The sequence below is a fragment of the Adiantum capillus-veneris genome, chromosome 11 (assembly GCF_014529385.1).
Source record: "Adiantum capillus-veneris isolate H3 chromosome 11, ASM1452938v2, whole genome shotgun sequence".
Classification (NCBI taxonomy): domain Eukaryota; kingdom Viridiplantae; phylum Streptophyta; class Polypodiopsida; order Polypodiales; family Pteridaceae; genus Adiantum; species Adiantum capillus-veneris.
Genome location: NC_140941.1, coordinates 66,131,607 through 66,203,695, shown reverse-complemented (window position 1 = coordinate 66,203,695; position 72,089 = coordinate 66,131,607). Strand labels below are relative to the sequence as shown.

The following is a 72,089-nucleotide window of genomic DNA, read 5'->3' as shown; positions in this document are numbered from 1 at the left end:
TCACTATCTCCATAAGCTCTTCTCTCTCGCATACGGGAAGAAGAAGAAGAAGGATACTCTCTCTCTATTTGCTTACTATCTCTCTCGTTTCACGGTGTACACGCTCTTTGGAAGCTCTCGTGGTGAATACCTCTACGTAGCTCTCATTACCGCTCTCTTGCGGCAAAGCAAGAAGCCTTTTGACAACCCCTAATCGATTCTAAAGCACGGTGAGAATCTCTAAACTCCATAGCCATCATCATCTCTCTCTCTCTCTCTCTCTCTCTCTCTCTCTCTCTCTCTCTCTCTCTCTCTCTCTCTCTCTCTCTCTCTCTCTCTATGTCGTTTTTTTGAGCAGTCACCCTCTTTGTGATTTCGTTTTCATATACGGGTGTATGTATGGATTAACCGAGTACATATGAATTTTCTCCATGAGTATTTCATCATGTTTAAAACGCTGATTTACACACACGATGTGTTTATGATGACATGCGTGCATAAAAAGCGCTTTGTGTTTCACGTCATAGAGACGGTAGGAACATTGTTTAGGTCATAACTCACAAACCGGTATGAAACAGTCCAAACCCTTTGTACCAGAGATAAAACACATCATTTAGAACATTTTCTCTCTTTGGTTCCATGTGACAATCAGGCACGAGCTACGAGATATGGTCAAAAACAGCTTGTTGTCCACTACAATCAATTTTTTTGACCCCAGGCTCCTTGGAGAAACACTATATAGATTCACCAGATGGGCAAACCCACTTAGCTAATTGAAAATCTTGATGAAACTTGATGATAAATGTATTTAGGTCTCCATTATCACCTCGGGTATACGAGTTATTAATCATTCCATAACTGGTTTTACCTACGCGTATAGGGGTGCTACCAATAAGGAGTACCATATGACGTCATGAGTTAACCGAGCTGCTTATGTATGATTTATGGTTTTTTTTTGGTGAGTTGATTTCAGTTATTAGATGCCCATAAACTTATGTTAGGGTATATGGTTAGTCAACCCGAACCGTATAGGCAGATAGATTAAAGTGGCTTTCTTTTTGGATTACCGTTTGTTGTGCGAGTATCATATGGGTAAAGTAACTTGATATACAGCTAGTCTATATTATGGAGTTGAACTTGATGCATTGGGTTGAAGTTGAATAATTTCATTTGTATGTTATACATGCTCTCGAAAATGTCAAAAAGTTGTTTTTTTGCTTATGTGTGGAGTTATGGTTTATGGTTGATCTAAAGGTCTGAGCTGTTTGCATCATGCTTATGGTAATGGAATGTTATCATATGATGTATGGAACCTTATGGATTGATGTGGATTCCTCATGTGCATAGTTATGATTGCTTTCCACCTTCTAGGTCAAAACTAGCCCTATGTGCTAGAGATGTGAAGTGCAGATGTGACGCATCAACTTTGCATGGTTAGATGTTGTCAAAAATGGATTTTTCTATCATGTTTAGTTTCTAGTCGGATTCCTTTCATATATAAAAAGCGCATGTCTTAAGAGTCATATGTGTGTGGACTCCGATTGACTGCTGCCTACTGCAGGGGATATATCAAACTCCAAGTGTGGGAGTTGGTTCATTGTGAATATGAATTGTGGCTAAGGGCTGAGATTCCCTCATGAATTATGGTTGTGAGTTTATGGTGGAAACTGGTGTGACTCTTGGTTTTCTTTTTTGGATATGGTTATGCTGCCGAATTTTTTGCAGCCATGTTATGTTTTAAAGTGATTATGCAAGATTGGTTGTGCCTCACCTAAGTTGGGTGGCGTGCTCACCCGTGTGACGTGATTGGATTATGGTTTATGGTTTTGGGATTAGATCATGAAGTGATCTGGATGGTTTATGGCAGATGTGTAAGGGTAGAGGCCCTGTACAGTCTAACTGCTTGGAAAAGATTGTTTGTGCATATGAAAAGTGCTATTGTGATTGGACTTATGTGTCATGTTTCTCATGGCAGTGTCGCTACAAGACTAGGATCACCTACATCACTTAGCCTTAGACAAAAGGATCATTGACCTGGGGCTTTGCTATATTGGGGGAGTTTCCTATGACTTCTTCTTTTTGTTAGGTTCGTCTACACGATTAGTGCACCGGGGGTTGAATGACCTACACTGCTAACACGTCGTGGATTTTTCTTGGCTTTGCCTAAACACCCGATGTTGGGCATCAAAGAGACGTGGCACCTAAATTGGTATGGTTGGTGTTGATACCCTACCACCTAATGCACGCATTCATGCATGCTCATTGGGAAAGGATATTGTATTCATGATGCGTCTATAAGTGACATTGGTTGGTGTTACTTGCTTGACTTGTCTTCTTGAATGGAAGTATTTGGTTTGAGTTACGGTAAAGTGGTTGGAGTGTTCAACAACAGCATTGTAATTTCTTTGAATGTTTGTTTTGTAGTAACGAATGGCTCCCAGAGTGACGTATGAATGATTTAGCCAGGGGAATGAGCTTTGGCCATAGTGTTCAACAATATAGGGGCATAGTTGTCACGAGATGAAAGGAAACTATTTTACTTAGAAATTGGGACGAAAGACTTTGGCATGCCAGGAAGCACAACTTGTTGGGAGAGTGTTGACCGTAGCTATCTTACCCGTCACCAAGAACCCTTTTGTCAATTCTTTATCTACATTGACAACAGCCCAAGAGATTGGTTTGCCAACCTCATGCTACTTCAATTCAAAATATGGTTAGGCCTAGAAGACATGTTCTACTACTTGGCGATGCGCTCCCAGATGTTAAGGATTGCCAAAGTTGCTAAGAAGTTTGAAGCTCTTGCAGCTATTATATGAGAAGAAAAACTAGAAGATAACTACAGACCACGTTGTCGTGTGGGAGATCTAAGGAAATACCGTGTCATGAGAGCTAAAAGAATATTTAGAGAATTGGCTCCAAGACACCCATAATATTGTAATGAAATCATAAAAAACAAATTTTGATGAATAAAAGGAGTATAGACTTAGTTTTGATACACATGTGTACTAAGTTTTCTCTCTCGTTGTCTTGTTTTTAGATGGATCTTCTTAATTTCCTAGATGAACTCCTAAGTGATTTTGCAGAAAGGGTCTTTCTCAATTATGCGGTTGGATATAGTTTCCATTGGGGAATTGAAGTGGTTCGAGCTTCAAAAAGGACTAGAGACTACCTTGTTCCAAACACAACCTGAACATCGAACACAAGTACCTGATAGATTTATGACCGATCCATAGCTTTGGGTCAAGAAAAGATCCAAGAAGGCAACGTTAAATTACAAGGATATGTTATTTACCTTAACCTATGTTCTCTTTTGGACATACCGAGTCAAGAGTTCATACTTAGTAAGAAGGCCCTCATGTTAAACCAAAGATATGACTTTTGTGAAAAGGTCATAATCAGAGTATGGAAGAAGTCAAATGGCGGAAGCTGATTTTATTATGTACCCCAAGATTGGTTCAATAGAGTCTATGGGCCTATATACAATCCTTACAATGTCACTATTACTTTTGATGACTACGAGAAGCCCCAAGTGCATTAATGACTTTGCCCAAGCACAACTAATGGCAGTGAACTCAAGTAGATATGAGTCTACACTGCAATACCAAGGATTGATGAACTTCTTGACTGATTACATGGAGCTTTTATCTTCACAAAAATTGATCTTAAGTCAAGGTATTACCAAATCCGAATCAAGGAGGGGGGCATACCGAAGACAGGATTTAATACTTGTTTTGGACATTATGAATTTACAATTATGCCTTTTGGACTTACCAATGCTCCTGTAACTTTTAATCGTCTCATGACCGACGTGTTTCGAGAGCATCTTGATGATTTTTTTCTTGTCTTCTTTGATGATATCCTAGTTTACTCAAGAAATAGACAAGAACACAAACAACATGTGCGACGAGTACTTGAACTTATCTGTCAAAATCAACCTTATGTCAAACGTAGCGAATGCACCTTCTTCACTAAAAAAGTGAAACGTTTGGGATTTATTGTATTCAAGGATGGTGTTTCTACTGACCCAAGTAAGATCGAAATTGTTATAGCTCGGCCTACACCGAAATCAATACAAGAAGTACGTGGCTTTCTTGGTTTAACGGGATTTTATCGTAGGCTAGTTTTGAGAAACTCAAAGAAGTGTTGGTGAATGCTCCAATACTATAGCTTCCAAACTTCTCAAAGACATTTATTATGCTAAATGATGCAAGTGGACAAGCAATCGGTAGCGTTCTGTCTCAAGAAGGAAAACCAAAAGCTTATGAATCTTGTAAGTTACGTACACATGAGTTAAATTATCCTACATATGACTTGGAATTATTGGCCGTTGTGCATGCTCTTAAAGTATAGCCACATTATCTTCTTGGAAGGAGATTCAAAATACATACCGACCATAAAAGCTTGAAGTGGATCTACACCCAATCTGACCTTAATATGCGGCAACGAAGATGGATGGAGTTGTTACGTGAATATGATTTTGGAATCGAATATAAACCTGGGAAATAAAATATTGTGTCCAATGCCTTGAGCAGAAAGAGTATTGTAGAGGTTGTCACAACCTCTACTACTTCTTTAATTGACCTTATTTGAGAAGGTATGCCTCAGGACCCGTAATACATAAAAATCCAGTACTTGATGAACTTAAGTAATCGCACGGAGAAGCAAGAGAGGCAAATCAAAGGCTTCTTCGTTGAAGTAATTGTCTTTGTATCCCAAATCAAGGTGGGATCAAACTTCAGATATTACAGGAAGCTCATGATATACCTATAGCAGGACATCGAGGATACATTAAGACTAACTCTACTATAAGGAGGAGTTTCTTTTGGCGAGGACTAAAGTGTGATGTGTTGAAATTTGTTACAAGATGTTTAACATGTCAACGTATTAAAGCTAAACGAGTTCGATACCCTGGTAAGCTTCAATCTATTGATGCACCACAAATGAAATGGGAAGGTATATCCATGGATTTTATTACATGGCTTCCTACATCTCTGGGATATGACTCTATTTTTGTGGTTGTTGATATGCTCACAAAAACGACCCATTTGTTTCCAGTCAAGACAACTTTTACGGCTAAGGATATAGCTCAAGTTTTCACGAAAGGTGTCTTCATGTATCATGGTTTACCTCGACGGATAAATTTTTATCGTGATGCAAATTTCACATCTAATTTTTGGAAAGCCTTATTCTTAGCTACATGAACTCAATTGGCCTTTAGTGTATAGCTTATCACCCTCAAAATGATGGGCAGACAGAAAGAACAAATCAAATCATTGAAGAAATATTAAGAGCTTATTATATGCATGAGCAGAGTAAATGGACTAGATAATTGTATTTGGTTGAATTTGCGTATAATTCCTCATTCCAACGCTCAATTGGGATGTCTCCTTTTCAAGCATTGTATGGACAAGAGTGTCTTACTCCACTCAAATGGACGGGCCCTCTCATACGAGTTCAAGCATCCAAAGAAATGTTGGATGAAATGCAAGTACAAACCGATCTTATATGTCAAGATATTAAGACTCCTCAAGATAGACAGAAGAGTTATGCTGACCTAAAATGATCTGTCAGACTTTTTGAAGGGAACGTAGTTCTTTATCAATGGGTAAGTGTAAGAAGCTCAGTGCCAGATATTATGGACCTTTTGTAATCACAAGCAGATTAAGCATCAAGCTTACAGACTCTTGTTACCACCACACATAAAAGTACCTGATGTTTTTTACGTCACCTTACTCAAGAAGTATATACCTGATCTGCAATACATTCTTGATGATTCTCTATTATCTACCTCTACCGATGGAATTTTTTAAGTATATTCCAAAGTGATACTTCAAAGTAGAACTAAGCCTCTACGAAATCTGACCATTATTGAACACCTTGTTAAATGGTCAATGTATCCTCACGAAGATGCCACTTGGAAACGTGATGATGAAATGAGACTAAATTATTCGGATTTTATGTCAAGATGAGGACACCTCGAGTTTTTCAAGTGTGGGAGGATGTAAGATCCCCAATTTTTGGGTCTTTTTTAAAATCAGAAAACTAGCTTTCAATATCTATTTTGTCAAATTTTGATTTAAAATGCTTGATTAACAATATTGTAAGGTTCTAAAGTAAAAAACAAGGTCGTTTCCATGTTCTAGTAGGTTAGACGAATGTTTGGTTCAATTTTGGAAAAATCCGCTATTTTTAGCCTTTTATGCTTTTAGGTGTTTTTTTTGCAAAAAGCAAGGTCGGATCCTTAGTCTACGTGTTCCGAGGAAGCTATGATTCAATTTTGTAAAAATTTGCTTTTCGTGTGCTTTTCACGCTATTTTTAGCTTTTCATGATTTTAGTGCTTTTTAGTGAAAAGTGAGTCCGCTTTCTTATTCCACTAGACAAGGGGAACCCGTGGTTCAATTTTAGAAAATTTTGCTTTTTCTTTTTCTTTTTACGCTTTTTTTAGATTTTCTTGCTTTTCGACGTTTTTGAAAAGCAATGCGCTTTTTAGGATGACCTACTCAGCTTATGTCTGGCTCGGGTAGGCTGGAGGTGTTCTAGCTGGCTCCCGGCGAAGTGAAATTCTCTTTATCCGTAGTAGAGCGGATGTGGATGGGTGGACCGGTCAATCCCTACACAGGGTCCGATGCTCTGCTAGTTATTTTGTCATATTCTTTTTGGATGTTATGGTATATTCAGATTTTGGAATATATGTTTGTCTCTTTCATTTAGATAGGACATTTAAAGGCTCTCTGTAGTCATTCTCTCGCGTCTTTGTGCACTCTATTTCATCCTCCACTATACTCTCTCTCTCTCTCTCTCTCTCTCTCTCTCTCTCTCTCTCTCTCTCTCTCTCTCTCTCTCTCTCTCTTCCCGCAATGTGGTGTACTAATATATTCACCCTCCACAATGTTGTATTTTTCTTGAGTACACTTTCATTCATAACATTGTTTCAGGGGTAGCACTAGTCGCTAGGTACCTCTGGATGCAGTGAGGCTCATGGCCTAAACTCCATGCTTGGTCAGGAACTGAGAGCTCCTCCCCTATGCAAACGCTTCCGCAAATCTGATGTATATTGAAAATTGTATAAAGGTGTAAATTGTATATTTTGTCCATAGAACCCCGGGGAGGGGTATCTCTCAATTTGCACCATTTTCCACAAGATATGTGTCAGGAGTGGCTTTAGTGTATGGGCAAATAGATTTTGGATTACAAAGCTCACGGTCCCTCCATGGGCATAGGGCATTCTCCATCTTGTCTGTGATGTTGGTTGCTTGATTCTCAATGCCCACTCATAGCACCTATCCCCAATGATTGACACTGGCATGAGGCATGCCCTCCTTTGTGAAATTATTCATTATGTTTCATGGGTGCAGGTCGTCACAATGTATAATTCCCTTGTTGTGTGCATGTGCCATGGTCTTCACTAGGGCGTACATAAAAGAAGGCCCCCACTCAAGCATATGATTGCACATCTCCAACTCTTGCTCTATGGGAGGGCGTCTAGGAGCTTCCTTTTTTGGGCCACCAATATGTTGGAAAATCTGCCTTTTGGTGGTGGGACACACTCCAACACGTTACCCAAATCCATTCCGTTAAATCAAGGAAAGATGAGGGACCATGGCTCTTTGTGTGTTTGTGCTATGCATCTTACAATGCCTTTGTGAAACAACTGCACACTTGTCTCTAGGCGAAAGAGTGGCACCTCTCCATTTCATCTCCTTTTGAAGTCCTTCACTATGCATCATGTGATGCCTTTGTGAAACAGTTGCACACTCACCTCTAGAGCAAAAGGGTTGCACCTCTCCATTTCATCTCCTTTGAATTCCTTCACTACATATTGCACTTCAGGTGGCAACCAAGTGATTCCTTTGATAGTGCATCTGACACAACTCCATAGCCTCCTTTGTGGAGCTTTCTACCATGCTTGATGGCCTCAAGTATGAGGTAAACATTGATGGTGCATTGGAACATGCAGCAGGTACCCAATAAATTCTTGCGGTTTGCCCCAACTTGTGCATCCGACCTTGACACTACCGCATCTTGAGAGGATGTTGCAAAATAAAATATGGTCCTAGATTTGTGACTGGGACATCTTGCACATCAGTTGCATGCTCTTTTAGATCTTGATCTCTGTGCACGCTATACGTTAGTCTAGTAATGACAACTCCATCCCAATAGTAGAGGTGGTGTCGAGAGAAACATTCAACTAGCCTAAAAAGTAGGGCATCATTCCATGAGAAAAATGAAAACTCCAACCCAGTAGTAGAGCTAATGTCGAGAGCAACACTGGTTAGCCTAAAACGAAAGGCATCATGCAATGAAACTAACAAAAGCTCCATCCCAATAGTAGATCTGATACTAAGAGAAACATTGAACTAGCATAAAAGCATTTATACATATGTCACACACAAGACATAGAAAGCCACCTATTAGCTTGTACAACAATAATCCCAGCAATAGAATTGATGCCAATGACAAGACTGATAGAACTACCCATAAGTGAAACGTAGCCATGTTCAACAACGACACTTTTAGTCCAAAGTAAAATCAATGTTGAAGTGAAAATAGTGACCACATTGTAGTAGCTTCACCAATTTGCAGCACAACAATCCCCATCCAAAGTAGAACTGATACCAAAAACAAATTAATGGACTACTTATAACTCAAGAGTAACTGTTGGTCTAACATTTCACAACGATACTTCTGATCTAATAATAGGACCGATGCCAATGCGAAAGGCAAGGTCAGCACACTTTTTTTTTTAAACGAAAAAAATCATACCAAATTAATCACACCATAGAATACATGAAATTAAGGTAAGGATTATATTGTTAAATTTTATCTTGCTTGGGAGGGCTTGGGAGAGCTTGGGAGTAGAGAAGGCTTAGAAATTATGAGGAGGGGGTCCACAGGGCCCCCCAAAGGATCTGTTGTACATAGCATCAAGCCTATCATGTGCGTTTCCCAAGGGGCTGCTCAAGTAGCCCAACGAGGCTTGGCAGGCTAGAACATTGTGTTGGCGGGCAAATCTAACCAGTCCACCTGGTTGTCTTCAGGTCACATTGCCATTTTTGTATTTTTGTAAGAGTTGTGAATTGGAATTTTTGGTAATTTACAATGTGATTATAAAAAAAAAAACATGTGATTACGTGAATATAAAATCCCTACCTACTATGCATCCAAGAACATGAGGTAGATTGAATATTGGGCTCTCAAGCAACACCTATTTACCACCTTGGTGCCACTAGTGCTTCTTTATGGAGTTGAAGTATGGGGTGGTAGCATCTCTAAGTCTACTTAAGAAGATTTTGAGAATTTCCAAAAGGGTTTTTTAAAAACCTTTTGGGAGTCAAGACTCAAACACCATACATACTTCTTGCTCCTTGAGTCTAGATCTCTTCCCATTGAGGTTATGGGTATAGAGAGAGAGTCATGGAGAACATGTTTATTATGCCGCAAAATCCGTTCACATCAAATTGATGAATTTCATGGGAAGCAATTAAAAATGCCCAAAAAGACACATAAAAGAAAAATATTAAGCTCAAGATGGATGCAAGACATCAAGAAGTGGTATGGTATGGAAGATGAGATGCATTACATCTCCTTCATGATGCCTCGATAGACTCCAAAGTGAATGAGGCTTATGTACAACAATGAATCATAGCTTGGGAGAAATCTAGGGGCTCATACTTCATACATTACACCATATATTTTGCCCTCAACTACAAAACCACCTTTTTTCTCTACATAAGGGAATCGTACGCACCCTTACATGCTTGAGCCCATACCCTCCAGTGGGATCCACACTATCACCTCCATCCAACTCATCTCTCATTCTCTAATGCAAGAGAGTGTATTGGGGCATCAACAAGGAGACTCATTGATTATGCACTCTATACCCCCCAACAAGTTCCCTAGCCTCAGTATCACACCCTACTTGAGTGTCCAAATTTTGATGGAATAGAGCTTGCTTTCCCCATATTTTCAGCCATGAAAGCTCCCAACACACATTCCTCTCCCAACCATGAATGTGGGCTCTCAATTATGATGCTTATCTCCACAAATTTTGAGCATCAAGAGTCACTTATCATCTCCACACATCCCACATGATATGTTTCTTCCAGTCACATACGTTCAAGACATTAATGAAATCCACCTATCTATCTTTCTCTTTCTCTCTTACACTTGCACACACATGTGGAAACGAAGATTCAGTGCATGCACTCAATATAGAATACATGAGTCTAAAGAAGGAGAGTAGCTCTTCATTGCTTGAACATAAGGTAAAAAGAAATCATATGCAAGCTATGGAACCTTGAGCTTATTACCAAGAAGGTAATAAGCTTACTTTAGAAATAGGGAAGCAAACCTGTGACATCTTGTAAAGTGACTTCGATACCTAAGGTTTCATTGTACATTGCCAAACAAAGTAGAAATTTGAACCTTGCTGAGCTTGGTATAGTGTAGAAAATTAGAACACATTTTTGCATAATCATTTAGCTATCGCAAGAATGTAATGCGTTACTTGCATATTCCAACATGGTCTATTAGGTCTCCCCAATCTCAAAAAATACAAATTCTTTCAAACATATTAAGTGCATAAGTGAAGGGTAAGTTTACGAAAATGAAAAGACAGATGAAGGTGAAAGTGGAAAATCAAAAGACAAATGAAGGTGGAAAGCCAAATGACAAATGAAGATGGAAAGTCAAAAGAACTTTTGTGTCCATATAAATAGGTGTTTCTATGCTCTTTCATTTTTTCTTTAGCATTTTCTTCTAAGTTCTCTTTAGCGTTTTCCTCTCTCTCTCTCTCTCTCTCTCTCTCTCAATGTTGTATTCATATTTCTTAGGTAATATTGTTGCAAATCTATGTACTTTGTCATTGCATGTCGTTACGTGTTATAGGTTAACGCATTGTTTTTCTTGTTTTTGAGTGGAATCTTTGAATTAGGAGCATCTTTTATTTTTTTTGAAGCCGTTAGGAATACCTTTTAATATGTGATAGCATGGAAATATGTTTAGAAAATGTGCTTTAATTTTCCAATTGTTCACACATGCCATAATCTTTTCATTGTAATAACCACTCTTCCATATTTGTCTTCTCTTTTCTTTAAATCGTGACCACGTGATATAGGAAAATGAAGTCACAATTTAAAGAAAATTTAAAAGAGCAGACAAAGATGTAAGATACACTGTGTTCTGGCACAGTTCAATGACATTGTGAATGTGAGCACACTGAGCTCATTTATGCATTAGGGTCCAAAGTATGAACAACCATGCAAGTCGATGAATGAAAACATGCTCTTGGTTGCATCAGCTGATCGAAAGGCTCAATGCAATTGCAAATAGTCTATCCCTTAATGGTGGCTTCAGGAAAAATTATTCTATTCCATTTAGGAAATGTTACCCACTCAAGACACAAGTAGTGCTTGAGGTTACTTGCATATTTTTCACTGTGCTAATATAACTTCTCTACTCAATATTGAAAGTATGGCGGCCAAAACAAGTGAAAGGGTCACGACGGCTTTCAAAAACAGTAAGAAAGTGATAAAATTGTTAGGTTGAATTAAACTGGTATCAGTGTTTGGGAAAGGATTGTCTCAGCTTAGTCTTGAGCCGATTGAAAATCAAGACTAGCTAGCTGCAAACCATGGTAAACGGAAGAAAAACCGATGAAATATGTGAGAGAATCGTCCAAATTTTTTGCAAATCTCAAAAACTTTTCTAGTATTTTCGATTTTCTTCTTTGTGAGGAGAAGACTCGATCAACAGTCGCTTAATAAAGAGACTTTCTCGAACATTAACACTGATTGGAATCAAGCTATAAAATGCAAGAAATGTAAATCCATGCGAAGTTGTGAAATGAAAGGTGAAATAAAAAGAACTAATTAATATATGTGTGTGTATATAGAATTTGTTAGAATTATGCAAGGTGAAGCTTCACTTTAGCATTCTAAAACAATAGAATGCAAAAGAAAAACATATATGTGTGTGTGTATAAAATTTACTAAAATTATGCAAGGTGGAGCTTCACTTTAGCATTCTAAAACAATAGAATGCAAGAAAAGTAAAATATGTTAGGATGTGAAATGAAAGGTAAGTCTCCATCATGCACTGAAACCAATGAAAGTCTCCCTAACCCAACACAACACTAAGGGTTTCTTTTAGAAAGCCAAAAAAAGAAAAAACAATGAAGTCACTCAATACAAAAGGACTCAAGAAAGAGATACCCTCATTTCAGAATGAGGATTGAGGTATTGGCTCACATCCACATCATGCACAGACAATTTATTTGCATACATGCATGCATGATGCATCTACACTCCCATTTTTATATGCACACGTACAAATATGCATGTGCACATGCATATACATAGGTGCACATGCATACATTCCCAACATGCATAGATACACTTATATGCAAAAGTATATACATTCTTCTTTTTTTTTTTTGTAAAACTCACAATTGTGAGTGGATAGTATTAAGAACATCAGAAATATACACCAATCCTCAAGCTCAGACCGAGCCTTGAGGGTCAAAGGATTACAAGTTTTCTACTTGACAAAGAAACCACTACTACTCCTAGGCTTTTCTTATTACAAGATGTTATGTATTGTTCTAAACCAGTCCTCTGAGGCTTGTTTGCCTCTGATCATGTGGATCGTCACTCTGCTCTCTTGTATGATTTCACAAAAGCTTGCCACAGCTAGATCCCCCTCAAACACGCGGCGATTTCTTGCTTGCCAAATATGGTGAAAGAAGTAGTACCTGATTACTTGGGTGCAGACGAGAAGAGCAGGACTTCCCAGACTAGTACTACCAAGGAACGAATCATTCTTGAAGAACTTAATTTTCCATGTCCTTTGAATACACTTGCATATTTTCCCATCCATACCCCTGATTGCATGGCATCCCATGAAAAGGTGGGCTAGGTCTTCACTAGCTATTCTGCACCCCGAGCAACGATCAGACCCGATGCCTCTTTCTTGTATCTTTACGCCCATCGGCAAAGCACCCCACATCACTTTCCACAGAAATATCTTCATATACTGAGGCCACCTTGGCTTCGAGATGTTCTCCATGACTCCCTTCCACCGTTTTTCCATCCAGTGCCTCTTCCATAATTTGTTGAGGGGTCTACACCAATTATCCTCGTGCATTAATGTATGGTAAATGCCTTTAGAGTGTGGTTTCTAGAAGAGGCTACTCTCGGGCCATCTCCAAGCGTCCCATTCCAAGTTGTATTCACAGATTCGCATCACCACCTTATCAAGCTCTTTCATCACCCTGTAGACTAGTAAGGTCTCAAAGCCATTCAGTTGATATTGGATGGCTAAAGAGTCAGCAGTTTTTCAGCACTTCCTGTTGCCATCCCATAATTGCTTTAGTCGAACGAGCCCCTTATTATTCACATTCCTGGCCATTTCTATCCAAAAAAATATATACATTCTAAAGTGACCACTTTTACTTGTTCAACCACCATCATTGTAAAAGTAACCAAAAAAATGTTAAAAAAAAGAGAATGGAATAGTCTTTTGTTTTGTGAGTGAAAAAAATATTAGAAATCAAAAAAATTACATAGAAAGCCATGCTCCACCTGAGCCATTGGATCAACCAATATCATAGCCACACACCAAATACATAAGCTGACAAAGGACGCCACCCTATGATCGTAAAATAAAAGCATAATAAAGAAGAAGAGAAAAGTAAAGGTTCCATGCTTATTTTTTGTGCCACAAAACTTAGTTGAATTTTCTACTCTAAATTCCCTTCTAGCCCTCTTTCATGTGTTCTACAGTGCAAAAATTGCTAAGCTTGCATACTAGACGCCTCTTTTGACCAATCCTTTAGGAAGGAGATCTCCCTAAATTTCAATGTGATTGGCTTTTACGGGATGGTTCCCATGCTACATCAACTAGCCTTTGTGGCCTATATCCTTCTACAAGCAAATTCCAAGAGGTATAATCACACTAAAAAATCATTCTATTTATTTTTTGCAAAACTCACAATTGTGAGTGGATAGTATTAAGAACATCAGAAATATACACCAACCTTGAGCTCAGACTGAGCCTTGAGGGTCAAAGGATAAGAAGTTTTTTGCTTGACAGAGAAACCACAACTACTCCTAGGCTTTACTTATTACAAGATGTCATCATGAAAAAAAAAATCACACCAAAAAATCATGTTAAGATAATAATTTGTAGAATTCAAGATATAAGTAGAACTAGCACAAGGATTGGAACATAAGGAACGCACAAAAGCAGACATATTAGAATTCATTGACCTCAAATTTGTATTAGTATGCTACCTTCCAACTCAGAACCAGCCATCATTACAACATGATGGGGTTGAATGGATCTAAAATCCCCCATTATTGGTACTAGCATGACAATAACCACTAGATGAGTTAGCCACTAGATGTTGTAGAACAATATAAAATACAATGACAAAAGTATCCTATAGCAAAACATAAGTACACTAGAAAAGTTATCTAAACAAAAACTTGAACCTCTCGTCAACGGAACACAAAACATAAGTACACTGACAAAAGCATCACTAGAGCATACTATATCCTCAAAAGTTGGTACAAATTTCATAGCACCAAGGATCAATAGTACATCTCATGTCGCACACACATAACATGTCAAAAAATAAATTGTTGATCTACCAATATAAATACATGCATCCTATAGCAAATAGTTTTGGCATGATAACCACTTTAATCAATCAATTCTATAGGTCACTTGTGAAGTTTGCATGTGTTTGGATATCAAAATAGGACACACACACCACTTTCTAGTCTAAAGACTATACAATTACATATGTTGCTAGAAATATATCAAAATTGCAACTTCATTCAACTTTGATGATACCATTGAATTCACAAAGCAATAGGGAACCTTGGGAACAAATCTTCACCAAAAATATATAATTGCCATTATAAAAGAAATGTCAAGATACTAGCATTGCAATATAGAGTGAGACTATCAATTTAGTCAAATTTGGATCATAAGATCGAGTTTGAAATCAAAACCCAAGCTTGTGTAGTTGAAACAAGAGAAAACTGACATTGAGACACTTCAAAAGAGTTTCAAATTGAGCCAAGATTTGTCAGAGTGTATACATCGGGAACAAGTGTGTGGTCAGAATCCTCATAGCAGGGAAAGTTATTAATCATGAATCTTAACATTCCTTTGTAGTGGAAATATTTGACTTGATACCTAGGTTTGTATAGTTTTGTACATCTTGTATGTAACATTTTGGCCAAAAATACCCAATAGACAACAAGTTATAACCAAAACAAGCTTCTAAGAGATTGCAAAATAATTTGTAGAATCACCCATAATTTGCATTTCTTCTTACCAGTTAGAGGTCACACAAAGAGTTGGGATACAAGAAATCAATATTGCCAAAAGAAATCTTGTTTTGTAGATTCACAAGAGTGCTAGAGATTGGAGTTATCATTGGAAAAGTAAGAAGTTAAAATTATAATAGAAAGCTAAGGAACTTGGAGTAAATAAAAGTCAAGTTAGAATTTGTTACATTGTCATTTTTGTAATTATGAAACTTAGATCCAAAAGAGTGTTGGGCAGTGGGGATATTGTGAGAGATTCAGAGAGTAAGGATGAGTCATAAGAGAGTGTTAATTAAGCATATCAACTCTTCACTATACTTGAAGAAATCACAAACACTTACTTAGACAGAAGCTCAATTATGAGTTACTCAGTCTTGATCTGATGTAGGGACCACCCTGATGTTGAAACATATCTTAACTCACCATATGTAAAATAGGCATGGAATTCAAAATTCTTAGACCCCAATAAGGAATTTGTGGTAACGATCAATTAGCATGATATAGTGTTTGAGGGAGAAGTAAGAACCAGTAAGTAGGGCTATCTGTTAACAAATTTTGGGATCATGAGAAGAATCAAGATGAATAATGAGAGAATAAGGGTATATTATTGAGAGAATAGAGATTCCAAAAAGCGTATATGGTATAGTGTTTGAGGGAGAAGTAAGAACCAGTAAGTAGGGCTATGTGTTAACAAATTTTGGGATCATGAGAAGAATCAAGATGAATAATGAGAGAATAAGGGTATATTATTGAGAGAATAGAGATTCCAAAAAGCTTATATGGTGTAGGGAATGGTCCTTCAATTACCATTCCCTGAAATAATTGTGACCGAATGGCGAGCGGTGGGGAGGCCGCGAGCCATGGCGGGAGCAATTATTTCGTGGAAATGGTCATTGAAGGACCATTCCCTGCTGTCAAGGTCGTGGGAGAGGGGGGGCCAGCACCTGCAGGAACCAGGACCACTGTGCATATCTGCCCATTGTCACTAATCTGCCCGTCCAGTAGAAATGGCTTGACAGTGCTAACGTGCACAGCCTGCATGAATTCCAGGGGCTGAGGTGGAGACTGCTCAGCGATAGTGTGGAAGCCAGATTACGCATGCTGAGCTGTCAAGCTATGAACGCATTCTAGATGTTGAGTTGTTCGATTTTGATTGCATGCAGCCCAACAATGTTCCGACAACTGAGGTGTCACTCATCCGACAGCTCTACCTCCTCATTCTACGCGGGAATGGCAACTAAATGGAGGGTTGTGATCAGAAGCCCCCCTCTCCCCATGACCTTGACGGAGTCCAAACGCTAAACCCAACAAATTCCAAGAAATCAAGATAGTTTATGTCTTTACACAAGAAAATTGCCACATAAAAAGTATTAGAGAATCCTACGAAAAAAATTTGTAGATGATGTCCAATGTAGACATTGATTAGAATACCTACTACAAGGGATATTTTGTGAAACACTAAATGCCGAACAAGAGAAAGGTGGACTCAATAATCATTTGTTGGGAGCATGAAAAAGAAAAGGGGATTGACTCAAAATCATAAAAATGAAAGAGAGCGGGGATTTTATCCCAAAATATTGGATAAAAGAGGAGGGGGGGGGGGGGGGGGGGGGGGGGGGGGCAACTCCAATCCAAATAGAAAAAGGTGACTATCATACCAGACGATCATGGGAGTCACAGGTATAGAACACATTGTTCCAAGACTTGGGAGACTAGGGAACTTAGATCCTTGAAGAGCTGAACTCCATTCAAGAAGAATACATTTCCAAAGTTTTTGAAAGGGGACTTGAGTCTTGAACAAGAAAACCCATATAAGTTTATATAGACTGAAACATACCACACTAGAATCATGCATATTGAATGCAATAGAGTTGGGTGGTAATTGTGAAAAGTATGGTGAGGAAGATACCTAGAATGACACAATAAGTAATAGGATGGTAGCTATGGTATACATGCAAGTTGGTAATGTGGTAATTCCTCTTATAGAGCTTAATATAAAGACATGTTGAAAAGGTTGAATCAAATGATTACAAGTACACAAAAAATGCCATTGAGATCAACGAGACAAGGACCGTTGATGGAAAAACAAATGGGTCAACCAAACCAAATCCTAGCGCAATACCTCTTATGGGTTAAAGAACAGCCAAATCAAAGGACAAACAGATGTCATATTTGTCAAGATCCAAATCATTGAACGAATGAACATCTTTTGCCAAAAAAATAAGAGGAAAAAAGTGTTAAAATCATGAGGCCTGCTCTTTAGATTAGGAATGGAAGGCGATACAGTGTTGTTTCTATGTATGCATGTACATTTTATAGTAAAGTGCTCTAAAGACATGCTCACGTGAGGCTTAGTTATCAGTAAGCCTCGACATGTTCTGACCATGGTAGGTACGAAGGCTCGGAGCATGACAAACAACATCAAGTAGAGAGAGAGAGAGAGAGAGAGAGAGAGATCATACGACAGAGAACGCTTGAGTTGACGACGGACAAAGGATTGGTAGAGTTTGAAAAATGTGCTTGTTTAGGCATAGTGACACAATTAAGCCAATGGAAAGTGCTATGTCAACAAAGGTGATCAGGCATTGTATATGGAAACTAAGCCTCACGTGACCCTATCCTGAAGTCTCCAAGAGTCCAACGACATTAAAGTGCATGTTGCATTTCCACAAACGGAAAAGACAAGTGTACTATTTATGCCACATGCTATTGCAAGTGGCAACTGCTTTCGCCCTTCTAAGAATTTGCTGAACATAGCATGCGTGGCTATAACTTGCCAAAGTCTGGCAAAAAACACCTTCCTAGAAAGGTCAGCGTCTTCGTTCCAGAGTAGAGAAACTACAGAAGAGAGGTGCAAGAGGCTTAGTATGCAAAAATGCAGAAGCTGCCTTCAGCGGGTCTAGTAACAAATGGCTACCTTCAAAGTCTATATTTTGAAATCTGGACAGCAAAAAACTTGTAAAATGCAAGACCCAAGCTTTAACTCTATTGTCGGCCATCTCATCAGGATTTCACGACGGCGATATGCGGGTGAACTCTGAGTTCCTATGAGCTGTCAACTGTGGATTCCTTCATAAGAGAATGAGAGATCCTGCACTCTACCATCATCCATGGACTACTAGCAGTGCGCAAGGCAAAAAAGAAATTCATGGTCACATGGTATAATTGGTAGTGGGAGATGTCAGTAGCCCTTTTGCAGGATTATCTCTCTCTCTCTCTCTCTCTCTCTCTCACTCACTCACTCACACAGTTTTAGCTTTGTAGACTCAAACATCACTATGATGTTGAGTAGATCTTTGTTCTGTTTCAGTAGACGAGAGATGTAATACCAGATGCACAGTTTCTTGTCTCATGGGCCATTTTGGCTCTTTCGAGACGTTAATATATCTTTCTTTCTTTCTTTCTCTCTCTCTCTCTCGCTCTCGTGTCAGTGGTGAGAGTGGTGCAGTAGACTCGGAGAACAGAGAATCGAGATATTGATTCGTGCACCCAAGGGCTCGTGATTTAAAGTAGTGTCCAAGCCTACAACTGTCACGGGTAGTGGCCGAAAGCTGATGATGATGATAAAAGAATGCAAGTAGAGTTTATGAGAGAGAGAGAGAGAGAGAAAGACATTGAATGTCTGCATCTAGGTGGTGCTTATATCCACGTAGCTACTGCAATACAGTGTTGTGACTACCGATCATGCTTAATAAAGCTTGGCAGCTGAAGATCTCACCTCTCTCAAAGCCGTGCATAGCTGGCTATACAATATCAACCCCTCAAACACTGCCTTCTTCTCTACCTGGAATTTCCACTCCGACCCTTGCAGCAACGAGGGCGTGCTTTGTGATTTCGCGTCCAGACAAGCATGCGTGGCGGCTCTAATCAACCTTAGCATTGCAAGCGGAAGCTCTGCTGCTCTTCTCGGTCACCTGCATTTAGAACTTGGCTTGCTGACAACCTTGGTGCAGCTCAGCCTAGCACCCGGCATGATCGATAGCTCCATTCCCACCACCCTGTCCCGGCTCACCTACCTCTAGCATCTGGGGCCCATCCCTAACTTGTTCACAGGCATCGTCCTCTGCCTTCCTCGCAACTATGCCCTGCCTAGCCACCCTCGACCTATCCTTCAATAGGCTGTCCACATGCATTCCCTCTGGCTTCCCAGCCTGGTTGTTGTTGTCACGAAGTGCGTGTGAACTTTGAGTTCCTATGGGCTCACAAGTATTCACAGATATGTTTTCGGATTTTTGTGACACTGAGGGCGTCTGAGTCCTGACCAGTGGCACCAACTTCCAGGAGTAAATGAGTGGAGGAAAAGATGGAGACTACGGACTTTAATTTAGTCATGTCCCCACAAATCTCAAGCTTTTTTACTAGATTTCAGATCGGTACATAATCATTTCTTGACAAAGTACCTGCCACAATGAGTGTCTACCACTAACTTATCCATCAATAAATAACTTTTCTATCAATCAAAAAATTTTACAATTAAAAATACATATGACATTTTTCACTAAAAAAAAGGGAACACATCACTAGACAGGCCAAAAATTACGTGCCACCGATGGTGTATTGTCCAAAGTGTGGTAGAAAAAGAAAGCATTTCCAAGCACATTTTCCCAAAAATCCAAACAATAAGAAAAAAATTACAATCAGCATAGTGGAAGTGATCTCTTCTAGTTCATTTAAGAGTACTGATAGTGACAATGAAGGTTGTTGCAAGCACTCCTGCTTGCAACAAAATGATGCTGAGGATTTTGAAGGAATTAGAAGGTCTTTGCAAGCCACACAAAGATCCCAAAGGCATAAACACACAGGAAATAGAAATGAAGAGCACATATTGAAGTAAACAAAAAAGAGCTATCCAAAAAGAGAGGCAAATAAACTTATGTCAAGATGGAGGAATTTGTAGTGAAAGTGAGAGGCTCTACTTAGAGGCATATCAAGCAATATCAAGCAAGGTTACAAGTAGGAAAACTTTTAGAAAGGAAATGAAAACACCGTAAAACTTGAAGCACCCTAGAAACTAGTAAAGATTTATTGCAGCTTCCAGAAATTAAAAAAGAAGGGCCAATAATGTTAGTTGAAATGAAAGAGCAAAAAATGAAACAACAGTGAGAAAGTGAATGACAACAACCAAGAAAAAACCCAAAACAAAAAAAAAATGATAGACTTTGGTGGCACTAGATACAAAAGATGGTTTAGATGGAATTCCACATGTGATTCAACGTTGACCAAATCACCTATGGGATGTTGTTAGAGCGTTTAATGATGTAATGAGTAATGGATGTCCGGACACCATTTTCGACCCTAGGGTGAGGCATACCACCTTTACCCAACAGGACTAAGGCTCTAAGGTGCATCTCTAACAAGTATAATCATGACGAGTGACTGTAGCCCAAGTGCCAAGGAAGTCCTGCGTGCACTTTCATCCACATGAAATAACATATCCTACTACTAATCCTAAGGGTCTAGATGCATGATCAAAATTATCGCAGGAAAGCAGGGAGGATGCCTTGATCCTTACATACTTCTAACTCAAGTGGACGGTGAGGTGGGCATCGAGTCTGCAATAGAAGCCTCCTCCCAAGGGATATAGTATACTAAAAAATGGAAAGAGGGGCTCCATCATCATGCAAGGAAGGCTATTACCACTCACTAGGATTCAAGTCCAGCTAAACAAGGGGCTTTTCCTACCAAATCCACAATATCCAACATAGTGCCTCGTCATTAGAGTGAAAATAGGGTCAACACAAGATCTCCTCTCAAAAGAGCCTACCACTCTAACAAACTATCAATTAGAATTCAACTACTCGTTAGGTGGTACCGCACCCTAAAAATCCAGTCCGATGTGATGCCCACTCTTGGCATCTCTAAATACTGGAGTCCCCAGTTGTGCAACAATCGAGACTCTCGAGTGAGGGTCAAAAATCACCGACCCACCCTGACAAGAAGGTAAAATATTTTTCCCTCAATGTAGCCATTCCAATTAGCTAGAATAGCCTCATCAATCTCTGTTATACGGGTAGCAACCCCTCTATCGATCCCATCCGGAGCACTAGTAACATGTGCACCAACCAAGGAATCATCCTACCAAAGACGTAAAGAGCCAGTCAACTTTTCATCCCATCTAGCCCAATCAAGGTGAGTCCTCTCTCCTAGCTAACACCCTTCTACATCAATCACATATGCACTCCGTACAAGTGCCTACCTCGCTACCTCCTCTACACAAGAAGGCGGGTAACGAATCAAAATGAGACGCGATTCCTTCCAAATCCACATTAAGAAGCACATAAATGGTGACAAATGAGACATATTCAAAGGCTCATCTATGCAGATGGATTTGATGGTCGGGCATCAAACACCGGTAGTATCCATAGATCCAAAACAAGTAGAGGTATGTGATAAACCATGGAATAGAAACAATATCCAAGGCTCAACCCCTAGAAAAAACCATGTACTATGAGCTTGGCATGCAATGCCTTGCTCTACATCTTTGCATCAATAATCCCTAAGCCTCCCTCCTCTCTAGGAAACATACCTGCGTCACTAGATCCAACTAGGCAATACAATCGTGCTATAATGCCAAAGTGAAAAATAATGCATGATTTGGTGAACCAAGCTGTCATAAGAAGAACCTGATTCTCCACAAGGGCGCTACAATCCAATGATACATGCAAGGAAGACCACATTGCAAAGTATCTCTTGGATAGATTGTAAAAACAAGTGCAAACTACTGGTCAATTGACACATAAATGCCAACATAGAAACCCAAATATCTAAAAGTCTATCCTCTAGGTAGCCAAGAGAAATTATCATGCCCACCCCACTAAAAATCCTTATCAACTTCTACAAGAAAATCGAAAGACTTGTGCCAATTGATGAGAGCATCACTAGCCAAGCAAAAGGTAGCAATAGAATATCGTAGAGTGTTTAAGGTAGCCAAGAGAAATTATCATGCCCACCCCACTAAAAATCCTTATCAACTTCTACAAGAAAATCGAAAGACTTGTGCCAATTGATGAGAGCATCACTAGCCAAGCAAAAGGTAGCAATAGAATATCGTAGAGTGTTTAAGGTGGGCATACAAACAGTATAGTGCCATCTGCATACTCCTGATCCAACAGGCAAGCCAAAGGCACAACAAGATCTCTCAATTGTGTAGTCCTACAATGCAATAAGAGTGACATGGCCTCATCAAAATAAGAAAGAAGTAGGTTGCCAGTGGACATCCCTACTAGACTGGACGAGATAGAGGAAAATTTTGTCCAATGTGACCTCTAATCGTGACAATATTTGAAAGCAATACGGTATAATGCAGAGACATCTCTCATCCACTACGAGGGAAAACCCATCCTCTGTATAGTGCCTTCCAAGAAAACCCAATCTACTATAAGCCTTCTCAAAATCAAGAAGCATGAATACTATTGGTTGTTTTGTCTAGCAAGTCCACTCAACTACCTCATAGAATGTGAAGATGTTATCCAAAATACATCGATCATGCACAAAACCTTTCTATGAAGCATGGATGAGATCAAGCATAAAGGATTTCAAGCGCATACTAATCATGTGAGCAAAGATCTTCTACATGAAATACATGAGAGTGATCGATATCCACTATCGGAGGGACGATTCATCTTCACCTTTTGGTGTAAGAGAAATGAGTCTCAAACACATAGAGGCAAGCATCTCTTCAGTGTCAAATGTGTGTTGTAAGCAAGAAATCATAACGGGATTGAGTAAATCCCAAAACTGAAAGAAAAACCATTGATTCAATCCATCCTCTTGAAGACAAGATGCACCATCTAGGCAAACCACTTCATCATACAAGAGAAGGGGGCCAGTAAAGTGTTGTTGTTGGTGGGTTGTCAAGCCTCCCTCTATCTTATTTACAGACATAGTGAAAATCACGAAGATCATTGTCAATCCATCAAATGTAGCTAGCATGACTAGTGCATGGAGAAAACAAAAGGTTTTCAATCTCTTGGAAAACACACTCAATTATTATCTACTTTAATTGTTGCATTCAGTTGTATCTCACACAACAAAAGCTAGTTGTGTCATTGGTAAGAAAATCAACACAGTTTGCTAAGATTTTAAGATCCAATCAAAACCAAATTTATAAAACAAGTAAACATGGTCTAAACACACATGTGTGGGGTCTCAAATCCATTGTTAGATCATTCTCAAATCCATTGTTAGATCATTTTCAAAAAATGAAATTATTATCAGTAGGCCTATTTTGACCTAGTTGATTTTGGGCCCAAATGGAGGTAGCTTAACTTTGATGAAATAATGTCATAAAATGTAATATCTAGCTTACCCAAATGCTTTTCTCATATTAAACTGATCATTTAATGTGGGAGAATAGACAGGAACAAGAGTTAGAATTGAGACATGTGCTTCTAGACCTATCTCAGCATGGTACCAAAAGGAGAGATGGTTCCATCTCAATACGGTTCCAAAAGGAGATGGTCTACCAAAGAGCAATGTGTAATAAGTGCTTCTAGACTTATCTCAACAGGGGACCAAGAGGAGAGATGGTTACATCTCAATACGGGTCCAAAAGGAGGTAGTCTAAAAAAGAGCAACGTGCATCTAATGGAGCTTAAAAGACCTTAGGGTTAGCTTCATTAAAGACCTCCAATGGTTAATGTTAAAAGTCCTTTGACCTTAGGCAAGCTAGAGCTGAGCTTGAGGTGGGAACCCGACCTAAGCTTGAGGTTCTTGTTGTGCTTGATGACTAAGGTGCGTGCTTGAGGACTAAGGTGCTCGAGGTGCTTGTCGTGCTTGATGACTAAGGTGCGTGCTTGATGACTAAGGTGCTTGAGGTGCTTGTCATGCTTGAGGACTAAGGTGCGTGCTTGATGACTAACATGTTTGTTGTGCTTGAGGACTAAGGTGCTCGAGGTGCTTGTCGTGCTTGATGACTAAGGTGCGTGCTTGATGACTAAGGTGCTTGAGGTGCTTGTCATAATTAATGAGGAAGGTGGTTGAGAAACTTCCCATGCATGGGGGGTAAGATACTTGAGTCAAAAGAGACCCTACAACTTAATGAGGAAGATGCTTGAGAAGCTTCCCATGCATGGGGTGGTAAGGTGCTTGAGTCAAAAAGAGACCCTACAAACTTAATGAGGAAGGTGCTTGAGAAGCTTCCTATGCATGAAAGTCCCAAAGTTAGGGGAATATTTGATTTAACCTTCCACTCACCCAAAGGGCACCCCTTTTCTCAAAGGACACATGGGACTCTCCCTATGCTTAACCACATGGTGTGCTTGAATGCTATTGGTTGGGCTAAAGAGGGGTCCAATGAACTTCTAGTTCCATCCAACAAATATCTAGATATTTTCAAGCTCTCTCTCTCTCTCTCTAAGGGGTAAGGAGTACACTTGTCAAAATACTACCCATGTACTTGAATGCATGTTGCATGTGATTGGCTAGGGGTGGAAGGGCCCAATGAGCTTGAAACATGTGTAAAAGCTACAACTCGCCCCAAGCAAGGAAGGGGGGTGTTGGGGGGGATATACACCACACAGACACTCATTTTGTGGATTCATTCTCACTTGGTGAAAGTAGAGGAACTCCACCTCCTTCTCCAAGCTTGTGAGAAGTAAGAGCCTACACCAACACTCTTGGCTATGGAATGCAAATCCAACCAAGAGCCATGCTTCAATGCTTAAGCTTACCATCTTTTTCATCTTCATTACTATGCTATTATGTATGCTAGCAAGAAGAGTGATGATAAGTGAGGAACTATTTCTTTCTCCTATGAAATGTTTCTTCTTCCTCTTCCCTACCCTCATTCCCCGCTAGCTCTCTCCACCTGCGAAGGTGTTTGAGGCCTTGGGACTGAGGTTTGGGATAGTTAATGCTTTCTACAAAGTTTATGCTATGCTTGTGATGCATGAAGCTTTCCATCTTCATTGCATCACCAAGGTCACAAGGAACACAAAGATTACATTATACCAAGTCTCTCTTGATGGGAGAAACTATAATACAAATGCCTATTGGAGGTGGGACCGGCTCTGTATGAATCCGGTCCTCAATTGTTATCATGTTCTCTAAACTCTCTCTCTCTTGCAAAAGTATTGTTCATGCCAAGTTAACTAAGTACCATGTTTATGTTGCTACGGTCAATTAAGTTCACCCGCTATGCTCACAAAGTAATCTCACAAAAGTGCTTTATCTAAATTCCTAATTCCGCTACTCTCAATGTTCATAGGCCATTTCCATTACATTGGTATCAGAGCATTTGGTTTCTATTTTCTTGCTTAAGAAGAGAGGTCCTTAAGTAGCCTATTAATAGTTGATTTTGTTAATTATATTAGGTTAAGTGGGACTGAGATCTATTATTGGTTTCGTTGAGCCCACTATGTGGGATATGGTGCACACCTCGGGAGCTTTGGTTTTAATAATGGAGTCTTTTTAGAGTTGCCTACGGCTTTACCATTATTGAGCCATAACAAGTCCGAAAGGAGCTATCCCTCGACAACTTCGTTATGTTACACTCACTCCACTACGTACTCTCTATAATTAACCAATTCGAGCCGTGGGTGTAGATACTTAAGTGCCTATTTTCAAAGGCTAAGAGGAGTAGCAACTAAGGTTTCGAATTGACAAAGCATACACTAAGTAAACACATAAGTTTAATTAACATGGTTGACAATAACGAAGAGAGTAGAATGAACATTGATAACTTTGATTTTGCACATGAAGGTGCTAATGATGATGCCCCCATGTTTGTTAATTATCTTGTCACTAGGTTGCAACAACAAGCTATGGGCAAGCCGAAGTTACTCAACAAATTCGTGCTTATGGGATTTCCTTTCCTCTCCAAGAGGAGAGAGAGCTTAGGAGGCCTCTTAATGAGACCCCCAAAAGAAAACTCTCTCCCATACGAGAGGAGGAATCCAAATAACAAGAAAGTAATGAATCCCTAAGTTCCTCCGAAGATGTGGCTCCACGAAAAGACGGCGGACTAAACAATTACCAACTCCTCCCAAGAGGAAGTGGTTAACCCATACTCCTTCTCCTCGCCACTCCAAAAGGGAAGAGAGGAAACCAAGGAAGAAAAGGGCAAGAAAGAGGTCACCCTCTTCTCCTTCTTCTTCACCTTCCTCCTCTAATGATGAAAGCTATGGCTATTCTCCTAGAGAATACAAGCGGGGAGGACATCGCAAATCTTACCCTGCATGGCGAAGGTCACAAAAGCTAAAGAAGTTCAAAGAGGGAGGAAAGAGTATCTCTTTCTCACCTATGATGGCACCTTTGGTGCTACCGACAAAGTATTGGCCTTCATCCAAAAATTTGATGCGGCCTTTGGAGACGAGGGCTTTACGGAGTCCTCCAAGCTAAGCCATGTAGCTATGCACTTCCAAAAATCGGCTCGTCAATGGTGGGCTAGCCATCGTGGCAACGGCGAAGCCCCAAAGACATGGAAAACTCTACGAGTTTCCATCATGAAGCAATTCCTTGCAAGTCCAAAAATATGTGGATAAGTTTTGGGATTTATATCTCAAGGCTATTATCTTTCAAAAGATAGACTTTGCCAAGAAAAAGCAACAATTATGTGCAAGATTACCCAAAGAGATGGACAAGTATGTCAACTCTCTGCGTCTTGGTTCTATCACTGAAGTAATCCACCACACCGTGGTTGCTTTGTGCATCAATTTCCAACAAGGGGCTAGATGGAATGTCAAGCCCATGGAAAATAAAGACAAAAGTGATGCCAAGAGTAAAACCAATGCCCAAAATTCTTACCAAGTCTATTCCAATAACAACAACAATCTATCCAAGGAGAAGGGAGTTTACAAAAGTAAATATAAACTCTCTCCTAAAGAGCTAGAAGCTTTTAGTAAGGACCACAAATGTTTTAAGTGTGGGGAGCAAAGACATGGTTATCGTCCTTGCTCCAAGAGAATTCTCCGTAATGAGACTCCTAGAGTCTCTATGTTTGAAGCTCCAAAAGAGGATGCTCATTGCCAAGGATTCCTTGTCATGCCAAGGGCAATGCCCGGTGGTCAAGGACCAGGCCCAAGGGGCCGACTGCAAGTGTGGATAGGGAATGAGGCCCAAGGGGCTATTTAATGGGAGGTTGGGAGGTTCATTCTTAAGGCAGTTCCACCAGGGGCCTTTCACTGGTATTAGAGCTAGGGATAATCTGGACCACGGGGTTGTGGACGTCATCTTTTGCATGTTTTGCATGTGCATGCACCAAGGGAAGGCGTGGAGAAGAGCTTTACTCAAGCGGGCACGTCAAAGCCGAGCTTGGCTCATGTGCAGAGCCGCTTGCGGGGCGAGGGGGGAGAGAATAGAGACCACTGCCAAATACCACCACGGTAGGCTCATCTTGAGCACGACGTTGTGGGGGACACTACACGTCACATCAGAATGCATCGTGCTAATGTATGCTCTTAGCATATCCTTTAGCAAAAAATACTTGTAAGCTGCCCATCCAACACGGGATGAATGCAGCAATAAGAGTGAGGTGCTTTTCCCCAACCACTTACAGACAGTCTTCCACGACTGGCGATAACCTATGACTCAACCATTGAGTATCCAACCATATATTTGATATGGAGTGGAGAAAACCAACTAGGTTGAAAGTGGGTTCGACTGGAGTAAGCTCATAGAGTTTAGACCATCCAACCACAGACACCCATCCTGAGAAATGTTCTGAAATCCACTTTGATTATCCTCTCTATTGTTCCACATTCCCTCACCTCTTGTGTTGTCGTGTCAAACTATCATGAGTGGTTCGACGCTCATCTATCTTGTGAGTTCGAAAATGACGTCCTTCGGACCACACAGAGTTGAATGTGAAGGCCTACAAAAACCAATCAAGATAGATGAGAGAGAGAGAGAGAGAGAGATGACACACATACATACACACACACACCCACACACTAAACACATTGAGTATAATACCCTTGGTAGACATCCTCGCGCGTACTCATATTCTTTAGGGCTTATTTGTTCTCCTTGTGCCTTGGCCTTGGTCATGGCATTGTGTATCCACCCAACTGGAATTAGATCAGAGTATTTGGCAAGCTCTTTAGGAAAGGGAGGTGCTCGCCTACCGCCATGCGACCTCTTCCATGCTTCCCTCTCCCTTTCTCTCGTTGTACGCACCTCCACATACATATCCACCCATTTGCCCATGATGGGAGCATTGAGTAGACAATGATTGTTGACTATGGCTTGAAATTCCCTATCCAAAATCAAGAGAGAACCTTTCCCACTTGATATGTTTGCGTGTTTTTTTGGATCCTCTTCCTCCGTCTTTAAACGAGGCAATGATGGGTCTATTGTGAAAAGACATTGAGAGACATACACAAAAGCCTCTTGTACAATCCAACCCTCTGCCATGCTTGCATGAACACATGAAACCATTAGTGAGATTAAAGTAACCAATAAAAATCATTGTGAATACAATCCAATCCTAATAAGGTTTAAAGCTTAAGATCGATGAATACCTCTGGTTGTGATCGTAGCCTTACAAAGTCTTTCAAGGTCTTTAGGAACCTCTCAAGAAAGAATATCCATCTGGAGTGAACCACACCACAAATGGCTATCTCCTCAACAAGATGGAGCTATAGGTAAACTTGGCTAACAAGGATAGAACGTGGGAATGCATCCTCAATAGCACAAGTTGCTTCAATCACTAGAAGTCGAGCTGTTGGAATGGCTGAAACTTCGATTTCTTTGGAACTCACAAACCTGTAACCAAAAAACCCTTCATAATCTTCATAGTAAAGTTAGTCTTCAAAGTAAAGTTTAGGAGGGAGGATCAAATGTGCTATACCTGACAACTTCTCCCACCTTGAATATTGCAATCTTTACCTTCGTGTCCGCAAATCCACTAATGCTAATTGGAAGCACAAACTATTGCACAAACAAAAAGACTTATTAGTATCCAGAATCCTAAACCACATACACACACACTCACATATACACACACACATACACATTACCTGAAGAATCTTGTGCCAATCATGGGATTTGAGCCCATACAGTTGTGTGGATCCTCCTTTCTTAGTTTTAGTGAAGGCACCCTTGAGCGAACGCATATAACCTGTTGGAGTACAGATGGATGCAATGACTTGTTTCATCCGCTCTTGATCCACCCTTAATAGAATCCAAGGTGCCTTTGGAAGAACCATCTTCCCCCGAGGCCCCATGCGAGGTGTGGCCGAAGGAGGGAGCCTCCTTATGGCCCTCATGTCCTCTCTAGCCCCCAATGAATCTTTTTTGCCTACTATGTGATCCCATATAACTTGCCCAACATTTTTGAACACATGCATTGGATCCAATAGGTGTTGGATTTTCAATGAAGCCCAATAGGGTAGTGATAAGAAAATAGAGTACCTAGACATACCCCTAGCTGGATCATTGGGAGGAGGCAATGTGTTAAGATGCTCGTTCCAATGTCTTGCCCAATCGGCCATGGTCCAATGGAGTGGCTCCATCCCATTGCACGGTGGAGCATAAGATTGATGTGTGGGCGGCAAGAAGCGATGGTTATTGGGGTAGATCACCTTACCAAGTAGAGCGGGTCTCTCTGTCACAAGTGCACGAGTGAGGGTCCACAAGTTGGGCATACCCTATGTCCACATGTCGATAGTCCTACAAAAACAAAAGACATAACCGCATATAAGTGACCAATGCAAAGACATTAAAGAGCGTCACAAAGTATAAGCTTACCAGAAATCTCTCCAAGCCCGGGGTAATCATGCATGGTCCACATGAGAATGCACTTGATCATTGTGCGCCAATCACGAAGTGGTCTTGATACATCAAAAACATCTATGCCGTTCCATAGCTCTTGAAGCTCTTCAATCAAAGGTGCTAAATATACATCCATGTTCTTCACCTTGTGTTTTCCTGGGACTAGAAGAGAGAGCAAAATGTTCCCCTTCTTGGTTGACTCCCATGGTGGAATGTTGTAGTTCACAACAACCATTGGCCAAGTACTCCATGAGGTAGACCGATGCCCAAATGGGTTTACCCCATCACTAGCCAGACCAAGCCTCAAGTGACGAGGCTCTTCTCTAAACTCCGGCCATGTCTGCTCAATGTGTTGCCATGCCGGTGAGTCAGCCGGCACTCTCATAACCCCATCGGTGGAGCGATTTGTCATATGCCATGTGAGAAGCTCGCTTGTTCCTTTGGTGCTAAACGTGTGCTTGATGCGGGGAATGAGGGGGAAATGACGAAGAACCTTTCGAGGTATTGTAGTTCCTTGCATTCCCTCTTTGTACCTTGATTCTCCACACTCGGAGCAAGCATCAAGCCCTGCATGTTCATTGCGTAATAGCACACAATCATTGACACATGCATGTATGCGATCATAGTCCATCCCAAGCCCTGTCACCACCTGTCGTGCCTTCCTTCGATTTTCTGGAAGATGATCGCCTTTAGGCATCATCTTGCCTAATAGCCTATGACATAATTAAAGAACACTCGTTATTGCATATAACCACGAAAAAAACTCACAACTAACACTTATTACACTTAAATGTACCTCAATAGTGCATCGACCCCTGCATTGCTCCATCCAAACATTGCTTGAATATTCAAGATCTCAAGAGATGCTCGTAATATGGAGTAGGAGCATCCCTCGTAAAGACGGTGTGTGCTTCCTCTAGCAATGAATCTTTGTTTTCTTGGGCGGCTTCTTCACATGCACACTCAGGCTCACACTCATTCGCCGCCTCACGTGCAAGAAGATCCTCAACCATATTGTGCAAATGATCTTCCTCCACGTCCATGTGGGGCGGGGTGGTGGGGAGATCCCCATATGTGGTGGATGTAGGATGCGCATGCGCTCGTGTGGACCCACCCACATCAGATGGCGGGTGTGACTCCCCTCCCATGACTGCTTCCTGGCGCAATCTCTCTTCCGTCCTCCTCCTGCCTCTGCCCCCGATCACACTCCAATGGGGAGAGACATCAATGGATGCCAAAACCCTCGGATCGCTAGTTTCCATTCGAGCGCGTTTTCTCGAATCGTCCCATAGTCCATAATCATCCACGTGAGCCAAGCATATACGCCGAAGCCGTGCAATCGCATGCTTACATCGCGTACATGGACATGGTAATCGCTCGCTCAACCATCGAGTTCGTTCCGCGCCAACCGGCGGACCCACGTCATCCCCATCGACCTGCACACACGACCACACACTAAATAAGAAAAAATTAAATAATAAAAAGAAGAATCAAGAATGTTGGTACTGACATGACTGACACTCATTAAAGATAGAGGGGAGGTGGGTACAAGAGGTCATGCAGTCAGCGTAACTTTAATGTCTCATCAGAGATTTTCGCGGTAATACAGGCGGCAATACAAGCGGGAAAAGGCGCGGTAATAGACGCGGTAAAATCCTCAGCAAATTTTTTTAGATAAAGGGGGCACCTGCGTGCCCCCGCGAAATTGAATGCCAAAAATTCAAAAACGAGCTCCCCTTCTGCGCGGGCCTGATTCCCTCTCCATCTCCAAGCTCTCTCTCCTTCTCCCTCTCCATCTCCAACCTCTATTAACTCTCTTCATCTCCATCCCCACCATATCCAAGCGATCGAGGTCACGACTATAAGTGCTCGAACTCTCTCTCTTTCTTCTCGTTCTTCTACACACACAAACACATACACACACACACATGCACACACACAATGCATACACACACATGCACTAACATGCGCACACACGCACACACACACACTATTTTTTGCACAATCACACACTAATGCTTGCATTAGTGTGTGTGTGTATGCATTATACACACACTAATGCCCGCATTAGTGCGTGCATGCGTTAAAAGCACACACTAATGCTTGCACAAGCATGCACAAGCACACACTAATGCTTGCATTAGGGTGTGCTTGTGCATGAATTAGTGTGGAAACACACTAATGCATGCACAAGCACACCTTAATGCAAGCATTAGTGTGTGCAAGCATTATACACACACACTAATGCTTGCATTAGTGTGTGATGGTGCACAAATTAATGTATTTTCACACACTATTTTGTGCACAATCACACACTAATGCTTGCATTAGGGTGTGCATGCATTATACACACACTAATGCAAGCATTAGTGTGTGATTGTGCACAAAATAGTGTATTTTCACACACTATTTTGTGCACAATCACACACTAATGTCTGCATTAGTGTGTGCATGTGTTACAAGCACACACTAATGCTTGCATTAGTGTGTGATTGTGCACAAATTAATGTGTTTTCACACACTATTTTGTGCACAATCACACACTAATGTCCGCATTAGTGTGTGCATGTGTTACAAGCACACACTAATGCTTGCATTAGTGTGTTAACACACTAATGCATGCACAAGCACACACTAATGCTTGACACTAATGCAAGCATTAGTGTGTGTATGCAATACACACACACACACACACTAATGCAAGCATTAGTGTGTCATGCACTAGTTAGTTTTTACACACTAATTTGTGCCCAAGCACACACTAATGCTCGTATTAGTGTGTGCATGCATTATACACACACGCATTAGTTACTCTCTACACACTAATTTGTGTTCAATATACACACACTAATGCTTGCATTAGTGTGTGATTGTGCACAAATTAGTGTGTTTTCACACACTATTTTGTGCACAATGCATGCATTATACACACACACACACACTAATGCAAGCATTAGTGTGTGATTGTGCACAAATTAGTGTGTTTTCACACACTATTTTGTGCACAATGCACATACACACTAATGCAAGTATTAATGTGTGCATGCATTAGTGTGTTTCCACACACTAATTTGTGCCCAAGCACACACTAATGCAAGCATTAGTGTGTACATACCTCTCTAGCACACACTAATGCTTGCATTAGTATGTGCTTGTGCACTAATTAGTGTGTCTACACACTAATTTGTGCACAAGCACACACTATTGTGAGCATTGGTGTGTGAAAAAATTGTACACACTAATGCTTGCATTAGTGTGTGCTTGTGCACAAATTAGTGTGTGAAAACACACCAATGCATGCACACACACACTAATGCTTGCAGTAGTGTGTGCTTGTGCATAAATTAGTGTGTGAAAACACACCAATGCATGCACACACACACTAATGCGAATAGTGTGTGCTTTCGCATTAGTGTAGTGTGTGCATGCATTGGTGTGTTTTCACACACTAATTTGTGCACAAGCGCACACACACTAATACGAAAGCACACACTATTTGCATTAGTGTGTGTGTACATGCATTGGTGTGTTTTCACACACTAATTTGTGCACAAGCACACACTAATGCAAGCATTAGTGTGTGCATGCGTTACAAGCACACACTAACGCTAGCATTAGTGTGTGCTTGGGCATGCATTAGTATACCAAAACATACCTCCATTAGTATTAGCATACCAAAACATACCTCCATGTGGGTGTGCGATGAAGTTGATTGAGACCCCAATGGTCACCGAGAAGCCCAACGGTAGATTAAGGTCCAACACACACACACTAGATTAATTTCTTTGCTACACACTAACGGACACACACAATAGATTAATTAGAAGCACACACACACACACTCTAAATGGATGCAAAAAAATAAGCACACAAACCATTTCTTAAATACGAGATAAAAGGAATCCTATGCAGGGAGGAATCCTACGCAAGGAGGAATCCTATGCAATAAAGAATCTCACTTTGACTAGAATCCAATGTTAATTAGGGTCCCTTTTTTTGTGAAATTGTAGGATATGGCATCCTCTTCCACGCTCGGCTATCGATCCATAGAGGACTTTCTCGCCGAGGGCCTCTCTTACGAGGACGCTTGTGATGCTTACTACTCGCAGTCTTCCTCCCACCAGTCACAATCCACCTTCGGCTTTTGATGGTTCCGAGATGCAGTACACGACCCCGACCTCGAGAGGGCATACCACGCCCAGGCAGAGTGGCTATCCTCGTAGCAGAGTCTTCGTGGGCGATACACACCAGCACAGTTGGCTGTCTATGGGCTCTCACCGCTTGCGACACCGGGCGCCGGCACTCCGATCGTGCAGAGTGTGCCTCCCAATGGACCTCCCTCCACCTTACCCTCGACTTTCCCGTCACCCGCAGCTCCCTCCACCTTGCATTCGCAGTGATCCACGCCCGCACTGTCGAGTTATCCGTCGCCTACACCACCCAGCGGTTCACAGGCTTGGGCCAGCGCTGTTCGGGTGGCCAGCGCTCTTCCCGTAGTGGTGGCTCACGCTCTTGTCGAGGTAGTGGCTCGTGCTACTTTGGTGGTGGAGGGGGCAGTGCTACAGATTCACCTCCTCCTACACCCCGACCTCCTCGCTCACCCCTTGGAGCTCCACATGAGGATGAGGACCGCGATGCGCCCGCCCCGGACGCTCGTGGCTACTACTATTATATACATCGAGGGGGGGAGGTGGATCTAGGTTCCTCTTTGGGGAGGACATTTCGAGGGCACCTTAACCAACTGATCCACTCGGCATACCAAGATTGCTTTAAATCTTTCAAAGATCAGGACCCAACCGACTTGACGTACATTCACACGACATTGCTCATGCGGTTCCCTAATCCGGAAGTGGAAGAGTTCTCCAGGCAGTGGCTTGAGGAGTACGTCAAGCATTTCTTGAAAAATAAGAAGTCTAGCTAGTGTGCGAAGGACGGCAAAGCGAACATTTGAATCTGAGGGTCACAACTATCGCCCTGAAAATGTTCACGACAAGGAGTGGGAGAAAGCCCAGGGCGAGCTGGAGGACGAGAGAGCGACAGGTGCTAGGGCGCACACTCAACAGGTGGAGGCGAGGGCGCAGCAAACGCCCGCGCATTACGGCTCGGGCGGAAAAGCAACATGGAAAGATAAATTTATGAGTGCGCGTATTTTCATTTGAATTGATTTAATTTGTGGTAATAAGGTTAGGTTTGTGATATTTTTTAATTGATATACAGCAAAATATTACTATGACCCGCCCAAGCTGAGAGATCCAGAGATACAGAGAGAGCCACTCCGAATATCAGACATGGTGTTGGCTGTATGAAAACAACAAAATCAATCGCGAAGAATTTGAAAATGAATGTCGTACACTACAGCCTATAAGTGTGAACTTTTTTTTTAAATGAGTGCATGCAGAATTATGTATCCATTTGTATTAATTAAGAGTTTTGTTGTTTTTTTCTTTTCCAGAGTCAAGGAGTCCCTCGAGAGGTCCCAGGATCCGAGCGAGTAGCTCAATCCTCCAAGTGTTTTTGGACCCGTCTTCTTTTGGCCACAGTTGTATAGCCCCCATGTATCGCCTATTTGGGCAATTTTGTAATATCCAATATAATTAAACACTTGATTTTAGTCCAAAGTCTTCTTTTGACCCAAAGTCTTCTTTTGGCCACAGTTGTATAGCCGTCATGCATCGCCTATTTGGGCAATTTTGTAATGAACAGTTTCTCCAATATAATTAAACATTTGATTTTGGTCCAAAGTTTCTGTGCAATGAAATTGTTTTTTTTTCTATTTATTAAATGTATAGGAAAAAAAAGGCAAATGACCATTTGGATGGGTCCTACCAAGGACCATCCAAATGGTCATCTGCTTTTTTTTTAAATACTCGCGTGCGCGGTAATGGTTACGGTAATACTGGCAGTAAGTCCCGCGGAAATAAGTACGAAAATATAGGCAGGCCAATTACCGTGTGCATTGCTAAAGGACCATTACCGCGAGCATTGACTTGAGAATTACCGCCCCCGAGATTTTTTGGCTTGAACTTTTCCTTTGTTTTTGTGTGTGTATCTGAGCGGTAATGTGCTCCAAATGTCATAGTGCCAATGATGGGCATGCGGAGAAATAAGCCATGGACCTCATTTGTTAGTAAAGCACCACTACATGGTAGCTCAATGCCTATAACAGTACCTACATGTGTGTACCAATCGTATGCACCTATGGGTCATCGCACTCATGTAGTCCCTACCCCTCCCATTGTTTCAACAACCTATGCTCCACAACCACAACACCCAAGTTCTTATTTCCATGGGACTATATCGGCTAGCATTAGCATGTCACATCCGACGTCTGTTATGCCTAGGGCCACCCATATGAACTTTGGGCCACCACATGGCACAACACCATACCAAACGTGGAACCCAAGGGCTTCCAATGCGCCAAGCGCAATGCCAATACATACTCCACATGTAGTCTCTGAAGTGCCTTCACCCACGGTGACTGCTCACTTAGGTGACTTGGCAATATTTGCTCAAGCTATTGGTCGATCTATTGCTGAGAATATGCGTAACACGACTGATAGAGAGCCTAGAAGTAAGGCAGTACAAATAGCCAAGCTCACACAAAAATTTAGTGGAGACGGAGATGTGAGAAAGCATATCGAAGTGTTTGAACAAATATGCGATTCTCTAGGAGAACACAATGACCTGCATAAGAGTAATGCCTTAAGCCTAACCTTAAGTGGGAAGGCAGGGGATTGGTTTAGAACCCTAAGGGTGGAAGAAAAAACGATTTACCCTACTCTTAGGAGACTGTTCTTGAAAGAATACATACGAGAGGGAGTACTTTGGGGTGTAGCCTCTCATCTTCAGAAAGCCCAACGAGAGGAAGGAGAGTCGGTGAAAGACTTTATTAGTCGCTTGAAGCATTTGAATTCTCATTGTAATCCGAATGAGCGCTTCAATAATAATCAATTGCTTGATAGATTCATTAGGGGATTACGACATGAGGATATCTACAATGGCCTAGTCATTAGAGGTATCACCACTTGAGAAGCAGTCACCACCAATGCGATCCAATTGGAGGATAATTTAATGATTCAAGAAGAAAGAGTGTCTATTGAGCCTAAATCTATTAGCTCGCAAGCATCGGGGCATCAGCCAAGGACCCTAAAGCCTATTGCTAAGGAGCCAAAGATATCTGAGATGACTTTATCAAATCTCACCAAGGCTATTCAAGAGAGTCTTAGAGACAATCATGCTCCGCAAAACAATCATATGTATCCAAGAGGGGAGCAACAATGGTGCTCAGTATGTTATGGACCACATAGTACCAGTGAATGCCATACTTTTAGAGTAAAATTCAATGGGAACTGCAATGCCTGTGGGAGGTATGGTCATCGAGCTAAGGATTGCATAGTATTTAAGCGCGCGATGGCCAATAGAACAACCTTAGCATGGACACACACCTCGAGTGCCTGCATTGATTCTGGCCCCACCTCTTGAACAAACAGCAGAACACATGGTCCCTAGGGCCCAAAATGTTGATCAAACAACACCCTTACCACCTCCAGTGCTAGGACCGCAACCACCACATCCGAGAATCACTTCTGTGAATCAAGTGGGTTGTGAGTCATCTATTGCTTGTTTGGAAGGCTGTGAGGAAGATATAGATCCTAATATTGCATATGGGATGGATGTGCTTAAAGAAAGTCCACAATACTACATGGAGGACTATTGGGGACAAGTCAAACATGTATATCAAGTAGCTACTCTTGCGGTAGAGGCCAAAATATCAATTACACTACTAAGAGACCACCTCTTCAATGCTATGAGTGTGGAGGTCCACATTGTGTAGCCAAGTGTCCTATTAAGCTAGAAAAGAATGCCACACTAATGCAAACCAATCAAGCGAGCACATCTACAATGCCGATACTCATGTGTAATCGATGTGGCATAGATCATTTGATTGCCCAATGTCCAAATAATCCAAATGCACCGAAGATCACGCCATTAAACTTGATTTAAGTTACCGAGGAGCCATCACAAAGTACACATGTGGTACCAGTAAACGTACTCACACGATCGATGCTCCAAAAACAAAATTATATTCTTGAGGAAAGAAACACGGTGGGATGGGGAAAATGGGAACATACACAGGACACAAACTAGATGCCTCTCTATAGCTCAGCAGATATCCAGCACCCCAAGCCACTCAGAAACATACATGCATGCACACTTTCTGCCAATCTCCAATGCACCGACTCGCTTACGAGCACCACCAACTATACGCAGCCACTTATAAACCCCAAGGATAACTGACTCGACAACATACAACCATAACTGCTAAAGCATAGCGTATTCATCAAATTTGCAAACACAGTAAGCTCGCCCAACCTCTCTTTCCCTCTCTTTGCTCACATACACACAATCCTGGAGCCACCGCTACCACGGGCATAAGGCAAAAGACGAGACGCGGACAAGAAGAATGATGGCAAATCCAACACAAACACTAACCCAACCATACCATAAAGTCACTTATGCATAGCAAAGAAAACAAGAATTCGGATACAATGATGGCGTAGGCCGAGTCGATGCAATCCGGCACCCTTCCTCGGCTAAAGGCAGCCCACACTCGCGGCCTCACTCTCTGCTTCACAGGTCCTTGTCAAAAAGATACCCAAGGCCACCCTCAGCATGTCATCACCTGTTCCCCCCAAAAAAAACCTTCTCAGTGCTCTTTCATGCAGTCGGCCGACTTGCCTTAGCGTTGTCTTTCAACTCCTCAACTTCCCTACCTGCATACCTTCACTGGCACACCCAGTGGCCTTCAGCCCCTCTATTGCAGCCCATCACACCTCTGCAAGGCGGCCTCCTGCATGGCCCCCAAGTGTCGCACTCTCTGTTGATGGCGCCAACTGCCTCATCAGCCCATGACGGCCCTGTCTTGCCTTGGCCTCCTCTCACAAGCCAGCCCGCCTTCTTCTCACAGATGCAGCCCCTCGGCTCTGCCCTGTCTTCCCGTCGCCCCCCAGGCGGCTCTCCTGCAGCGCCACCCCCTTGCTGCCCTCTGGCGCCCACCTTTGCACTACCCCAAGGCCTAGTGGCCTCACCTCAAGCCAACACCGTCACTCGCAACCCCTTGGCGGCCCTGCAGTCCCTTGGATCTGCCCGCCACTGCAATCGACTCCCCCTTCTCTGTGGAGCTGACCTGCAGCCAACCACCTCTCCTTGTAGCCCGTCGCTCTGCTCGGCCTCTCACAAGCCAACCCCGTCACCTGCAACCCCCTCTGCATAGCGGGCTGCTCTCCCCCTTCGTATGGAGCCTGCCTCCCCTTACTTGCCCCCCGATTGCTCAGCCTGCATGAAAACCCACCAAATGGCGACCTTTCCTGTCCTGGAACTGCAGCGCCTGTCACTTTCCCATGCAAGCCCACCTTCTCCTTATGGTAGCCCACCACCTTCCACAGATGGCGCCACCTTCCAAAAACAGCGCCCTCTTGCTACTGCACCAGACGGCCCTTTTTTTCTTGTTTTAAAAGCTCAAAATTCCCGCAGCAAAGCAAACGGCATCCGCGTGAAGCTCCTCATGTGGTAACCATAATTCGATGCAATACCAACTTGATAGTTCGCAACATACTCGGTTCGCACTCATGAAAAATATTGAGGTGACTCCCCTCACGCCGCATCTCTAACACACACGTCAAGTGGTGTCGATGGCTCCGGCATACCTGTCTTCTAAACATCCTCAGGATTAGAGGCTCAAAATCATGGCCCGACCTGTGATGTGCCACATCTGGCAAACGCATCGTGGCAGTAAAGTGTCGTGTAGACATCCCGCACAAAATCCCATATCACAAACCTGATGGTACATGTATCCAGCACTCCTTGTCCCGCTCACCATTTTGTGATATCAACCTTTGCTTCTGCCACCTGTGATAGCAGGAAACCCTTGAAGTTTCCCCTAGCAAATGCTCCATCTTGATGTACCTGGCCCCTAGCACCATCAAATACTTGCCCAATGTCCCTGCCACTTTCCTGCAAACCGCCATGCATGGACTTCTTGCACCTCCATGGGTCGACACAGTCGGGCTGTACCATCATTCCCCAACCCCTCGTTGAGCATTCATGCTCAACCATAGTATTATTTAGATAATAGAAAACTGCATAAGAAGCGAGAACATGATAGCATAATAAGATGCTATATATAGTAGAACTATATAGATAGATAGATAGAGAGGGATTCACTGGCTGTAGCACCCACTTGGATCAAATGGAAAGCCATAAGCTCTCCTAACTGTGATGCAAACTCCACCAGGATCAAATACATGGCATTGAACACAGCCATGCGTCCATAGTACATGCATAATCAACCTTATTTCTGCACCTGTACACCCGAGAACAAGCCTCTCGTGCAGCTTGGCATAGCATCGATCTTCAATTCCCTGTATCCATATGCTGGCTTCATATACAAAACAAGCCTATAAACCAACCTGTGAAGCATTTGCACCATACACCATCATCGTCTCACCTGCACGAGGGTTTTCCATAGCATAATCTTCTTCAAAAAAACCTGGCCACCGATACAAAGATACCTGTAGAGCAATCTTCAACACCATATGTATCCATAGCATAGTATAAAGTAGAAATATACTGCAATTTGCCTCCACCTGTTGCATATCCAAGCATACCCTCTATTGTAGGTCCTTCAAACGGCACACACTCTATACCTGACTCACCATGCCAATCTTCGTCTGTCATAGCCTTTGACACTTCATCTTCAACCACTTCATGCGAGAGCAAATCGGATTGCTTGACTACCTTTGCCTGCTCTTCAAGGACTTCTTCTACGACCATATCATCTGCTAAGCAAAAGGGAAAGCCATGATCTATTACCTCATCTTCTGGTAGGTCGACATCCTCAACACCTTGTGGAATGCACTGCCGCTCTTCAATACACTCAGTAGGGCAAGGTTGCCCAACCCCCTGGCTAGCTTCCTCCTGCACCGCTTCAACCATCGCTTTGTCGACATCTTCAAACGTATCCTGTGATCTCTAATCCATAGCCTCCTTTGATTCTTCATGCATACACGCTTCGACCAAGACCGCATCCTTGCTTGCCGGGCTAACAGACTCTTGTACAGGCACTACAAGAGGCTATTCATATTAGCGACGCTCACACAGCGACGCTCAAAAAAAAAAAATCCCGGCGTCGCTATGAGCGTCGCAAATTTACAAGTAAATTTGCGACGCTCATAGCGACGCCGGCTGGGCTAAAAAATATAACAGAGAGCGCCCAAAAACTCAGATCTCAGATCTGAGTTTTTCGGCGCCCTCAAGCAAGGAGCAGGTAACGCTCTCCCTCTCTCTCTCTCTCTCTCTCTCTCTCTCTCTCTCTCTCTCTCTCTCTCTCTTTCTTCTCCACACACACACACACACACACACACACACACACGAGGAGAGGAAGGAGAGCCAGGTATGCTCCTTCCCTCTCCTCACTCTCATGTTCCCTTCCCCTCTTTCTCTCTCCCTCTCTCTCTCTCTCTCACACACACACACACACATAGTGTTTTTGAGAGAGAGAGAGAGAGAGAGAGAGAGAGAGACAGAGAGAGGGAGAGAGAAAGAGTACAAACATAAACAAAAACGCACACACACATACATAAACAAATAATGCACACACACATTGAGAGAGGAAAAGAGAGAGAGAGCATGCATAAACAAAAAACGCACACATTGAGAGAGGAAAAGAGAGAGAGAACATGCATAAACAAAAAACGCACACATTGAGAGAGGAAAAGAGAGAGAAAACATGCATAAACAAAAAAACGCACACACATTGAGAGAGAAAGAGAGAAAAACTAATTTAACGTCGTAGGAAACTAATTAAAATTAAAAGACCTAAAGATCTAGCCGACGAGGAGTTGAACTCAAGACCTATTATTCAAGAGGGAAATGGCATAACCAATCTATCATACTTGGCATGGGTGATAGAAAGGTTATACCATTTATCTCTTTTTATTGGCACACACATCCACACACGCGCACACACACAAGAAGAAGAGAGTTATAACGTCGTAGGAAACTATCCTAAAAGACGTTAAAGATTAGGTTAGATGTAGACTTACGTTAAATTAGATTTAGGTTTATTTAAGTTAAATTAGATTAGATTTAGGTTTATTTTTAGTTAGATTTACGTTTATTTACGCTAGATTTAGATTTACGTTATATTAGATTAGATTTAGGTCTCCATAGACTGCGATGCCTGCATGAAGCGGGTGAAGAAAGCCCTCAATGGAATATAGGGTATTGCTGCCTTCACTCATGGTGAGCTCCGTCGATCCAAAAGTACTGGTGAAATGTCTTCAGAAGATAGGGAAGAAGGTGGATCTTCAGGGCGGCAAGAGTCACTACATCCCCGACAATGACCATCTAGACAACCTCTAGTCATTCAACAGCAACTTCAAAGTTAGTAACAAGAGCAAGAACGGTCCAAAGGGCCAATTGCTGTCGTCAGATGCGGATGGAGATGAGGCAACGTCACCGCCGGAAGTTAACTCTCACATCTTTAGTGATGAGAATGCCAACTCTTGCCGAGTTATGTGAAAAATTATGTGTTAAATCAGTTTTAAGGTTCTTATAATCCCTGTTAGTTTAGTTCTTTGTTTTTAATATAACATAATTTACGTTAGATTTAGATTTATGTTAAATTAGATTAGACTTAGGTTTATTTAGGTTTACCCACACACACACACACATACACAAGAAGAAGAGAGTTTTAACGTCGTAGGAAACTATCCCAAAAGACGTTAAAGATTAGGTTAGATGTAGACTTACGTTAAATTAGATTTAGGTTTATTTTTAGTTAGATTTACGTTTATTTATATTTACGCTTATTTACGTTAGATCGAGTCCACGCAAGAATTACTTACGGTTTAGGGTTTAGAGTTAGACGAACAGTGAAAAGATCTACTGTGAAAAGATGTTAAGATGCTGTGAAGTGCTACAGCTAGAGAAGAGGCAAAGGGGTTTTGTCCACTACATGCAGTATCATGTAGACGTGGGTCTATAGATTTCTTGTACCCACAAATATAGGTATTGACCAATAAAGACGAGATTATAACCCAGTGGTTCTGATCTCCGTGCACCTCTAGACCGAGGTGTGCGGGGATTGGACATGACTAGAGAATGTGAGGTAGAGAGAGAGAGAGAGAGAGAGAGATAAGACGAAGAATGCCAATAGAATATTAAATTTTTTGTCCAGGTTATAAGATTTTTATCCTCATTATGAGTAGTGACGAGGATGTGGGACCGTCCAACCGAAACACCTATCTCTCAACGAGGGTCTTATGTCCTTGTAATCAATGCAAGCATGCTGTGCGACGGACAAGACGTGTTTCTTTGCAGCACGTTCGCGAATTTGGCGAGTTCAATCCATCTATTATAGATCGAGTTGTTGCCAATTATAACTCGTCGGACTCTGACGCTGGCCAACAAGCAGCAATCTTGCAACCCAATAGACGTGTTCACAGGCGCTTTGGTCAAGCAGCATATGTGAGGCCACAAGATGTAGCCTCTGACAGCATGCAAAGCACATTCCCAATGAGGCAATGTTTGAGCCCGAGATTGATGAAATGATCGAGACGATCATGGATTCAGAAAGGCTTATCTATGATGATATGACAAGTGAAGCCGATACGCCATTGTATAATGGAGCACGTATGTCTAGATTGAAAGCACTCCTGGTTCTTCTCAACATGCAGGCAAAGTTTGGATGGAGTGACACTAGCGTCACAGCGCTTTTCAGGTGATCTATTACAATTAGTTTACTTTAATAAAACTCTAAATGTATAATGATCTGATAGATTTTTACACTACTGTATCGTATTTTTATGTTGTGTAGATTGCTTAAAGTACACATACTACCAGCTGACAATGTGATGCCAGATTCCCGAGATGAAGCAAGAAAGATTTTGCGAAACTTGGGGATAGATTACAATTCTATCCACGCTTGTCCTAATCATTGCATTCTTTTCAGAGGGGAATACATAGACATGGAGAAGTGTCCGAAATGTGATTCCGAAAGATATCGAGTAGATCTCCACGGGACAAAAATTCCACAAAAGGTTTTGCGACATTTTCCTCTGCTTCCTCGCATCAAGCATTTCTTCGAATGTAAGTCCATGGCCGCCCTAGCATCATGGCATGAGGAGAATAAATCTTCGGATGTTGTGCTACGAATTCCTGCAGATTGCGCAACCTGGAAACATATAGATGGAACATGGTCGGATTTTGCCAGGAAAGCTCGAAATTTGCGCTTAGGCCTGGCTATGGATGGCGTAAATCCATTTGGTCAAAGATCAACATCTTACAGTGTATGGCCCGTTGTCATCGTCAACTACAACATTCCCCCGTGGTTGACTACGAAGAAGGGGCACCTATGGCTAAGCTTGATTGTGCCAGGGCGATATAAAGTGGAGAATATGGATGTGTATCTTCGTCCACTATTGGAAGAGCTACAACAATTGTGGATTGGCATAGAGGTGGTGGATATGAGCCGACACACAGGACGACGGAATGCTTTGATCAGAGGCATTCTAATGTGGACCATGCATGACTATCCCTGGCTAACAGAATGCTCAGGTGATCTATTGACACTCCTCACTCAGACACTGTAAATCTTGTTTTTTCCCATAGTTGATCTATTATCATGTGTATACATGCAGGGCTTCAAACAAGCGGATACAGAGCATGTGTCACATGTGGACCTAGACTGAATGCACGTAGGGCGCCCTCACTGAAGAAGCAAATCTACGAAGGTCATCAAGCGTATCTTCCAGAGAATCATGTGTTACGCGACGGCTTTTTGGGAAGAGAGCCACCAAGGATGTCTGCACAAGCATGGTTAGAGCAGAAGGAGATGTGCGATGACGGATTGCCTCCAGGGATGAAGAGACTATCTCTATGGTACGAGTTACCATACTGGCCCGGACTCATGATCAATCACTTGCTCGATCCAATGCACATATTCAAGAATGTGGGTAATCTACTATGGGACCATCTGACCGGCAAGAAAGATACTTTGGGAGCTAGAGTTGACCTTAGAAATGTGGATCGTATGGAGCAATATTGGCCGCAAACAGCGTCTGATGGATCGATAAAACTCCCTAAAGCACCATGGATTTTCACAGGAGCCCAAGAACGCAAAGTAAAAGAGACCATTCGATCTTTGCGGACCCCCACTTGCGTAATGCACTCGCTCCGAACGTGTTTTACTAAAGAAGGAAAGCTTACCGGTTTGAAGTCACACGATTGGCATAAAATGTGTCAGGTACGTTCATAGTGGACTTTAATATCATTGCATAAAATGTGGACTTTAATATCATTGCTGCACATACTTTACAGTTTATTTTACTGGTTGCCATTGAGGGATGTTTGTCTCTCGACATCCGTAACACAATCTACAAACTTGCAAAGCTGGTGCAATGGATCTCACAAAAGGAGATCAACGTAGACTCCATACCATTCGCCAAACTAAATGCTGCGGAGCTTGTGTGCATGTTTGAGAAACATTTTCCTACTACCATGCTAACCATTCAGGTGCATCTTCTTGTTCACATAGTTGATGAGGTGGAAATAGCTGGAACAGTTCATTCCAGATGGATGTTCTTCTTAGAACGTTTCATGAAAACGCTTAAGGGATATGTGCGTCAAAAGGCACGTCCGGAGGGTAGCATGGCAGAAGGTTGGTTGGTATCAGAGTCCCTAGTGTACATTGGAGAGTGGCTAGACGGATTTGATAAAGCCCGGGACACGCTATGGCGAACCATAGATGATGAGCGCATATCTGGGATTGTCATGTGCAATCTCGGTGTTGAGAAGAAGATGACGGAAGATCTAGAGGCAAAAATCAACCGGTTTTGCATGCTTCACAATCCAGTGATGCAAAAGTGGATTTCACAATATGAGGATGCAAAGCAAGAGCGACAAAGGGCACGAATCGAGTGGAGACGGGGAAGACGACCACCGATGCACTATCCGACGGGTCTGGAGAGCCTACCAACATTCATGAGCTTAAGATGGTTGCACAACCAATTAAAAAGCGCACAACAATGCGGTGACAAAGTGACTGAGGAAGAGTGGGAGTACTCTCGGGGTTGCGCGACCAAGATAAGTTTGCAATGTACGACTAGCTATTGACTTTATTTCTAAACGTTTGAACGGCCACTCATAATCTTTGTTCGTTGTAGTATAAGTCATACACAGCAGCATGGTGTAAAGGTCGACATTTTAGGGTGGAACGGATCGACAAAAAGCGTTTTACTCAAGATTGTGGAATCATGGCAAAATTTGAACAGTCTAGTCGATGACGTTCCTCTAATACAGATCCTGTGGTGGCGGAACTCACTTACTTCGGCACGCTACAAGAGATTTTGAGGATCGATTACAGAGGATTTTTTGTCGACTTGTTCGACGTGCAATGGTTCAAGATAATCATGGAGGGTCGCAACGCTACTGTGCGTAGAGGAGAGTCTGGTTTTCTTGAGGTGGATTCTACTAAGAAATGGACTGACCTAAGAGACACTTTCGTACTACCCGAGCATTGTGAACAAGTAAGTATGTAAATAGTTAACATCCCCTTTTTACAAGTTATGTGCTTGAAAGCTCTCATGTAAGTTATGTGGCTCTTGCAGGTAATATTTCATCCTACAAAGTCTACATCAAACTGGTGGTACGTCATAGAGGTAGCCCCTCGTAGTGCAAGGACGTATGAAGGCTACCATGTGCCAATCACAACGGCATCAATGGAGGAGATCAGAGAAGATGCTCAATCAGAAGCCGCTGCGGTGGTGCCAGACGAGCATCAAGATGCTACTACTCTATATGGGGTGCATGCAGAGGAGCTACAAAATGAAACAGAGGATATGTGTTTAAACGGAGAGCTCTATATAGATATAGGAATTTATGCTGAGTTATGCGAGGATGAGAGAGAGATCTCTTAAAGCCACAAATATTGTATTTGAACAATTTTGCTCCGTGTTGTAAAAGCTCTGGCTCTCTAAGTACCTTCCATGGTGTATAACGCTCTTTTCTACTCGCGCTCACATCTTTTGATTGAAAATTCTGAGTTTTCGACTTGCCTCTTCTATCACTCAATTCATTGCGTCATTGTATTTATATGCGTCATTGTATTTAATGGTCTTTGCGTCATTGGCTACTCTATTCATTCAATATTAAGTTTAAATATTTGTGTGTTTAATGCAGGTATGGATGATGAGAAGTTTCTTTCTTCTTTGTCACCGCAGCAGAGACAGTGGTACGTGGAGCGTCATCACTCTGGCGCATCATCGCGCATTCCTACTCCATCCGCATCTCCCTCTCTTTCGGAGCATTCGGCGCGCTCCGAAGCTTCGGTGTCGACGAGACGATCTTCACACTCGTCTAGACACCGGCGCTCTAGTGGTGGCGGTGGTGGTTGTTGTGGGGATTCCGCCGCTGATGCCTCCACACCGCCTCGTGTTCGACGAGGCTCTTTACCCTCCCTTTCTTTGCCCGCCCCCACACCAGCCACAGCATCGCCATCTACGCCAGGTTTTGCGCGGCTGACTGTTCCTAGCAGCTACACACCTCTACCTACTCCGCCAGAAGCCACCCCACTCGACACTCCTCGCTTCGGGGCCCAGACGCCGGTGGAGACACCTGACGTCCGTACCCCCATCGACACGCCGCTAGAGACCCCTGCCGGGACACCCAGGTTCACGCGTCACCGGCTAGAGGGCTTGCCTTACTCCGTCGACTTCAGTGGCGGCATCATCATGGATGATGTCGGCAAGAAGGTGATCTCGCGCATGCGTGGTCTTTGCTCTCAGCTGTTTAGACACTACATACTAAAAAAATGGAGTGATGTACCAAGTGATTTAAAAGACAGAGTCATCAGCATACTTCATGATGAGTTTTCCGTTCCAACACGGGATCAGCGCTTCAATGAAGACCTGATGAAGATTCGAATGCGCGAATACTGCAAACACAAGCGTTCCGAAGTGAAAAAAGCAATCAAGCATGGGTGGAACATGCCAGATTGGCTGGCCAAAGAAGATTGGAAGAATGCGAAGAAAGCAGCGCGCGAGAATCCCGACAAGTGGAAGCAACAAAAGGATGCAGCCAGAGCGCGAGTAGAGGCAGGGAGCTCGCACCACTTGGGGAGCGGTGGATGGGCATCATTTGAGGCCGATTTTGTAAGTGTTTTCGCATTGCTCTTTATGTTCGATAGTTTAGGGTTTATGAGTTTTTTAATTCTAACATAATGAAATCTTTGTATGTTTTGACAGTGGTCGATGACAGTACGTAATCCCACACCGTACGAGCGCGAGTACGCAGGCAAGAAGGGCTTAAACGCCCTGATGGACATTCTCAGTTCTCGCAGCGGCATGGTTAGTATTAGGGTTTACTCTTTTCTATTTTTTGTATTGTTTTATAAATGTCGTTATATGTTTATACTTACTGAAAGCTGTCTTATTGTCTTTTTTTGCAGAATCCGACAGATACGCCGCTTGGACGCAATGAGACGTCTGACTAGACGACGTCAGTTTAGCGGTAGCTAGATAGCATTAGTTTAGGGTTTCTCATAGCTTATGTATCATGAGACGGATTTTATTCGTCTTTTTGAACCATGTATATTATTACATTTGTCACCGCAATTCATTTTGCCAATCAATTCTTTATGCCTATGATGTTGTACAATTGTCATTATTACATTTGCCAATCAATTCATTTTGCCTATGATGTGTACAATTGTCAATTTTACGCTTGTCAATTTTGCAAACAATGCGTCTTGTGGGTGACTATTTTGGGTCTATTATCTACCCTTGCACTTTTTTTAAAAAGTGAATCAAGTACAATATGGTTGATGGGTGGCAGGGCATTCAATGCCCTGTCACCAAAAAAAATTTCTCTCGGGCGTCGCTATAACCGTCGCTATTTATGGCTCTGGAGCGTCGCTATAGACTTCTGTGTAAACATCGCTATAACCGTCGCTATGAGCGTCTCTATATAGCGACGCTTATAGCGACGCATATAGCGACACTCATAGCGACGCTATTAGCGACGGTTTTAGCGACGCCGGGGGTTATAAAAACCTAGTGTATTTTCGTCGCTAACATCGTCACAAGAGCACACAACCTCTTGTAGTGAGGGTCACACCACATTGGAGGAACAAATTAAAACGAATGACCAGAATGGCTTACCAATGGCAAAGTAGCTACCTCTTTGACGCTTGAACTCCCCTTTGGCTTCATGGCATGACGCAGATCCATTGTCAAGCTATATCCATATTCTGTCGGCTTCAACAAACCCATCTCCAGCTTCTTCTTTGCTTTCCTGCTCTTTACCTTTGCCAAGCGAACCATCTGCGCATAGTCCTCTACACCACCGCACTTGACCTTCTCTTTGATTCGCAAATGCAAGCAAGCTAGAAACTGTTCTCGCTTGAAATGGTCTCCATTTCGCACACATGTAGCAGCAGTTAGTCTCTCCCAAATAGATTCAAATTTACCCAAAAACAAAGCAAAATCTTCACTTACATCCTGCTTGAGCTTGCTCAAATTCTCACCCAAGTCTGATGGAGAAACTTGCTTCTGAAAAGCTTCAACAAACTGCTTTCGAATCTTGCTCAGCGCGACTGGCAATCTGCAATCTTCAATCCTTCAAACCAGGCTTTGGCTCGTCCTTGTAGAACCAATGGTAGGGCCTTCAATTTGGCTTCATGTCCACAAATTCTCAACTACAACAGGTATAGCTCCAGATCCGAAAACCAATCTACAGCCTCTTCTTCTCCAGCAAGCACCAAGTCAATATCATGCATCATCTTCAGGCTTTAAAGCTTCACCGAGGAGCAATCAGTAGATCCTCAGTGGGGGCACCACTGATGGGATGGGGGAAATGGGAACACACACAGGACACAAACTAGATGCCTCTCTATAGCCCAGCAGATATCCAGCACCCCAAGCCACTCAAAAACATACACGCATGCACACTTTCTGCCAATCTCCAATGCACCGACTCGTTTACGAGCACCACCAGCTATACGCAACCACTTATAAACCCCAAGGATAACTGACTCGACAACATACAACCATAACTGCTAAAGCATAGCATATTCATCAAATTTGCAAACACAGTAAGCTCGCCCAACCTCTCTCTCCCTCTCTCTTTGCTCACATACACACGATCCTGGAGCCACCGCTACCACCGGCATAAGGCAAAAGACGAGACGCAGACAAGAAGAATGATGGCAAATCCAACACAAACACTAACCCAACCATACCATAAAGTCACTTATGCATAGCAAAGAAAACAAGAATTCGGATACAATGATGGCGTCGGCCGAGTCAATGCAATCCGGCATCCTTCCTCGGCTAAAGGCAACCCGCACTGGCGGCCTCACTCTCTGCTTCACAGGTCCTTGTCAAAAAGATACCCGAGGCCACCCTCAGCATGTCATCACCTGTTCCCCCCAAAAAAACCTTCTCAGTGCTCTTTCATGCAGTCGGCCGACTTGCCTTAGCGCTGTCTTGCAACTCCTCAACTTCCCTACCTACATACCTTCACTGGCACACCCAGCGGCCTTCAACCCCTCTATTGCAGCCCATCACACCTCTCCAAGGCGGTCGCCTACATAGAATGGGCTCTATGAGAGTTCCACCTTGTATTTGTGACCCTAGGCCTTTTATGCAAATTTGGGTGGCAGCCACTTCTTAAAAAACCCTAGGTATAAATGTCAAATGCTACAATTTGAAGCTCATTCTTTTGAGAGCTAGGGTGGAGAGTAGAGAAGAGAGGTGGCTATCGAGATGTATCTCCCTCTCACATTGTAGTTAGCATTGGGTTGATGCAAAGCTATTTGTCTCTCTATGCTTCTCTCCCATGTCTCTATGTGTTGTGATGCTTAGATTTGTGATTATTAGCCTCTAATTTCATATAATCATTCTCTCCTCTTGCTAATTTCCTCATGTGTTGTGCATTTTCTTCATGTGTGTGCTTGATTAGAGTGTGTGTGTGTTGAGGCAATGGCATTGCATGTCTCTAATTTTGGCTTCCATATGATTGTGTGTGCATGCTTTTATGTGTGAATGTTAGTCATTAGTGAGAGATTAGCATCATGTCCTTCAACTTATGAGAGTTGAGTGATGGATCTAGGTGTGTGTGCAAAGAGCTTCCCATCTCTTCTTGCATTCCCTCTTCTCTAATCACTAACTCCTACTCTCTCATTAGAGTCCTCAATCCATCGTATTTGGTGCATCCACGCCTCCATGCACTAGCCGGGTTCCGATCTGCCGGATTGACATTATGTCGGTGGGTTGTGCGCTATGCTACAACTGCCAACACATCCTTAAATTCAGCAATATGTGCCTCATTTGCACCAATGATCAACAAATCATACACATATAGAACAACAATCATACGTACATCGCCCTCACGCTTCACATACAAAGTGCTTTCTGTTGGACTGTTATAAAAGCCTTTTTTGACCAAATGAGTGTCATCTTTCTCATACCAAGCACAAGGAGATTGCTTCAACCCATACAAAGCTTTCTTCCATTACCACACTTTATCCTCTTGTCCTTTCTTGAAAAAATCACAAGGTTGCGCTACATAAACTTCCTCAAATATGTCATCATTCAAAAAAGCAGTAACAATGTCTGATTGATGTACATCCCAACTAGAATGAGCTATCAATGCACATAGAAAATGCACATTAGTCATACAACAAGTGGGAGCAAAAGTCTCTTCATAATCTATTCCTTTTTGTTGTGCATATCCCTTTGCAACAAGTCAAGACTTATAGCAATCAATCTCACCATCCGTGTCAAGACACGGGTCCTACGGGCAGGGCCCTACCCTAAAGGGGGTCACGGACCCCGGCCATGGGCCAGCTAGCAGTGTGGACAGGGGATCCTAGGGCTAAGAGCCTATAAGTATGGGCGGTTGGGTGGAGGATCCAGGTCTCTAGCTCCTAGGGTTCTCATATTGGTATCAGAGCAAGGTGGACAGGAGGAAGGAGGGTGGAGCCATGGCGGAGAAAGATGGCATGGTTCTCTTCTCAAGGCATGTATACTCTCTCTCTCTCTCTCTCTCTCTCTCTCTCTCTCTCTCTCTCTCTCTCTCTCTCTCTCTCTCTCTCTCTCTCTCTCTCTCTCTCTCTCTCTCTCTCTCTCTCTCTCTCTCTCTCTCGATTATGGAGGGCTGCTGTCCCAAGCCGGGAAGGAGGAAGGAGATGGGCGCCATGCATGAAGCATGCAAGAGGAGGGCCGTGGAAGCGGCAGCCTGCACAAACTAGAGACGAGGCACACGGTGTGTGCATGAACCCTTGCCAGGCAGGGACGACGACGAAGGGATCCGTGTGCAAAGCCCCTTGCGGCGAGAGGAGTGGGGTGTCGACCGGCTCCAAATCAAGCCTTGTAGATCTTGACAAGAGCGCACGGCCAGGCTGAGGAGATCCCGTAACTGGGGCGGGCGCAACAAACCGCTGCAGAACAAGTGGCCACCTTCCTTGCTCTCGGCAGCGCTGCAGACAGAGCCCGCCATCGCTGTGTTCTTTTTTTTTTTTTCGTTTTCCATCTGGTGTCCGCTCATAATCAAAAGGGTGGCAAAGGCCTTAAGGGGCCTATCCCACAGAAGTAGCAGTCGAGCATGGGAAGCCTGCGCAGTGCCGGCATGGAGCGCATGTAGGGTGCGTGGTGTCGATGACCATCCGACCTTGCATCTAAAAATTTTGCAGTAGCATGCACACTTTCCTCAAGGCTTCATGCAAGGGCTTTTTGAGCTCTCAAGGAGAGAAAAATTTGCAGTAGAGGAAAGCAATAGCGATGTACTCAACATTGAGTTCAAGGGAAGCAGCTATATACAACAAATAATTTGGACTCTTCCCATCTCTCAAGGCAGGACACAACGTCAGACACTCATCATAAGGCATCTAAACACGATCAGGTATGTTAAGGCAAGTATTTCACAAGGACATCTGCAGCAGTAGACCATCTGACCTCACATAAGGGATCGGTGGTGAACAAAGTGCTTGACCTCGGATAGAGCCAAATGGATTGTCAGGTTCGCAATTTCAAGTTCTTGCAATTTTCATCATTTTATGTACCTAATGGTATTGCAAGACTACGTTCTTATGTTGATATCGGCCATGGTGTTCGAAGAAATTATCTCCGGGTCTAGTATGACCAGGGTCAACATATTACGCCCGATATGGGTAGTCATTAGTATGATTTGGACTAGGCAGCATGGCTCCGACAAAGCTAACCTCTACACAGGTTTTTCCAAGGCACGATTGTCTAGTAATACACCCAACGCAGGCATGGCCTGTTCCTTATAAGGCCTCGGTGATTGGCAAGGCCGATCATTCTTTCAATTCTAAGCAGCAGGTGACTTATTAAATTCTTCCAGCGGCGGCACGCTTCGTCGGTAAGTATACTTAAGAAAGTACGCAGTTGATTTTTGATTATGAAGCATCTGCTTCATAGCTACGATATGCGATAGACATGCAGACACTTTAGGCCTGCACATCACAAGCACCAGAAATGTGATTGGTTTCAAGATTATCTCAAGGAGACATGCATCACCTTTTACTGCACCTGTTATTCATAGCACCAAGTAGGTCGGAGATGCATAACTTCTGCGTGTTATACTAGTTTTTCCCGTACATTTACAATTTGACACGGTCAATTTTTTGTGCGTGAACGACAAGGTCGTCTCTCTTTGCTATGACAGCTATCGTCAATAGCATTTGGTGGCAACGAGGCCAGACAGAGTTCTATGAAGCACGGCTTCACTTTCTACATCTTTCATTGAAGCTGGCCACGTTTGGCTTATGCTATGAGCATACAAAATGGGGAAGGAATAGGCAAGATATGGCTATGGGCCGTTTTGGAATGAGTTTTTCTCCCAACTTTCATGACAACTGGTTGCAGCAACAACAACCAAGTTAGCCAAGTTTAAGTTTTTCCTGTTTCTTCCTGTTTACACTTTACTTGGCAATTATTGTCATTCTGCAAAGCAAAGTGCTTGGCAATTTTATAGGAAGCACGGCTTCAGGAAACTGGCAAAATAGGGGTTATTAGCTCACTGAATCCCTACCAGTTTAAATTGTGCAAGATCCTTACAGTTTTGGTTCTCACGGTTGAGGCCATCACTCTGCGCAAGAGCTTAGCATTCTTTATGCAAGGCATGCTAGTGACGTGAATTCAATTATGCCGCTTCATGCATTACGCTTCCGTTAACACACTCGCAACTCTGTCACGGACAAAGTACGGATGGATTGTTGGTTGCTATCAAGTCATCCTCCTACAGTCACGACCCTACACGGTAGATGGTCAAGATTTAACTTGTGCTTTCTATTGCCTCTCTCGATGCGAGCATCATACAAACAGATTGTGGAATGCTTATAGGATAAGCTGCAATTCAGGCATAAGATGTCTAAGAGCACACATTCTGGGCACACTCTACAAATTTAAGGAAAGTTCCTCAGCCTAGTATGCTCTTTTTTTCTCTCCTTTTCTTCTTTCTTTCAAGAATAACAAAACTCTTATAAGACGTTTTTGATACATGTTTTGCTGGTAAGTCAGCCTGAGACAAGGTACTCTAACTCTCACCTAGAAATTGAGCAAGAAGCCATCTAAATTAGTCTTCATCGGTTCCTCGATTGAACACTAATTGACATAAGGGCTATGAGCCACACACACTGGCTAAGAGTCATTGTCAGATCTTGGGTAAGACCCAATTGTTGGTATTCCTTGGGAGATTGTTCTCCAGCTCGACCAGATCTACCCAGGGGAGTCAACATCGATGTTAATGGACAAGCAAGAGTCTTGTCATTACAGATGTTTAGGATGTCATTTTTGCACTACAAGTTTTCAGTGCGACACTCAAGTTGAGTTTTTGATAATCTTCACCTCACAGCAGCTGATCTCTACAAGGAAGTTAGATGCAGCAATCAGTTACGATAGCATGGCTATCCACAAGAACTAAGCAGTTCACTTGTGTGGATTTCCTGCTCTCCCCATGGCACTACGGAGTGTCTATGGACATATTGTTTTGGGGTACAACCCGGTGGGTGACTGCTACATCACCCCATAGGCATTGTGGATCACAATTGATCTGCATTGAGGATCACAGTTTGATCTCTCCCAGTTAGACTTTCAAGGAAAGAATTCTGCAATCTACCACGCGGTAGCGGACAAATTCAACTTTTCAAGTTGATTTCAATCATTACGTACACGGTTACCTATATTGGTTACTATTACCTGCTAGTTGAGCAGCTTCTACAAAGGGTCTTACCAAAGGGTTTGACTATGTAGATTTTAACCAAAGGGGTTGGATTGCGAGGGCAACACCCACGGTTCCCAGTGCAATGGTGTTTGTTTTTTCAGGTAGGAGAAGTGCTCCTCTCCGTTTGAATACGGGTAAGTGAACATTACGTTCAAACCTCCAGGTACACATCTATCGATTTGATGTTATTCCATTGTTCGTATGCTTTGCTTGGTTTTTTAAAGACGTATAAGCAGGCTTGAATGTTACAGAGCCATGCCAAGGGCATGACGGCACAAAGTATTTTGGGCCAAGCGTTGTGAGCAGGATGGAAACACACACAACGCCTCTATAATGACCCGACACACACTCTTGGGATGATACACACACACATTATGGGGCACCACTCGGCTTACACAACCAGCCTGGCCGAGACAGGAAACACACAGACGGAGTGAGAAGAGAGAGATTCCCACTTGCCCACTCAACACTCACACATACACACTCACACACACACTCTCAATTCAGCTCAAAGGAGGCAAATTGCTGTTGTTTAGACTCAATGAAGCTCAGCCCAACACCAATGGGGCAAATAGTTTACACAGTATTGAGGAAATACACCAGATACAACCACAAAGTTAAGCAGAGGCTTCACTCACCGGAGAAGATTACACAGGAAAAACAGCAAAAAATCTGTGAGGAATTTGGCAAAATGGACAGCGTCATTGCGTCCAGAACGCCCAAAAACCCCACCCTACAATGTCACAGTGCTCAAATCCGACCTCGGATGAGCAGTTTAGGGCCAAAAAATGCTCCAAAAACAGCAAAAACACACTTGCGGTTGTTCCTCCTCTCTTCTCCACGTTTTTTCTGGTCTTCTCTCAATTTTTTCAGTTCCCATACTTAGCTTTATTAGTTGGGCACCCTTGGCCTTTTAGATGACCTCAAACGGACCCCGAACAGGCCAAAAACTGACCTCGCAATGCATAGTTGTCACCTTTTTGCATCATCCACACACCTGGCACTCAGTTTTTCCAAATAATGCATCCCGCAACCACGTGAAGTGGCCCCAAAAAGTGGTCCTCATGATAACCTTTCTGCATAAGTATCACAAGAAAACACCCACGTCGTGTCCATACTTCTCCACGTGCAAGTATTGACCCCGTTCAACCTCTTGACGCCACTAGATGCCATCTGACGCACCTGCTTACCTCATGTCGTCTACCCGCGGATAGCTTCCTCGAGAAGTTTTACGCGCTACCAACTCCTCCTTATTGTAGAAAAAACACAGTGGTACTGGTAATAGTGAAAATTGATGCACTATGTACACCCTGTCCTACTTGTACACATGTGGGCCCCACATAACCACCTGGCTCTGAAAAATGGGCAATTCTTTATTTGATGCACGATGCATGTATATGTACATATGCGCAATCCCTTGCTCCAAAAAACTCCTGACATAATTTGCTCATCCCCTAGTCTGCTAGATCATTCATGATCAGCAACAGCAAAGAGAGATATGAGACTCGCCGCATCACAGGTCTCCTCATCCCTCACCAACACTGCTTGATCCACAGACAGCTCATCTTGCTCCACCATCATCAATCTAGCATGATACAATTTTAGACGCAATCCATTTACCCTTGACTTATGTAGAACACCATCCAGGTTAGCCAGCTGATATGTGCCATTTGGAAAACACTCCACTACCTTGAAAGGGCCTTCCCACTTAATTTGAAACTTCTTTTGGAAGGTGTTGTCCAGCTTATTGTTGTAGCGCAAAACCAAGTCATGTTTCTTGATACCCTTACTTTTGACCTTTTCATTTATCTTTGCCAAAGCCTTATCCTTCATCTGCCCATAATGCTCCAATGCGCTCATCCTATCCAACTGGACCTCTTGTAACTGCAAGAGCCTCTCTTTGAATGCATCACTAGGCGGCCCAAGCAACTTCTCTAACATCTTGACCGCAGGCAACTCTACCTCCACAGGCAATAGTGCTTCCTTTCCATACACCAAATGAAATGGAGTAAACCCTGTACCTGTCTTCACCGAAGTACGGTAAGCCCATAATGCACTAGGCAATTCCAAATCCCAATTCTTTCCTTGGTGCTATGTCACTTTAGAAAGAATTTGTACCAACTCACCATTGAATCTTTCATTTAAGCCATTACACTGCAGGTAATAAGGAGTGGTATGCTGGTGCCTAATCTTCATCTTTGTGCATAAGAAGTCTAGCAGTTTAGCTCTAAATCCTAGCCCCTTATCTGAAAGTAGCTCTAATGTCACTCCAAACTTGCAACATATTTCATCATACACAAATTTTGCCACATCCTTTGCAGTGATCTGTTTTACTTCTATAGCCTCTGCCCATCTAGAGAGATAGTCCACTGCCGTCAAGATATAGCTTTTGCCCCTGCTTGTGATAGGTAACGGGCCTATTGCATCAATCCCCCACTTTTCAAACACATCAAACGCCATAATGGTTTTTCGTAGCTCTGGCTTCAACACTCTCTTCCCAAATGCTTGACACCTATTGCAAGACCTACACCAATGGTGAACATCCTTGTGCAAACTAGGCCATACATACCCCTCTTGCAAAATCTTATGCAAGGTGATCTTTAGAGCAAAATGGCCACCACATGCGCCTTCATGATTCTCTTCCAACACTCTGTAAAGCTCCTCCCGCCAAGGTACACGTCTCAACACGAGATCAGCCCCTTTCATGTATAAGACATCACCAATCAATTTGTACCTGTATGCTCTACGCACAAAGCCATACTTCTTAGACTTCTGAATCTCCTTTGGAATGATTCCTGTTGGCAAAAACTCCTCTTCTTGAGCCAAACTTTCCCGGCCATGATAAAGAGGTAAAGTGGTCCTCAACACAAATAGCTCCCCAATCATGCCTTGAGCTGCTTCATGTGCCTCTCCATTTAGAGCACGTTCAATGTGTCTGATGATCCATGCTTCGAACTTTTTTAATAGGCCTTTAATTCTGAAGCACATTTCCTTCAATGAGGTGTTCTTGCTCTTCCACACACCCGGCACTTGCTTCGCCACTAACAAGGCATCACCTTTTATGCTCAACCTTCGAACCCCATGCTTCAAACAAATGTGTTATCCAGCTTCCAGAGTAGCATATTCAGCCTCATTGTTACTATGAGCATCCAATTTGAACCCTCTCTTGCATACTAGCTTCCCCTCTGGATCATAAAGTGGTATACCCCCTGAAGCTGCATCATGGCTCTTTCTGTATGAACCATCAAAGAACAACACATGTGCATTGCTGATCTGTGGCACTTCTTCAACTAACTTTCTCACCACCTCTTCCTTAACAATAAGGGGATTCTCCTTGTAGGTCAACAAATCAGCTAGGGTAGCCCTTGTACTATCTTCCACTAGAAAAGAGAACTCAAACTCTTGCAGCTCAATTACCCATTTCTTCACCACATTTGACATGTTAGTACCATTAATTAATTGTGGCAAAAAGGCATAACTTGTCAAGAAAACAAAAGGCCGTGGTAGCAAGTAATGACGAAATCGTCGACAAGCAAATATTACACTGGCCATCACTAGCTCTACTTCCGAGAACTTTCTCTCCGCTACCAACTTCACTCGGCTTGCACAATACACTGGCCTCATATAATGGCTGCCCTTCCCCATTTGCAATAGCATGGCTCCAATGGCATCATCCCCTACTGATGGATTTACATAAAACACTTTCTCCCAATCATGAGCCTGCATGGCTGACAACCCCCCTAACACCTCTTTCACCTCTTGAAACACTTCTTCACACTTGTCATCCCATTGCAATGGATCATGCTTTTCCACTTGCTATAATGGATAAAGAAGCTGCGAAGACAATGGAATAAACCGTGCCATGTACTTCACTTTGTGTATAAAAGTTGCCAATTGCTTCGTACTCGTAGGTGATGGAAGAAGAATAATAGACTTAACCTTTTCTGGATCAGCCTCAATGCCATTTTCTGACACCATATGGCCCAATAACTTCACCCTTGGCTGTGCTAGATGACATTTCTTTGGATTTAGTTGTCCTCCACATTCATCATATCGAGCCAATACCATCTGCAGCTTCTCATGGTGTTCAGCCCTACTGCTATAAACACAGAAGTCATCCATAAAAGCTTTAACACAACTACCAATGAATGGTTCCAACACCCAATTTGCTCTCTCTTGATAGAAGGAAGGTCCATTTGACAACCCAAATGGCAATATTGTGTAGCAATAGCAGCCCCATGGCGTAATAAAAGTGGTCTTTGTGCGGTCTTTAAGAGCAATCTTCAATTGAAAATAGCCTGAAAAACCATCACACACACTGTACCTCTCATAACCTGCCACTGAATCCAAGATCTGATCGATGAATGGAAGAGGATATGGGTTCTTCTTAGTGGCTACGTTTAAGGGTTTAAAATCTACACAAATTCTCCACTTCCCATCCTTCTTTGGACTGACTACAACTGGACTCACCTATTCTGTGGTCTCCACAGGGACTATGAACCCTGCCTTCAATAACTTGTCCACCTCTTCTCGCAAGGCTTCCATTTGCTCTTGACCCATCCTTCTTAGCCTTTGCCGCACTGGCTTAGCACCTTCTTTCAGCTCTATATGCATCTCTTCGTCCTTGAACCCTCTGATCTCTTCATATGAAGTAATGAACAAATCCAGAAAACTAGCCAGCATGTGCAAATATATATCCTTCTCCATAGCTGAGAGGTCTCCACTGATAATTTGTGTCATCAATTCCTGCTTCTTTGACAAATCAACCTTGGTTTGCATCAGCCCTTCAATCACTTCATAAGGCCCTTCACTTTCATCTTCAACCTCATTCGCAAATGCAACTAAACCAAACTCCTGGATTTCTTTGTCCATCAAAAGAAATGCAACATCAGCATCCTCATCACTGCTGGTAATGCTATCACTGTCCTCATCTGTCACCGTGGAAGATTCTTCATCACTAGACTCATCCTCATCTTCATAAAGCTCCTCTAATCGTTTCCTTGTGTCCATATATAAAGCTTCTTGGCACCTATCTTTCCATAGAGGCTAATCGTACCATGTCGCCAATCTTGAACAGCTCCCACTGCACGTAACCATGGTCTGCCCAGTATAATAGGATATGCTCCCAACCCTGCTGGCATCACATGAAAATCAACCATTGCCTTTGCATCATATGCCTCCACTTCTAAGCTCTTTACAACACCCAAGCATTTTACTTTTTGATGGTTTGCCAATCTGATCCGGAAACCTGACACCCCAGACACTGTAAGACCCATCTTCTCAACGCATGAGTGTGTAATGACACATATTTGGGCTCCACCATCCACATAACCTTGTCCCAAATTTTTCCTTTTATGCCACACATCTACTATTGGACAAATGTTTGGTAGCTCATCCATTGCCAACACCTTTACTGAACCTCTCTCCGGCTCTTTCTCCATTGGGTTAACCATCCTCTTCCACTGTCGCTTTAGCTTAGGCACCATCTCTATAAGCTGCCCAAAAGTAACATCTGCCTTCCTGCTCGTCAGATCATCCTTCAAGTCATAGCTTAATTGCCCATCCCCTAGTGGAAAATCTGAAACATGAAACTTTCGACGAGCTCTCCTTTTCCTCTTGGCCTTGACATCCTCGCCTTCATGGCTCTTTCCTTTCTTCTTACTAGGACCTGGGGCACTTCTTTCTTCCTTATCCTCTGTGGTCCTCTTCCCAATAGGCATCACTAATGTATCCTCTAGCTTTGATGCCTTCTCCAAAGTGACTACAGTTAGCACTTTTGTCTTTCCCTTTTCCTCCTGGGTCAGTCCACTAGTTCCTTCATCTCCCTTAATTTCGATGCCATAATCATTTGACCTAGTTAGCACCTATCTTGGCAATGGATACATGTCTCCCCCCATCCTTGGTGGCTTATCACATTGCGGGCTGATGTGACCCAACTCTCCACAATTAGAACATGTGGGCGTCTGCCTCCAAAACCTACCATTGCTTTGTCCAACACCATTCCTAGGACTTTCTTCACCTCCTGGCTGATTTGCAAACCTCCCTCGACCTCGATTATTTCCCACTTGACCTAGCATGTTTAGGCTAAGATTCTTCATCAAATCTACCACTTGCCTCATGTCTTGCCTTAGCCCATCATCTTGCACCGATGTAGTGACCACTACTGGCATAACCTGAGTAGTAACAGGAACCACTGGTTCATGATGAACCCCTGACATGTGACCTTGTAAAGAGTCCATAGGCTGAAATTCAGACCTCATGGGCAAAGACTCCACCCCTAACTGGCTCATTTTCTTCAACTTTCACTCTTTGTTCCTTGCTACCTCTAGTGCATCTTCATATGTCCTAGGCTTCTTTAGATCCACTCTCCAACGTATATTCTCCCAAAGACCAGTCAAGAACATGTCCTTCTTCATCATGTCAGGCGGGGGTACCTGTGGTGCTAAGGCCTTGCACATCCGCTCCCATGCCAATGAGAACTTACGTATGTACGCATCTACTGGCTCACCTTCCTTTTGCACCAAACCTTGTACTTCTTGCCACACTTTGTCAGGATCTTATATCTTCACAAACTCCACTTCCAACCCATGCCTTAGATTGTCCCAACTCAATCTTACAGGTGGATCCGCTGCACGCAACTCCTCTTCAAATGTTTTGGACCAAACTCGTGCATCACTCTTCAAACAAATTTGGAGAAGACGTAACATCTGCGCAGGGTCATGAATCTGGTTGCTAATGCAGGCAACCTCCATCTTTTCCAAAAAATCTTCCACATCTTCATCACTTCTTCCATGAAACTCCGGATAAGAGAAAGCCATGGCTACCCAAGTTACAATGCTTTGAGAACTCCTTTGAACACACGTGCAAGAACCCAAAACTTTTGACTACCCAATCCCCAGAAACTTCAATGGAGCTCAACTTTAGATAAGGACAAACACATGCACATCAAATGAGTTTTCATAGTTGATCATCGGAATTACAACAGGCAAAGGACATTCCAAGATCTCTCGTAATCTTCTTGGCCCGAACATAAAGACTATGCGCTGCTGGAAAAAAATCTTCCTGGACACATGAACATTTATCTGGATTCTTTGAGTTAAATGAAATGGAGTGAATTGAGGGCCATTTTGATCATCCATTAAAGCCAACCATGAAGCTCCCAAGAAGGCGCACCTGACTTAACCTCTGATTTTGCCAAAATTTCAGCAGCATAACAGCATAAATGGCTCAAAAGACCAAAAAAACAGCCATCATAACTTGGAAAATTTTTGGCAGAGTTTCCCCAGAAATAGAGCAGTAGGAACCCAAAATATAGACTGTATATGTATGCATAAAGTGTCAATAATAGAACCCGAGCATCAAGTAGGACTCACTAGTACATAGCCTATGGCGAGGTCACAAAAAGGGTGCTCCAGCTACCTGTATCACCGAAAGGATCTCCACATTTGAGAATCCCCCAGCTCAATAAAAACCTCACGCTATCGACCCTCACACGAAGGCTAATGCAAATCGTGTATAGTCAAGTCTCAGAAATGACTATCTTCCAGACCAAGTCTCAGAAATGGCTGGGACTGCCAAATACAACCAAGTATGGCTCCACAAATGTGTACAATGGCAGTTTCCACAAGTAACGTACAATCCAGCAGACAATGCGCTCAAATAGGCGCCAAGTGATGCATACCCACAACAATTGCAAGTGACATCACTGCTAGTATATCACTGTACTCCAGCTACCTCTACCTGTGTGAATCACCTGTATCTGTACCTGTCCCTGTAACCTGTAACCTGTAACCTGTAACCTGTAACCTTGAATCTCGAAGCTTGAAGCTCGAAGCAGAAGGTACTCGAAGAAGATCCTCCGTGGGGGCGCCAAAAGAATGTGAGCGGGATGGAAACACACACAACGCCTCTATAATGACCCGACACACACTCTTGGGATGATACACACACACATTATGGGGCACCACTCGGCTTACACAACCAGCCTGGCCGAGACAGGAAACACACAGACGGAGTGAGAAGAGAGAGATTCCCACTTGCCCACTCAACACTCACACATACACACTCACACACACACTCTCAATTCAGCTCAAAGGAGGCAAATTGTTGTTGTTTAGACTCAATGAATCTCAGCCCAACACCAATGGGGCAAATAGTTTACACAGTATTGAGGAAATACACCAGATACAACCACAAAGTTAAGCAGAGGTTTCACTCACCGGAGAAGATTACACAGAAAAATAGCAGAAAATCTGTGAGGAATTTGGCAAAATGGACAGCGCCATTGCGTCCGGAACGCCCAAAAACTCCACCCTACAATGTCACAGTGCTCAAATCCGACCTCGGATGAGCAGTTTAGGGCCAAAAAATGCTCCAAAAACAGCAAAAACACACTTGCGGCTGTCCCTCCTCTCTTCTCCATGTTTTTTCTGGTCTTCTCTCAATTTTTTCAGTTCCCACACTTAGCTTTATTAGTTGGGCACCCTTGGCCTTTTAGATGACCTCAAACGGACCCCGAACAGGCCAAAAACTGACCTCGCAGTGCATAGTTGTCACCTTTTTGCATCATCCGCACACCTAGCACTCAGTTTTTCCGAATAATGCATCTCGCAACCACGTGAAGTGGCCCCAAAAAGTGGTCCTCATGATAACCTTTCTGCATAAGTATCACAAGAAAACACCCACGTCGTGTCCATACTTCTCCGCGTGCAAGTATTGACCCCGTTCGACCTCTTGACGCCACTAGATTCCATCTGACGCACCTGCTTACCTCATGTCGTCGGCCCGCGGATAGCTTTCTCGAGAATTTTTACGCGCTACCAACTCCTCCTTATTGTAGAAAAAACACAGTGATACTGGTAATAGTGAAAATCGATGCACTATGTACACCTTGTCCTACCTGTACACATGTGGGCCCCACGTAACCACCTGGCTCTGAAAAATGGGCAATTCTTTATTTGATGCACCATGCATGTATATGTACATATGCGCAATCCCTTGCTCCAAAAAACTCCTGACAGCGTCCAATCTATCTTTCTGTCTTTTGCTGTTACGAACTTACTTGTAGGGTTCAATTTGGCACATGTTGTCACATGGGATACAACATGGTCTAGGAACTCTAGGAGTTCGGTTTAGCCAGTGTGGAGCAATGAATGAGGGTCCCTCTCACTCTTGTCGCAGAGTGTTTGCAGTTACCTCCACACACAAGTACATCTCGTACTTGATGGATGTCACTTTTCTTGATATCCTTGTTTGAGACATATTCCACATGTGGAGAATATGAGTCTCTGGGACTGACACTGGCGCCAAATACCAATGTGTCGCGACAAAGTCCCTAGGTGCTGGTCGTATCCATTGGTTCGACCATTTTTTAGCACACAGTATCAGGTACAATTTCAGTGGCCAGAAATTGTCGGGTACTAAGTACAGACTTGTGGTGATTACGAGTGCTGTGAAACCACCTTAACGGAGGGTTGTTTCTACATATAGCAAAGTCTACTACGTTCATGAGAATGTCTCATGGTTGGTTCCTAGGTGTGACTGGGTTGTCCCATTCTATTATGGTCCAACTTTTGTTGCAAGATTTTCACGTAAGTATAGTGGAAAGTCTCGTCATGGAATTGCGGTTCGGATAAGTTTGTGTTAAATGCATGCACACTAGGTGTTATGGGCCCTAGTGTTTAACACAAATTTATTCGGAGCGGCATGCAAATTCATGGACTTTATTGTTTCTGTAATTTTTTGCAATATCAGTGCAATTTCTCTTGCAGATTTTGTATGAGTTTACACCCTGCCATACAAGGTGATGGTTGAGTATGGGTGTTTCCGATTGGCTACTAGTTGGTTGTCTCCATTCCATATCGCGTATATGGCTGGATACTCAATGATTGAGTCATAGTTTGTCGTCAGTCATGAGGGACTGTCTGTAAGTGGTTGGGGGAAAGCACCTCACTCTTACTGCTGCTACTCATCCCGCGTAGGATGGGCAGTTTACAAGCATTCTATTTAGGACTAAAGGATATGAAAAGTGCATACGTTAAATCACACTAAAGGATATGCTAAGTGCATACGTTAGCAAGAAGTGAAACAACTGGATCGGTTACCTTTCTAGTTTGGATTTTGCTTCATATGATGAAAGGCATGTTACGGCTACTTTTATTCTCTGACTGTTATTCTCAAGTTATCAACCTTAATCATCAGTTTTGATGCGGTTGGCTACTAGCAAGAAACCATAGCAAGTCAAGGACTTGGTTGTTGTTGTTGATGAGTATGTCAGCATAGTACTTTCATGGAAAGATGAGCCGAGGTTATATTGCACATTCAAGTACCTCCAGAAAGTCTGAAACTTGGGTATGCATTTAGACACCTCTTCGTTATGATAACTCGTTTAACATACTCAAGTGAGTTTTAAATGGAGTCTTCACATTATGTTAGTTACGGGTCGGTTAACCAAGACGGTGGTACAAGGACAACAATGTGGAAAATCAAGATGTTATTCTTGATTTCATTGAACCTCCCAATGAACCGGGTTCCGATTCAACAAACCGTTGGATCCATGAGGGATGCCACGGTGGAAAACATTAGTGTTCTTATGAAGATACCACCACTTGTGTTTTCGAGGACGAAAAATATTTGGTACCAATATGAGAACCCTAGGAGCTAGAGACCTGGATCCTCCACCCAACCGCCCATACTTATAGGCTCTTAGCCCTAGGATCCCCTGTCCACACTGCTAGCTGGCACATGGCCGGGGTCCGTGACCCCCCTTTAGGGTAGGGCCCTACCCATAGGACCTGTGTCCTGACAATCCGGCTTGCGTTTCAACTTGTAAACCCACATTGTACCAATGGCCTTTTTTCCTAAAGTCCATGTGTCATTTTCTATAAGTGCATCATATTCTAATTGCATGGTAGCCATCCAATTCTTTGGATTTCGTGCTTTATCAAAAGGCAAAGGTTCCTCAACATCACATAAGCTAGAAACAGCCAAAGCATAACAATCTGATGCATAAGATGCATGGCGAGAACCTGATTGAGTACGACTAGATAAAGGTGCATCCAATTTACTGTCATGCAAAGTATGCATCAGCCATTTTGGCATACCTCTAGCTTGCTCATTCTCTCCTCATCAAGTACATCATGTACAACTACATTAGATATTGGTTGATCGGTAACATTTTCAAAAACCCCCATAGGCTTTACATATGCCTCATTTGAATATACATTCGAACTTCCACCACTGAAAAGAGGCAACAAATTGTCATAAATGTCATGTGAGCTAACATTACTATCTCTAGTACATGACAGCAAGGGCTGAACAGAATCTTCCAAAAATACAACATCCCGTGAAACCAAAACACGCTTTGTTTGCGGATGGTACAACTTGTAACCTTTGCTTTCAGCACTATAACCAACAAAAATGCGTTTGACATGCTTATCATCCAATTCTTGCACTGCGTTTGTAGCACCAAAGCATAAGCCAAACAAGCAAAAACATGCATGTGCTCAATATAAGGCTTTCTATTATGCCATGCTTCAGAAGGACTCATAGATTGTAAAGCTTTTGTAGGACACTTATTAAGTCCATAAGTGGCACATATGATAGCCTCAAGCCAGAATGGATGTGACTTTTGACCGGTCATACATCGTGCCATTTCTTTAAGCGACCTATTTTTCCTTTTAGCAACATCATTTTGTTAAGGTGTGTAAGGAATTGTACATTGGTGTTTCATCCCACGACTAGCCAGAAATGCATTAAATTCATGAGACATATACTCCCCCCTCAATCAAAACGAATGGTGCCCATAGTACATTTTGAGACATTTTCAACCATAGCCAGAAATTGCTTGAGACACATAAACACTTCAAACTTCACTTTAAGCAGATAGGCCCATGCATGCCTAGAGTAATTATCAATGAAAGTCACAAAGTATAGGTAATTTCCCAAGGACGGAGTTTGCATGGGCCCATAAACATTGCTATGCACAAGCTGCAACCTGCATGTAGCCCTTACTGAATCATCCTTTAGAAATTTTAAACATTTCATCTTACCCAAAATACAGCCTTCACAAACATGCTTCACAAGTGCTTCAAGAGGCTTCAAAGAAGTGACCATATCAGATTTTTGCAAACGCAACAAACTGGAAAAATTTAGATACCCAAAATGTGTATGCCAAAGTTTTGCATCTAAAATAGCCTTTGAATCCACAACATCATTTGCAAAATTCTACCCACACTTGTCATACAAAGTGAGCTTATATAGCCCAAAGCATAAAATGCCAGATGCAACAATTTCATCATTGAAATTGAGATCATGAACTGTACATTTGTAGACTATCATCCACAAAGTCTAGCAACAAGAAGACCAAGTCTAGCAAGCACAAATATAGAAAAAAGGTTCTTTTTTATCCCAGGTACATAGAATGCATCAACAAGTGTGAAATAACTGCCATTTGCAGCAGTCAACACAATCTTTCCAACTCCCTTGATCAGATAAGACGCATTGTTAGCATAATTGATTGTATCCCCATGAGGGACATCCTTGAGAGAGGTAAACAAGTCATGGTGAGAGGTAATGTGCTTTGTAGCACCACTGTCAAAGTACCACACATGAGCATATGCAGCAATTGACATATATGCATCATGGATAGAAGGATCATAAGTGCGCTCTGCACTAATAGCCCATTTTGTATCTACATCAGAATCACAATATCCTTTCACAAAAGACTCTACAATAGCTACACTTGTAGTGGAGCCAACCTCTATCTTCTTAGCCTTCTAATTTGGACATTTCTTGATCATTAGCTTTCCAATAATGGCAACGCATCTTCTTTTTGCCTTTGTCACCAGAATTCCCAAATGTAGTGCTGCTAGTAGAAGCATTAGAAACATGTGATTTACCACTCGCGGAAGAACCATGAGAAGTGGCTACATTGTTGTTACCACCTTTTCTTTGAGCATCCACAAAAGCCTGTTCAAGTACACAATTTAGCCCTCTTTTTTTTGGAAAGTGACTCTTGCAACAGCAATGTGCATAATGCATCAAACTTGACAACTTCAGGATTTTCTTGGGTCATAAGTCTCCAAGTACTGGCAAAAGTTCGGTAAGAATCTAGCAAAGCATCACAAACAATCTGCACAAGGGAATTGTCAGAAATGACTTCGCTTGCATAAATAAGTTTCCAAGAAGGAAAGTTTCCATGTCATCTTCCTCATGCATAATCTTTGAGTCCAACTCTTTACGCAACAATGCGATTTTTGCCTCATTTATGACTTGCATAAAGACCGGCTAGAATATCCCAAGCCTATTTTGAAGATTTAGCTAAACGAATGTGATGAGAAATAGTACACTTTACAGCTAATGCAATAAATACATGAGCTTGCACATCTCTTACATCCCAACGAGCTTGCTCAATCGTAGGCAAAACAGCTCTAATAGTAGCAATTCTACCACCAAAACCTACAGCATCCTCAACATCCCCTATATCGAGAGAACCAAGATGTACATCAATATCCTGCACAATATTCCGAACACCCTTTGACACAAGAACATGTTGCATCATGTAAGCCCACATTGAGTAATTGTCCCCATCCAACCTATCCTCAACAGCAAACATCTTGAATACATATGTGTTGTTGTCAGCCATGGTGAATGCTTGCATCTTGCTGATGTGAAAATTCCCCCAAAATAGGAGAAACAAAGTGGGACTAATGTGTTCTATATAGCACAACCCAAAGAGTCTAGACTGTAAGGGACTTGTTATGTAGAAAACAACATCGACATAAATTCTGCACAAAATGAAGAAATAGCCTCTGCAACACTGCGTGTAGTAGAAACGGAGGGCGGAATGAGCCCAAATGAAAAATTTGAGCATACCAAACTCTATGAGCTTTCCCAAATTATTTGTCAACCAAAGCTCACTGAAATCAAAGAAATTGAGCACGCATTTGCTGGCGATGTTGGCGATGTAGCTCGGGAGGACGCAACCTTCTCTGATACAAATTGTTGGAAATAGGGTTGCAAACATATGTACACAAAGCTTGGAGAAGATAAAGAAGGCTCAAGGCACACAACAAAGAGCGTTTTCCTTAGTGTGCAATGAAAAGATGAGATAGCCCTAGAGTGATGGGCGTATATACAATGCACGGGGGGGAAATGTCCTAGTGAGGGAAAAAATGCCCCGGTGGTCCTAAGTGTGTTCACACACATCACAACCACATGTATATTGTACTAGGAAGAAGTGGTAAGGAGAATGAATCAAGGCTATAGAGAGAACCCAAATGTATGACAACAACAAATGATGAGATGTGACACTTGTGGAGGGGATCATCCCACCACATGGTGTAACACTCAGCCAAGATTGCAAGTGACACTTGTGGAGGGGATCATCCCACCAAATGGTATAACACTCACCCAAGATTGCAACATATGTTAGGGCAACAACCACTTCTTCAAAATGATAGTAGAGGAGTAGTCAACTATACTCAACCAACTGAACCACATGAGAGCCAAGCATTGAGGATGTCTTCTTTGTATTACAACAAGCCTAGAGATACTTATGGAATGATGCCAGAGAGTACTTCTTATGCTAGAGATACCTATCCTTCATGGAAGAGTTTAGGATTGATTGCACAACCATCCTATGTGTCACAACCCATGAAAAATCATTATATGATGGACAAAAACACCTTGATGTTCATAGTCAATCAAGAGCATGGATCAAAGACCATTCCTACTAGGCAAGAACAACCATCAGTTGCACCACCAGCTACACAACAAGTAGGACCATGCTATGAATGTGGAGGTGATCATTGGGCAAGAAGTTTTCCACACAAGGGTGAAAGTAAAGAGATTTTTGGATTATGTGATGAATGTGCAATCACTCATGTTCTTCCAAACTATCCCAAAAATCTTGATAACACGGGAAAAGCAACAATGAACAATGTAGGAGTGTTACCTTATTCAAGTGGATTTGAGGTAGAACCCACGATTCCAATAAATGCAATGAAAAGAGCTCAAGCTCAAGGAGCTGCCAGAAACAAACTTGTTGAGGAGGAACATAAACTACCTGATCAAATGGAAATTGAGAGCATAGTAGTGAGGACTCAAAAGAAAATCATGGAAAGTTAAACAAGACAAAATGAAAGCTAAAAGGCTAAAAAGAGAATACTGCCTTAGAAACCAAGTTGCAACAAGCCAAGGAGCATCTAAAACATGAAAGGGAAAAGAAGGATCAAACAAGAGGAGTGACGTAAGCCAAGATATTGTCGTGAGGTTCAGCCCTGGTAGACAAAGTTCGAGAGCCATTAGACGCTATGTTACAAGTATTTGAGGCTAGACTAAAAACCAACCAGACACTGGAACAGAGATGGTTGACATATCCGCATCCTGAGATTGAGAGATAGAGACTTGAAATGTGCAAAAGACTCATAGAGATAGCTTGAGCTCTAATGGAGCCAGAGAAACAAACCATCCCTAAGTAGGAAGCATTAATCCATGAAAGAAATGGGGAAATTGAGCACACGGGAAATGAAACAAATGATCAAATGAGATCAGAGATAGAAACTGTAACATTTAATGGCCTAGTAACTTGTGTGTAGCGGAAAATAGCATAGAGATAGTGAGCATTTCATTAGAATAGATTCCTAATGAGCATGGCAAGAGTGCTTGGATGGGGAGAGAGCAGCAAAAAGCATAACACCTAGTTAGATAGGCATGAACAATACTTCAAAAGAGAGAGAAACTAAGCTATTGACAACAGTTGAGGACAGGATTTACATGGAGCCGGGCGGTCCCCCCTCCAAAAGGCTTTGTATTATAGGTTTCCCCCATCAAGGGAGACATTTTACAGTACAATCCTTTGTGTTCCTTCACTAGCTAGTGCAATGAATATGGAAGCTTCAAGCACTAAGCAAACACTTATAAAACACAACATCAACTCCCTCACGGTCTTAGACCCAAGACCTCACACACCTTCAAAGATGGTAAGAGCTAGCGGGGTATGAGAGTAGATTGAGAGAAAGAAGGAGTAGTCTTACGAGAAAGAAGTATATTTCCTCACATAATCACTCCTAAAATCTTAGCATAGCTTAGTAATTAGCATGGTAGAGGAGATGAGCATGCATTGAAGCTTGGCTCTTGGTTGGATTTGCATCACAAAGCCAAGAGTTGTTGGTGTAGGCCTCCCTTCTCCCAATCTTGGAGTAGATTATGAGCTTTCCATTAAAGCTTGAGAAGGAGAGAGAGAGAGAGAGAGAGAGAGAGAGAGAGAGAGAGAGAGAGAGAGAGAGAGAGTCTTCTTGCTCCAGACATGAGATTGTGTGAGTGTGTGTGTGTGTGTGTGTGATAATGCCTTGCCAAAATCAGCCCCCTCTCTCTCTTGCTGACACCCCATTGGATCCTGCAAAGCTTAGCCAATGAGAATTGAGAAGCATAAGTGATAGCCTTGTGACATCTGTCCCCCTTTTCCCTTTTGTGAGAGCTTTAGGTAATTAAATAATGCAACTAAACTCTCATTGGACCCAATTATCTTTTGGCTAATAGGAATCAGGCAAGCCATTGGGCTGTTGAATGCTCATTTGACCCCTTGGGAGACTGTCCAATAGTCTTCTAAAGAGCTTAATTCTTATTGGTTCTTTTGTCAAGTGTTTTTAAATGAATTAAACTAGATTTACTCTAGCCTAATTCTCATTGGTCCACCTCTATGGCCATCCAATAGGATTTGAGTGCACCTAGTGGCCAATTGGCCTAGGGAG

General features: G+C 42.6%; 2 pseudogenes; one reads left to right on the top strand and one right to left on the bottom strand.

Moving 5' to 3' along the window:
• The first annotated feature begins 16,985 nt into the window (after window positions 1-16,985).
• On the top strand, window positions 16,986-19,646 carry LOC147447376 (uncharacterized; annotated as a pseudogene).
• Window positions 19,647-40,250: 20,604 nt separating this feature from the next.
• LOC147447375 (uncharacterized) lies at window positions 40,251-49,427 on the bottom strand (annotated as a pseudogene).
• Between the last annotated feature and the right edge of the window lie 22,662 nt (window positions 49,428-72,089).